The following is a 69,737-nucleotide window of genomic DNA, read 5'->3' as shown; positions in this document are numbered from 1 at the left end:
TAAAGATTTTTTTTTATTAGTTAACATTAAATTTCTTTTGCTATTCACTATTCTTTCTTTTGGGGGGCCCCAGGAGATCTCATATGGCCATTTTGGGGTTAGGGGACCTTCCCAGGAAGGAATGACATCCGCCCTCCCTATCCAGGCTGGCAGTGACATAGCAAGCGTTTATAAAGGGTGGAGAAGTGGGTGAGGCTGCCTGTGGGGGACACAGGAAGGCCTCAGGAGATGGGGTGGGGTGTTGCATGCCCTGGAGGGAAGGAGACCTCACTTTGGGAACTGTTTCTTTTCAGGTGTCCTAGTCCAGTTCTTCTGGCCACAAAGAATGAAATAAAGGAAAATATGGGACTGAGGGGCCTCCCTGGTGGCACAAGGGGTTAAGTCTTAGCACTATGAAGCTAGCAGCAGCCACTGCACCATGAGTTCAATCCCCAGCCAGGGAGCTACCCACATAGCACAGCAGACCTCTCCTGTCTCGCCCGCTGCTCCCCTCAGCAGTGCATTTCAGTGGATCAGCCTGTTCTGCTCCCCACTCTGTCTCTGGTGAGTCCTCTCACCCCCTGCACCTCTGGCCCACACCCAGCTCTTGTATGCACAAATAAAATAAATCTTTAAAAAAAAATGGGACTGAGTGGGCAGAATTTGGGGGCAGGGGTAAAACAGAGTGGAGAAGAGGAAAAGTCAGGGTCTGGCAGTCAAGGGACCAGTGCACTCCCAGCAAGGGGGTCACCGCAAAGGGCCCCACTGAGGGCCAGTCCTATTGCCCAGCCATCACAGCTGTACAAGGAAAAACTATTCCCCATTGGCCAAGCCCCCTCGCGGGGTTCTAATGGGGGAGCACAAGCCTGAGCCTTAGTTTTCACTCAGCTGCCCTGAGTGGGCTCCTCTCTGTGACCATAAGACCCCATGACCCCTGAGTCCAGAAAAGACTCGAGGGTACCCACCTCGAGGGTAGCCCAGAGCTGCAGTGCAGAATGGGACACCACATCGCCCTCACTATGCTCCCCATCACCACCACTGTGCCCACCCTGTCTCGCGAGGCCTTCCCGTGTCCCCCACGGGCAACCTCACCCACTCCTGCCTCCTGCCTAACCCCAAGACAAAGCACTGTTTAAGGATCTCTGTAAGCCCTGGCACTTTTATTTTTGACAGTGTCGCCCCACATCAGTGCAAACATACTAAAATACTAAAAATCTGCCGTAAAATTTTTGAAAGGATATTTATAATTTTGTTCGCGAAACCATTTGGCTAGGAGTAGCTGATTTAAATCACAATTGGGAATTCTTCTAAAATTGTAACAGAGTGGTCCCCAGGAAAGGGGGAAGTTCCAGGTTCCCTGCCCCACCCAAGGGAGGGTGGAGCTGAGCAGGAAAAGGAGAAGCTGCAGAAGAGACTGAGGAAGGAAGCAGGATGGAGCCAGGAGACCTGGAGGAGGCGCATGGAGCCTAGAGACACGTGAAGAAACTGCGCTTGTCTTGTGGTTGTGGACTGGGGTGAGACCCATGGGGAGGTGACCATGGCAGCTTTTATCTTGATGTTGATTTTGCTCTTTTCCTTCCGGGCTCGTCTGGTTGTTTCTGACCCTTTTCTGTGGGTCCCCACTGGAAGATGCTTTAGACTTGTGGCAGGCTTTGGGGCCTTGATGTGGGCTGATCCCATATGGATGGACTTTTACCCACAAGGGGACGGGTAACTCTGGGTGCTTCATTTAGAAACTAGGAAACAATACAGATAAGGCAAAGAGTCTAGTTTCTAAATGAAGCACCCAGAGTTACCCGTCCCCTTGTGGGTAAAAGTCCATCCATATGGGATCAGCCCACATCAAGGCCCCAAAGCCTGCCACAAGTCTAAAGCATCCTCCAGTGGGGACCCGCAGAAAAGGGTCAGAAACAACCAGACGAGCCCGGAAGGAAAAGAGCAAAATCAACATCAAGATAAAAGCTGCCATGGTCACCTCCCCATGGGTCTCACCCCAGTCCACAACCACAAGACAAGCGCAGTTTCTTCACGTGTCTCTAGGCTCCATGCGCCTCCTCCAGGTCTCCTGGCTCCATCCTGCTTCCTTCCTCAGTCTCTTCTGCAGCTTCTCCTCTTCCTGCTCAGCTCCACCCTCCCTTGGGTGGGGCAGGGAACCTGGAACTTCCCCCTTTCCTGGGGACCACCCTGTTCCAAAATGAGAAAAAAAAAACCTCTAGCCCACACAGTCTTTCTAATACCATGAAATTTTCATGAATACCAAACTTAACAATTAATGAGGTTGATATAATGTTACAGTTGGACACTTGATTAAGAATTTATTGATTTCAATTTTGCAGGGTTCTTATTTTAGAGCCAATAATCTTTTTTCTGCTGTCAGATATTCAAGTGACACAGGGGCGAGCCACAGACTTCTCTGGTGAGTGGCACAGAGTGCCAGGGGCTGCTAGGTCTGCCCTTTCTTCGCATGAAATGCATCTCTCTCTCTCTCTCTCTGCCTCTCTCATGCACGTGGCCTTGGCTGGCTGGGGACAGATCGGACCAGCTAACACAAGGACAGGAGCAGTGTGGTGTCGTGTCAGAAAGCGCTTCCTTGCCCAGCCCACGCCTGGAGCTGCGAAGGGCATGGAGACGCGCCAGCTTTGGAGCTTGGCACAGGCGCCTCTTTCCTCCCCAGAAAAGCGGTGTTGGGGGCAGGAGAGGAAGCGCTCACCCGCCCCCCCACATTTCCACAGTCAGCCACAAAGCAGGTGCCTCTGCCTTCCAGGCAGGTGCACGTGGGAGCTGGTGAGAGGTTTCTTGGGGGCACAGGCAGGGCCCCAGCAGGAAGACCCGGGGCAGAGGACAGGAGAGGGAGGGTGGAGAACGCAAAAGGCTGACGAGGAAAGAGGAGCGCAGCGCGGAGCTGGAGAGACGGCTGGTTCGCGTGCAGCCCGCGTGAAGGGGCACGGACCCCGGGCGCCGCGGCCCTGAGCAGCAGCGGGGGGCGTCCCGGCCAGCCCAGGAGTGGGTGGAGAGCGGGGGTTGGGGGCAGTACGTGGCCTCCGCCCGGGGAGGCAGAGGGATCTGGGGGGGGGGGCGCTGTGCTTGGTGAGAACCCCCAGAGCCCAGCCCCCGCCTAGGACCGAGGGAGGGGCTGGGCTGCGGCCGGGACCGGCCCCTGCGTCCCCGCACCGTCCCCAGAGGCGCCAAGGTCCCGCCGCGTGGCCCGGGGCGCGGCGGGCTGAGCTCGGCCTTGCCCCGCGAGGTGGGGCCCAAGCCCGGGCGGCGCGGCTGGACGCTCGCGGCCCGCTGGAGACGGAGGACTTGGAGGCCCCGGGGCGCCCGGGGAGGGGGCGCGAGCCCGCCCTGGGGTGCCTGCACGGCCTCTCCCGTCGGCTGCGCGCGCCCCAGCAGTGCCGGCTACAAGGCCCCCGGCGCACCCGGCAGCGGAAGCCCCCCTTATCAGACGGGGTCCTGAGAGGGTGGGGGGCCGGGCCGGCTGAGCCCAGGGCCGCGCAGCTCCTCCCCAGCACGCCCCGGGCACGCCGGCCTGGCCCGTGGGAAGGGAGCGCCCCGAGAAGGCGCCGCCTCCACGGGGGCCCCCGCAGCGGGCACACGCCGGACCCCGGGCCGAAGGGGCCGCGCACCCCAACCGCCTCGCCCGGCGGCGAGCGGGGCGGGGCGCAGACGGAGGCCGGTCTCTGCGCCCCCGCGCAGGTGCCCGGAGCCCGAGGCGGGCGCGCGCCCGGCAGGTGCGGGCGGTGGGCGGGCCGGGCTGAGGCTCCTATTGGAGGCGGGGGTTGCTGGGGCTCGCGGATTGGCGGGGGGCGGGGCCGAGCGAACCCGAGACCCGAGAGCGGAGGCTGCGGGCGGAGCGCGGGCGCGGGCAGGCGCCGCGGGCCCTCGGGGCCGGGCCTGGGCGCGCAGCTGCGGCGGCTCGTCCCCAGGCGCTGGTGTGCCGCGGGCACCAGGCTCGGGTTCCCTCGGTTGGCCTCGTCGCTTCCAGAACCCAGTTTCCCCAGATGGGCCGTTCCTCCCCGCCTCCCCCAACAACCTGGATCCGGGACCCAGGTCTGCCCCTCCCTGTGGTGTCACTGAGCTCCCGCGGGCAGAATTGGGGAGGTGTCTAGACCTTCTCCAACCCCCCCCCCATTACCAGCAGTCATGTCCTCCTCTGCCATCATCTTTCTTTTATTTTTGTTTTAAAGATTTATTTATGCATACACGAGCTGGGGTACAGGCCAGAGATGGGGGGGTGAGAGGATCCACCAGAGACAGAGTGGGGAACAGAACAGGTTGATCGACTGAAATACACTGCTGAGGGGAGCAGCAGGCAAGACAGGAGAGGTCCGCCGCGCCATGTGGGTAGCTCCCTGGCCTGCCGGGGATCGAACTCGTGCTGCAAAGGCTGCGGATTGCGTCACAGCGCGGTGCTTAACACCTTGCACCACCAGAGAGGCCCTGCCATCATCTTTCTCTTTAAGTCTCTCCCAGAGTCAAGGTGACATCATACTTAGCTTTACACAACCAGCGTTCAGCACAGAACTCCCTCTGCCCACACTCCTGTGGGTGCCCTTTCACGCCTCAAATCGTCTGCAGCGGGGAAGGGAGAGTTGGGGAGTCACTTGGCCTCCTACTTGCTGCAGTGCGTTATTCATTCCAGACGGGAGCTGAGCACTTACTGCGAGCCAGATCCAGCGATGGGCCGCGGGGGTAGCACTGTGAGCAGAATAGGCAGTCTGCTGTTACCCCATTTTCACACCAAACTGTAGGGCAATGAGGGAAAACTAACAAGTGATCCCCCGAAACTGAAAACAGCCAATTACACTCAATGTCAAGAAAATTTTCTCCCACATCAAGCAAACCAATAGGCAAATCCCAAGACACAAGTGAATCCTGTTTGGGAGGAAGGAGAAGAATTACCTTCTGGACACACCGATTTCGCTCTGTCCTCTCAGGACAGCGTAGCCAGAGTCCGCTAGAGGGCAGCAGAGAGATGGAGATCCTGCAGGGACTATCACCTGCCCCCCGAAGTTCCTACCTACCCCAGAGGGTGTGAGGAGCCCAATAAAAACAATACCAACGATAATTCCCATTTATTGCATGGTTCCTGTAGGCTGGGCATCCTTCTAAGTGCTTTATTAAAAATTGCCTCACTTGGTCTGCCCACCTGCGGGGTGAGTACAACTGTGTTAGCTCCATTTTGCAGAGGAGTACACAGAGGTAGAGAAAGGTTGAATTACTTGCCGAAGGTCACACAGCCATTGAGGAGGAGATCCAAGACATGACTCCTGGGGTGGAGCTGTAAGAGACTTTACACACCTAACATTGCAATTCTCCCTCCTGAGCAGAGGATGGGGAGCTTGGAAAACAGAGAACGGAGGAGACGGCTGAGGTCTCCACAGACATAACCCCAGTGGGCCCCCCAAGGCCGGTTCCAGAAGCAGGCATTGGTCAGCAGTTTTTAGCTCATAAAGGACCTTGGGTCATCTGTCAAGGAAGGTCAGAAAATCTTAGCTTCCCTCCACGTACCCTCCACTAGCCTCGTGAGGATATAATCGTGGGGAGTAGGCACCAGCCTGCCCCATCACCACCCACAACTGGCCCCAGTCCCTTAGCTGGGTGCCCTCTACATGGTGTATCTCTCCATGTCTGGCTCTCTATGTCTGGCCCCAGGTGTCACTTTGACCATGCTCTTCCTGCAGCCTCCCCACCCCCACCACCATGGTGGCTCAGGCCGCCACTCTGCAGGCCAGAAGTGTCTAGTCCGGCATGGTGATCCAGTAGGATCAATAGTCCAATGGGGTACAGTAAGGACATTTGTAGGGATCCTGTCCTTGAGGGACGGACGTTTCAGAGCCCAATCCTTTTGTGACAGGAAGAATCCCGGAACAAGGATAGTACAGGGCTCAAGGACAAAAATTTTGCAAGAACTTTGCTGTTCCCGTGGGCTGGTAAACAAGAGGTTAAAAACCTCTTGCTTCTAGGCTCAGACACCTGTTGCCATAAATTATCTTGGCTTTTTGGTTTGTATTTTGTTTTTGTTTTTTACCATTTCTGAGCTATCTTTCCACAATTTATTAAGTTGGCTGCAATGAGAAGAAAAGGGAGTTGTAGACCCAGAAGAAAAAGGACTCACAGACCTTGAGATCAAGCCAGTTCAAACCAGAGCTGCGGCACACGGCCTCCATGAGATGTTCCTCTTGGACGCGGTTACTGTCCAAGAGCCCTGTATCCCCCACAGCTGCAGCTGCTGGGCGCGCACAATCAGCAACTAAATGGATTTTAGCCAAGTCCACTCTCCTTGCTTTCTCAGCCAAAAATGTTTAATTCCTTTTTTCTCCAACCCCAGTCCTAAAACCTATACAGACCACTAGTCCAGCTCCTCAGGGAGTCCCTCATGCCCAGGGAGGTCTCCCCGGGTGCTCTTTCCTTGCTCGTCCCCTAATCTAATCTATCAACTCTGATTCTGTGCCTGCCCTCACCAGGGTCTATGGAGACTTCGATTTTGACCAAAGGGTCTCAAGAGTTCTTTCCTGGCCTGGAAACAGGACACCTGGATCCAGCCCTCTGGCTCCCAATGGGTGGCACCAGGGCCAGGTACCGGCAATGCCTCGATTCTCTGCCTGGACCATGGGGGAGGAGGGGCTGAGAGTCCACTCCCTTGTCTGGTTTTCTCCTCAACAACCATTTTCTGAGCTGCTGCTTCGTGCAGGCGAGGTGCTTGCTGATGGCCCAGGTTGCCAGGAAACCTGCTGTGTGACCTTCAACAAGCCCTTTACCAGCCTGCCCTCAGCTAGTTCTCCTGCAGTAAATGAAGAGGTTGGAAACCAGGTGTTATTAACTGGGGGCTGGAGAACCCTCTGAAATTGCTTGTGCTTGATTTCTGGGTCAGGGTTTCTCAACATTGGCACTGGTAATGTTTTTTTCTGGATCAGTCTTATGGGGGCCTGTCCTGTGCATCGTGGGATGTTTAACAGCATCCCCAGCCTTTACCCACTACATACCAGTAGCAACCCCTACCAGTTGTGACCATAAAATAATGTCTGGAGACATTGCCAAATATGCCCTGAGGGGCAGATTGCCCCCAGTTGAGAACCACTGTAAGGGACTTACAGAAAGTCCTGGGCCAGGCCAACCAAGTTCTTATGAGTGAAGACTGTTTTTTTTTTTTTTCAAGATTTATTTATTTATGCATACAAGAAGTGGGGTACAGACCAGAGTTGTGGGGGGGGGTGAGAGCATTCACCAGTGACAGACACTGCTGAGAGGAGCAGCGGGAGAGACAGGAGAGGTCTGCTGTACCATGTGGGTAGCTCCCTGGCCGGCCGGGAATCGAGCTCATGCTGCAGAGGCTGCAGACGGCTTCCCAGCGCTGTGCTTAAACCCTTGCACCACCAAGGAGGCCCCTGAGTGGAAACTGTTAAATGAGGCTTTGTGTAGAAAGTCTCAGCCTCCCCTCTTGCTCACTCTTGACCCTCCGTGATTTTTTGCTATGCAAAGAAATGGGGGTATCACTTTTAAGGAAGAAACTGAAAGGGCTAATTATTACCCAGTGCTCTAAGGGAGGGGGGACTTCACGCACCCTCTTTGAAGCCAGCCGCCCTGCTGTGGCCAGGCTATGGTGGGCAGGGGTGGCACACTGCCATGGACAGTTTGGGAGCGGAAGCGGCGGGACCTCCTCAGGGCCCAGCTCCTTGTGCACCCGCCAAGGCCGCCCACACCTGCCCACTCGGGCCCTGCATTCTTTCTCTTCTCTGCTTTGGCGGGCCTCTTTGAGCACGTATGCCAAGCGCTGGTAAAGGGCAACAAGGTGGGAGGTGAACTCAGGGGTGAGTTGAAAACTCTTTAACCACCAGCTCTTTGGGGTGCAGGAAAGATTTGCAGCAATGCCCATTTCTGCAGTGCAACATGTCCTACCATGGCAGGTCTCGCACCACCAAGGTGATGTCACTGAATGCTGAGTTGTTTCCCTGCATTATAGTGGGTGTCCCCACTACCAGATAAGGTAGAACCAATCTTATGAGCATAGAAAGCAGTAGAATAGTTAGCGATGTGGTTTTAGCATGACTTTTGCTTTTAACCAAAAAATATTAAACAGTATTATTTGAAGTTTCTATAGTTTAATTGTTAACAAAGACTGCATTTAAAGACCAGATAAACAAAATTCCTAAAATTTTAGCCACCAGCGCCAGAAAGTACAAATCAGCTCAGCCCCCCACTGAGAAATGAATAGGGTCCATGCCCTCAAGGCCATGCTCTGAGGAAGACAGGCTGCCATGGGGAGGGTCATCAGTAGGGGGAAGAGGAACACACTGGGTCATGGAGACATAGACCCTACCCAGGAGTTCAAAGAAGGCTTCCTGGAGGTGCTGGTGTCTCACAGAAACAGGGGTAGGGGAGCGTGCCAGAGTGAAGGAGGTGCAGGGAGACCAGAGGAAAGAGTGCTTGGCATGGACAAACAGGAGTGCCTCAGCCTGGCTGGAGCCATCTGGCCTCCAGGCCTGTGGGCCACCAAGTACCCCCTGTGGAGGGAGATCCTGAGTGTCGTAAAGTTCATGGTGAGGGTAGCAGACCCTCCACATCCAAGTCTTCGCTTCCTTCCCTCCCCCTCTTCACCCGGTTCCCCCAGGTGATCCCGAAACTCCTGGCTTGGCTGCAGAAAGTAACTATAATTACAGTCATTTATAGAACAGTGCGCTGCCTCTAATTACAAGCTGCGCAATTCCAATTATATGTCTAAGGAAACATCTCAGGAAACATCCAAGGGCCAGGGCCAGCCTGTCAACAGTAGCCCCAAGACCAACCAGAAAATGGAGGGGGGCGCTTTGGTGGGGCCTCCCTGGTGTGTCCTTTGGTGTCAAGCCAAGCAGGAAATCTTGGTTCAGGGGCCTGCCCTGAAGAGGGTGTAGGGTGAAGGGAAGCAGAGGAAGCATCCCCATAAGAGGGACTTGAGACCTGGAAAGGGTGGGGGGCTCTTGCTCACGATCCAAGAGACCTCCTTTTATACCACAGTTGCACAGAGCGCCGGGTCCTCATAGCAAAGGTCAGATTTGCAGCCCAAAGGGGCTGCTCAACGGTTAGGAAGCACTGCCCTTCCCCCATGAGAAGCAGGTGTTCTGGCGTCATCTCTATCACCACCCCCTGCAAAAATCCCCTCAGCTACAGCCCCCACCCTGCAGAGGCCCACCCAGCCCTGCTTCACACACATTCTGTGACTGGGGATTCAGGACCCCAAGGGGAATCCCAGCTTAGCTGTGCAACTCAATTTATGACAAAGCTTTTCCTCAAATCAAGAGAAGTCTCTTCTATAAATCCTCCCCACAGGCCCGGTCTCAGCCCTCTGGGGCTAAGTTCCCCTGTCCCGGGAATACTGATGGATGCTGCCTGGTCCCCCACCAGTTTCTGAGACCACCTTGATTTTAGCTCCACAAGTTTCTCCCAGTTCACATGTCCCCATGACACATCCAACACATCCAACACCACAGCACCAAGCAGGTGGCTTCCAAGTGGTTCCACTCCTGAGGCCCAAACCATGGCCTCCAGGCCTCCCACCTCCCAGTCATCCTGTGCAGCCCCAGCCTGCTCAACTCCCAAGCATGCTCAACCCAACCCCCTCTTCATCCAGCTCTTCCTCCTCCTTCTCCCAGTTGTATCCAGGTGGCTTCCAGGACCTGGCTTCGCCTCACCTCAAGCCCCCGGGATTCTGCACAGCCCCCTAGCTGTCTCCTTCCCCCACAGTCCCAATAGGCAGCAGAGCCTGGATCTCAACACATGGCTCCAAGGGGCCCAGCCCCAGCTCCTCCCCCACAGTGAAGCACATGGGCCCTAACAAGCTACAGGACCTCCGGCTTCCAAATTCTCATATAGTGCCTGTCCCCTAGGGTCGCCATGAACATACAGCTCCCAAGGGACTCCGAGTCCCTGAGACCCCCAGTGTGCAACAATGGCCTGTGAACCTTCCCCCAAGATGAGCGGTGAGCCTTCAGCACAGTTGCCAATCACTTCTGTCCAACACCACAGCACCAAGCAGGTGGCTTCCAAGTGGTTCCACTCCTGAGGCCCAAACCATGGCCTCCAGGCCTCCCACCTCCCAGTCATCCTGTGCAGCCCCAGCCTGCCCAGGGGTGTCCTGCCTCCTCCTGCAGACGCCCAGGTCTGCTCTAGTACTGGCCACACAACCATGCCGGACACAGTCAGTCCCCTCCTCACAGGCTCAAACCTCTCTCACCACAGGGCCAGGACTGGATTCTCTGGGGACCAACCTAAATTAGGGAGGCAAGCCCAGGGCCAGCGGGTGCTACTTGTGCTGGCCCAGCACTACGGGCGCTGTGTCCCCCGAGGCACACATGCCCTCCTCTGACACAGGCCCACCCCCCACAAAGCTCTGCACAAACACAGTATTAGCTTGTTTAATCCTCATATGCTCCAGGAGTCTGGTGTTATTATCCCGCTTTACCACTGGCAAATGGAATAATGTTATGGCTCCATTATACACCTGTCAGGAGTCTTCTCGGAATGGTGAGTGACTGAGTGGCGGGAAGATGAAGGGCTGCTCTCAGCTCAGCCAGGCCCAGGGCAGAATGGGGACCAAGGGTGGCGGTTGATCAGGCAGGGTAGGGGTCGCAAAGAAGTGAGGGAGGCATGGGTGTGTGTCTAGCGGAGCTCCCAGGACTGTCAGACACCAAGAGAGGGGCGGTGAGGTTGGGGAGGTAGGCTGAAGTGAGGCACAGACCAGAGCAGAAACTTGCTGAGGGTCACTCAGTCTGCCAGAGGTCGGCTCCATTCTCAAGTGTGTCTTGAGCCAGCCCTGGTTCTGGTGGAAAGGCAGGCCAGGCTGAGACTGAAGCCCAGAGTGCACCAGCCTGGCCTCGGGGAGCCCCAAGGGCCCAGCCCCTCTGGCACCCCAATATCTCACTGGATTGACCAGCAGGGATCTGATGAAATGTCCAGCCTGCTTGGCCTTCTCTGGGTGGCCAGCAGGGGGCGGTACCACACCGGGAGGAAACACTCCCAGACTCCCAGCCACCTCCTCAGGGAGCCAACCTAAGGTCCCAGGCAGGGGATACAGAGACCCCCTTTTACACCACAGGTGCACAGAACGCCGGGCCCCCACAGCAAAGGCCAGGTTTGCAGCCCAAAGGGGCTGCTCAATGGTTAGGAAGCACTGCCCTCCCCCCATGAGAAGCAGGTGTTCTGGCGTCATCTCTATCACCACCCCCTGCAAAAATCCCCTCAGCTACAGCCCCCACCCTGCAGAGGCCCACCCAGCCCTGCTTCACACACCTCCTATGACTGGGAGAGGGAGGGGGAGAGAAGGAACAGGGATTCCAGGGGTGGGAAGAGCACGTAGGGATGAACATCAGGATTTCTGACCCTGTCCTGATGCCAGTCCCTCCTCCCTCGGGGCCCAGCTTCTTTGACAAGGAGGCCAGTCTCAGAGCAAAGTCCAGAGAGCGCCCCGGAGGTGAGGGGGCTGCTCGAATTGCTGGGGAAAGGAGACTGATGTCCTGCTGCCTTCCCAGGCCTCCCTTGGTGAGAGGGAGGAGAATTTGTCCCAAGATAGTCAAGGCAGGAGGGCCAGGCTGGGGCAATGAGCTGCTCCAGGCCAGGAGAGAGCCTGGACCAGGAGACGAGTTCCCCAGGGTGAGTGGGCATCCAGGTGGCCCCTCGCACAGCTGACATTTGGGTCCTTCTAGAACCTGGTCCCGGCAAAAAGCCCTGCTCTGATAGAGCCTGCTCTCCCCAAGGTCTCTATTTGCAGTCCCAGATGTCCAGCTTCTAGGGACGGAAGTCCCAGGGTTGGAGGCCATGGAACAGCCAAGGCGCTGAGGACATTGGAGGCACAAGGCCAGAGAGACCCTGCAGCTGGACGACCCTGAGATTTCGCTCACTCGGGAGGCTTTGCTGGTCTTCCGGTCGTGCCGTGCTGTGCTGGTCCTCAGCACCCACCTGCTGGGGACAGACCGGGGGGTCTCCAGGTGGCCTTGGACTCTCATTGCTGTCCCCATGCCGTGGATGCGAGCCTGAACTGCGGGGGGCACTCGCACAGGGGCTCCACATTCCCCAGGCAGACCAACTGCAGATGTCATCCCAGTGACTCCCTAGAGGCAGAACCTGTGGGTGCAGGGGCCCAGCTACATTATATGTGGGTTTTGACTACACAGGGAAGCAAGGGAAACCCCTAACCCCACATTGTCCAAGGGCTAGTGGTATACCAACAGCCAGGCGCTGTCTGTGGGAACCCCCTTGTCAGCTGCTTCTGACAGGCTGATTGGCTCCTTATCCAGTGAGCAGCCTGAGTAGGGCAGGGGCCAGGAAGCGATCACATGGGCACCCTGGGGAGAGAGAGGAATGGGAAACAGAGGGGACACACGGGGCACATCCTGGAGCGGTACATCCTGACTCAGGGCGACCCAGAGCTGAAACCAGGGGGCTCTCAGAGCTGAAACCAGACCGGGAAGCATAGGAGGGAGGAGCCCACTCCACCTAGGAACGCTTTCAGGTGGCAGCTCTGTGAATCAGTGGCCTCAGATGCCTCAGGGTGGTCCCTCCCACTGTCTCACCCTGAGTCAGGAAGTCTGGGCCCAGCATTCTCAGTTTTATGTTCTGAATGCCCCACCCTTCCCTATCACCACCTTCACTCTGTGTCAGTGCTCATCATGGCCCTCCTGAGTCAAGGAAGCCTGCTTTATTTTTATATTTTTTATTTATTTATTTTTATTGTGGTATTGTTGGTTGACAACACTGTACTTGATTTTTTTTTTTTAAGATTTATTTATTTATTTATATAAGCACTGGGTACAGTCAAAAGCACAGGAGGGTGAGAGAATTCACCAGAGCCAGAGCGGGGAGCAGAACAGGCAGACTGACGAAGTACACTGCTGAGGGGAGCAGCGGGCATGGCAGGAGAGGTCTGCTGCACCATGTGGGACCTGCTGCACCATGTGGGACCCTCACCAGCGGCCGGGGATCAAACCAGCGCTGCAGAGGCTGCGGGCAGCCTTGCAGCCCAGCGCTCAACCGCTGCGCCACCAGGGGGAGGCCCAAGGAAGGCTTCTTTAAATTGCAAATCTTCTCTGGGACTTCCTCACGTTGCTGGTAGGGCAGGCCTCCTGAATTCCCACCTTTGCTCTAGCCATCCCTGCTCCTCCTCACCGCATCTACTCACCTGCTCATGAGTCTTTGCGCCTCCATTCCCTCTGCCTAGAATTTCCCTCCAACCCCCTGCTTTACCTAGTTAGTACCTATTCATCTTTCAGATTCCAACCCACGTCACCTCCTCCAGGAAGTCTTCCCTGGCCTACCAGCTAAGCCAAACCCCCAATTACATGCATCCCTGGCACCATGCACTCTGCTTTATAGCCCTTGTCAGAGCTGCCTTTGTTTTGTGAAATTCATTTGTATGGTTAGTGATGCACATCTGCCTTATGTCCCCAGCTGGGAACTGGGTCTAGTTTGCCCCCCATTGTCTCCTTAGCATGCGGCACAGAGCCAGGCACAGAGAGGCACTCTGCAAACATGCACTGAATGAATGGAATCCCCGTGGATATCCCACATGAGACTGCAGCCCCTCCCTTCCCACCTCCCAACCCCGTCCCACCAAGTCGCAGCTCTCTGTGGCCCTTCTCAGCTGTAGTCCCCAGAGCCTCCTAACGTTTGGGCTCTCTGGACGGGACAGGACAGCCTGCCCCAAGTCTCCATGATCAAGGCTACACTCAAGACCACTGTAAATTTCCCAGCAGGTGCAAGGATCACCTCAAGCCACCAATGACTGACCAAGTGACTCAGAGGAAGCCAGTTCTCCAGAACATGACCCCGAATGGAAGAGTCCTCCTTCCTGAACTTGCATCTGCCTACTCTTTCAGACTCAGGGCCTGTGGCCCTCACAGACTGTCCAACCTCCATCTGGAATCACATGCCCAGAGAGGGTCAGGCCCTTCCCAAGGTCACACAGCTCCAGACTGCACAGAGCCTCACCAAGAATCCAGGGCATGGACTCCAGCTTAGGGTTCTCCCCGAACTATAATAAACGGGACTATTTTTAGCAAGCTAATTAGCAAGTCAAATATGACTCCTGCTAATAATAATACCACCTTTATGCTTTCAGAGTCTCTCTTCACCTCATTTGCTCCTCAACAGCCAAGTGGGCCGGGCAGCGAAGCAGGTGGTGAGCTCATTAAGAAGGTGTAGCCCAGAAGAGGAAGCAACTGGTCCTCTTGCAAAGTAACCCGTCCTGCCACTGGGGCTCAGTGTTGCTCTGGAGGGGGCAGTATTCTGGGCCCCCCCCCCGCCCCGGGAACCGGGCTGGGTCAGGGCTTCACACTCAGCCAGCTCCCTGCCCCGTTCCCCAGGGCCCTCCCAGGGCCTCGCTGCCCCACTCACCCAACAGCAGTCAGCCTCCTGTCCCGCTGTGCCCCTGGCAGCAGCCCTCCCCTGAGTCTGGCTCCAGCCCCACACCTGCTTTTTCCCAACCCCTGGGCCTCAGCAGCCTCAAAGCCTGACATCCGCTGATGCCTTTTCCCCTACAGAGCTGCAGCCCAGCCCATGCGAGGGACAGTGTGGACAGGTGACAGGAGCCGCTTAGATGTTTAACACCAGCTGCCCTTCAACTCAGGGCCCCCGCTGGGAGGGAGGACACCCCAAGTGGGGCTGGGGACAGTCCAGCCCTCATCCCACAGTCCCAGCTGCTTCTCTCCCCCTCCCCGCCCTCCCCCATGCACCACCCTGCAGGAACTCCGATGACATCTGTTGGCAGCAGACAGAGCAGGAGGGACGCAGACATGAGCACAGATCTCAATTGCTTCCTGAGTCCTTCCCCACAAGGAAGAGTTTCCCATCAGGATGCATGTGAAATGGCGCCAGGCTGGAGGGTGGAAGCTGTCTGGCCGAGGGTGTGTGGGAGGCCCATAGCTCAGATGAGCTGGGGACACACAACTAGTGTGCTGTGACCATCCTGGGCCCCCTCCCCTCTAGCAAGAGCCTCCCTGGAGCCCCAGGACCCAGCAACCACAAAGAGGGAGTTGTGGAGACAAGGGCGCCTGGAGTCTGGCGTGCAAGTGTCCGCTCACCGAACAAGCACACAGCAATAGGCCCCTCACCCAGGGGTGGGAGCTCTGGAGTGGCAGTTGGGGGGGGCGGGTTCCGAGACAGGTGCAAAGATGTGGAGAGGATGAGCTTGCAATTCCCCCTCAGATTAATGTTCCGGCCTGCAGCCCACCTCAGCCTGGCAGGCTGGCTAGCAAGGGAGGAAACTGGATCTGTAACTCATGTAAGTTCAGGGCACATGGGCCCACATGTGGGAATGCCCCCCATTCCCGAGTCTCTTCCTGACAGACGTGTCAGGCTGCTGGCCCCTGGGCAGCAGGGAGGGTGGGCAGCCTGCAGGAGGAGACAAGGGCCATCCCATGAGATGGGTGGGGAGGCTCCCAGGCTGGGCCACAGCTGCCCAGGGGGACGGGGTGCCACACCCCCCCTCGTTACCTGGCAGGAGGAAGCCCCAGAATAGATTCCCCTCCCCCCTCCCCGGGGAGCTGGTTAGCTGCAGGACAGCGCGGCCACACCTGGCAGGGACAGCAGCGATGCTGACTCAGCAAGAACGAGGCCATCAGCGAACAAAGAGAGAAGGGAAGGGGGCTGTGTCTGCGGCATCCATTCCTGAGGTGGTGCCGGCACGGTGGGCTGCACGGCTGAGGGGGGGCGGGTGGTCTCTCCGGAGTGTTCAGCCTGCGTGCTCTTGCTCACACACTTGGAAGCAGGCTAGTCCGGCCCCCCACACCACAGCTCAGCACTGGCTTCAGGTTTCCAGGGAAATCCCTACCCACCTCACCCCTAAGGACCCAGGGCCCAGGACCCTCCCGTCCCAGGGGGAGAGGCCTCTGAATTGCCTCTCACCAGAGAGCAGCTCTGTTCATCACTCACTGCCCGTGCCCTCTCCCAAGCACCCGCTCCAGAGTGGGAGGGGCGTGCACAATGACAGGAGAGCACAGGCAGGGGGAGGGGGTAGCTGCTGATGGCCCTGTGCACACGTGTTGTGCCCCCACCCCAGGCACCCAGCAGCAGGGCAACAGGGCAGGGGGAGTGCCTGACAAAGGCCCAGGAGCGGGAAGGAGCTGCCAGCGCCTTGTGAGGAGAGGCGCCTCAGGGAAGCTATGGATTTTCAGCGGAGTGAGCGAGAACGTTGGCCAAAGTAGACTTGGTGGCCCACTTTCCTGGCACAAGCCAAGGAGGGCTGCCCCCCACCCCCGGGGCTCTGAGTCAGGGTGGGACGGCTGGTGCTGAGCAGTCTGCAGAGACAGAGGAGGCAGAGGGAGAGCAGAGCTCCAGGTAGGTGGGGGGCAGGTGGCAGCAGAAACCCGCCCCTTGCTGCCTGAGAACAGGGTACAAAGGGCGGAGCTCACTGTCCAGGCAAGAAGGAGGCCCAGCCCTCCGGATGGTGAGCACATCCAGGGGTACTCCAGGATGCAGCAGGCAGGCTTCCTGCAGGCCCCCGGTGCCCTGAGGGCCGCTTCAGACTCAGACCCAGGCAGTAAGGGCACCTGCCCTGGACCCCACATTCTAGGGCAACCCACTCTGACCCTCCTCCTCTGGTCTCAATCCCCCCATGCTTGAATTGGGGAGCAAAAACCCGAGAGCCAAGAGGACATGCCCACCTGAGGCCCAGCCCCTCCTCCAAATGCAGGACTCAAAATTCCCCGTCCACATGCCCGGAATCCTGTTCCACGCCCTACATAGCCCTTTCCTTGGGTGTGTCCTCCAGAGACTGGACCTTCAGTTGGACACACAACCCCTGGCCTAGGGTTGGCCAAGGACAGCAGGTGCCAGTATGTGGCCAGGCCATGGAAGGACCCTGGGCCACTACATGTGCTGTCCAAGTTGGGACTTGGCAGAGTTTGGGCACTTGCTCCCCCTAGATGTCACCTTAGGGCACCGGACCCAGAAGTCCAAGAATTCTAAAAGCCACCTGGCCTTCCAGGTTGTTATGAAGATGCATTTGTCAATGCAGGAGGCTAGAATATATACTACTCAGCAGTTTGTTAGCTTGATTTATAACTTTTAAATATCTAGACAGGTGGTATGTGGGCTACTCCATTGCCACTTCTGCCCTGAGCCCCACAAATGTTGGGCCCAGCCCCTCTTCCAAATGCAGGACTCAAAATTCCCTGTCCACAAGCCCAGAATCCTGTTCCATGCCCCGCAGAGCCTATCAGAGGCACTTTGTGCAGGTCCCATGTCACTAGCAAGTAAGCGCTTCCTCATTTTTGCCTTGAAACTCATGGCCTCCTTTCTCCAGGGAGGCTCAGGAAAATTCATGAATCTCAAACGTAGCCCTGACCACTTGCTCCCTGAAGCAAGGCTAGTCCTAACTCTTTCTCCAGTTCCTCTCCGGGACCAGAGGCTGCCATGGGGGGTGGTCCCTGCCGGCTGGTACCCCTGGGGGAAAGAACACAGAGTCGGATTTTGGAGCAATCGCCCTAATTCTCGAACAGTGTTGTTAGCAGCCTCTTTTGCAGGTGAGAAAAGGAAGGTTCAGAGGCCTCACACACGGGTCCACAGCCACTCAGGCAGCTTCAAGACCCCATATCTGAGCACAGTGCCTGAGTTCCTTGCTCTGTAGCAGGGAGGAAAAGTATGGGGTCTTTCCAGTTGGGGCATTTGTGGGAAGTGGGGCATGAGCAGAGAGCAGGTCTCTATGAGTCACAACAGGGGAGCCTGGTCTAGCCGTAACAGGGTGGTCCCCAGGAAGGGGGGAGGTTCCAGGTTTCCTGCCCCACCCAAGGGAAGGTGGAGCTGAGCAGACAGAAGAAGCTGCAGAGGAGACTGAGGAAGTGTTATAGGGCAGCCCCGATACAAAACGGGGTGACTAACAGAAGGAAGGAAGCAGGATGGAGCCAGAAGGAGCTCTGGAGGAGGCACATGGAGCAGAGAGACACATGAGGAAACTGCTCCTGCCTTTTGGTCATGGACTGGGTGACACAGATGTGGGGGAGACCCGTGGCGAGGTGACAATGGCGGTTTTTGTCTTGATTTTGCTCTTTTCCTCCCAGACTTGTCTGGTTGTTTCTGACCCTTTTCTGTGGGTCCCCACTGGGACAGGCTTAGGACAGGCTTTGGGGCCTTGCTCTGGGCCAATCCTGCTTGGGTGGACTTTTACCCACGAGGGGATGGGTAACTTTGGGTGCTTTATCTAGAAACTAGATTCTTTGCCTTTCCTGTATTGTTCACTAATTGTATTAAAGTTCCTTCCCACTAAAGTCTCATATGTTTTATGTTGATGCGGTAGATGGCAGAACCCATTTAAAGCAGGCAGGTTTGTGGGGTCTGGGGTGGCCCTCTCCCTGCCCTGTAACACAGCTACTCTGGATAAGCCCCACGCTCAGGCTCCAACCTCCTCGGGGACCAGAGTCCTTAGTGGGATGCCCTTGGGACTGAGGGGTGTCTGTGAAGCAGACCTGTGCTAGGTGTCCTCTCAGTGCCTCGCTCAGCCCCCAAATGCCTGTCACCAGAGGGGAAGGGATCCTCTCCTATCTGTGAGAGCCACAGGAACCCGGGTATCAGAGAACGCAGCACAGGTGCAAGGGGAGGGAGAAAGGAACTTACCTGCTGCAGGGAGCATCGGGCTAGCTATGGGAGGGGTCAGAAGATGCCCTGACCAGGCCACTCTATGCTCAGCTCCATGTCCATGTCTGCTCTCACTACACTCACTACACAGTGTGGCCTTGGTGGCTCACTGGGCCTCCCACGGCCTCAGTTTTCCCACCTGTCAAGTGGGGAGAATAGTATTGTCTCTCTGTGCGGGCTTTATGGGGAGCACAGCAGGACGGCGAGAACTGGCTTGGGACAGTCCATGTGTCCGTGTACGCATGAGTGCGTGTGTGAGCGTGTGTGTAAGGGGAGGAGTTTATCAACAAAGGAGTTTAACTAACAAAGGTTAGTTTCTTTTCCCTGAAGTTAGCAGAGGAAGTTCAGATTTTCAGGAAAGAGGAAGTAGGTGGATCCTTCTCAGAGGGGGAAGTTCCACCCCATAGAGCGTCTAGCTCTGATGATTAAGCGGGTGGGGTTCAGGTGTGCCCAGGAGCGGAAGGGTGACTGGACATGAGCTATCAAACTCAGGACCTCTCCCCGGAGTTCCCTCTTCCCAGCCCTGCACCAGACAGCCACCCCCTTCCAGGACCTGGACTCGGGGGCTGCAGAGAGTGGTGAGCCCCGGAGGCCCTCCAGGTGGGGCAGGAGATGGGCCCAGGGCCCGTGGGCACCCGTGGTAGGTTGTGCTCAGCAATGGCCCCAGTGGCACGAGGCCTAAGCGGGCAGACTGGTCTCCAGTCCGGGCTCAAGCCTCTCTCCCCACTGGTCCCTCTGCTCCTGCCTCCCCAGTGCCCACCAGGCTCCCTGCCTCCAAGTCCCTGCCAAGGCCACCCTCCCACACTGCCCACGCACCTTCCACCCGTGTCCAAGCAGAGGCCTGTGGGCCAGGCCAGGCTGCAGTGGAGGCCTGCATGTGTGCAATCAGGAAGTTTTTCAAGACACCCCGTTTTCATGGCTTGCCTCTGCAGTCTTCAGGCTAGGGATGAAACTGTATAGGCTCATGGTTGAGGCCATATTTGAGTCAAAACACACCCACAAGGGCTGTACGCACAGGGAAAAAAAAAAAACAGACTTTTCAGGACTAGAGACAAATATTATACTGCTAGTCCTGCAGAACTAGTGCGCTTATGGTGACCAACGGAAGGAATGTTACTTTGGGCTGGTCAACCGCGGGTGTAACTTGGAAACCACGCTGGGCGCCAAACTGTTGTAGAGCAACCCCGATACAAAACGGGGTGCCTGACTGTGGGTCCTCACCCGCGCGCTTAAAAGGACTTATCAATGCTCTACTGCAGGCACACGTGAAAGGTTAATAAAAGGTTTATTTACAAGGGAAGGGGAAATGAGGAAATATACAGCTCTGGGAGAAAAGCGGGAGACAAAGTTTTAAATGAGTCCTACCCGATCCGCCGATCTGGAACCCCAAAATGGCGCTCTGAGAGCTGGCCGCCAGCCAGGAGCGGTGAAGCCGGGAGGCGAGCGATCGCGAGCCAGAGCGACCCTAGGCCCACGTGTTTGGTTTTTTATATCCAACCTGGCTGCCCAACTCCACCCTCAGGTCCCAGCCACCCTCCCCTTGGTGGTGATGGGATTTGTCTTCCCCAATGTCCTGATGGTTTTAGTCTGGAGTGGGGGTGGAGTCCACAAAGCCTGTATGGGATTAACTCAGGACATCACTTCCCCCTAACATTACCACCACGTCTGTCTAGTACTCTCTTCATTCTCGTCTGTGACCATTTTCCCCTCCCAGAAGCCCTGGTCATCCTCCTCCTCCCCCGCGGGACTCATCAGCCAGAGTGAGGTGGAGTCCCAGTGGGAACTTGCCAACTCCTGCCTGGTCTCACCTGCCTCCCAGGCTCTCCCCACCTCCCGCTGCCGCCTCCTGGCATCAGACCTGCTCTGGAGTCCTCCCACCTGTAGGAACCCTCACCCAGCAGCCCCCGGTGGCCCAGCAAGTCTTGAGTTCATCTCCACTCACCCCTCATCACCGCCCACTTCCTGCCTCCTTAACCTCCAAGACCTGACCCCCACCCTAACACGCCAGCAAGGTCACCTGCCTCCGCGATTCCCGGGAAGCTTCAGCCTGCTGACCACTCGCCTCTGATTCCTCCCACGTCCCTAACCACTTCTTCTTCTTGCCTTCTGAGCTCCCTCTCCTCTGACGCCACCTTCAAATGAGCACCCTGCTTTCCTCTGACTCCCCCTGCATCCTCGAGGCAGCCCCTCTCTCACTACCTCCTCTCCTAGGCTGCAGACCAAACAATCCAAGCGCTTGCAGGACACCTCGCCTCTGGGATGTCCCACGGCATCCAACATGTCACCTCCCCCAAATCTGCAAGCACTGCCCTTCCCCGCTCATCCCCTGAACTTATCCAGTCTCCAGACTTTAAATGCCATCCCTGTTGCCAACACCCGAACACCCAAATGCACCCTCTGCCATCCTCCATCCAGCTCTCTCCCTAGCTGCCCCATCGTCACTCCACCTGATATCTAACAACCTCCTCGTATCTGCGCTCGGCCCCCAGAGGTGTCAAGCCTCACCCCTCACCTGCCTATTGTCTTCATGTGTCACCTCTCAGGGAGGCTTACCTTGACCACCCACGTTAAAATCTGGATGCCTCCTTGCCCAGAACCGCCCATCACCTGACCTCTGTTTTATGTTTTCCCCCTTTTAACGGATGACGTGATTTACAAGTCCATTACGCTCATGATCATCTATACCCGCCAGCTGGAATGAAAGCTCCTTAAGAGCAGAGATACTTGTCTGTTCTGGTGACTGGGTGAGCCCAGAGCCTGGCACCCATGGGCACTCCTGATTTGGCTCTTAAGTGAATAAATAAAAGCGTTGCAGACGTCTCTCCGCTCGCAATAGCCTTATACACTCTCCGCCAGCTGTTCCCACCTCCTTAAAAGCTTTCAAGTCTGCCCCTGAGTCGTCATCCCCAAAGCCACTGTTGCCCCTCCCCGCTCCCTGATCTGGCTTATTCTCACCTCCAGCTGCCCCCTCTGCGCGAGAGGCAGTGACTTGGGCTCAGGAGCTAGGTTGGCTGATTTCTCTCTGTCTCTGCCATTATCAGCTGTGTGACTTTGAGCTGGTCCCTAACCAACCTGTGCTCCATTCCCGTGTTTGTGAAATAGGGAGGATGATAGCTCCTCTCTCCTGGGGTTTGGAGTTGTTGAGAGGTTTAAGTAAAACAATCTACACGAAGTACATTATAAATGAAGGTTATTGCTTTGCAGTGACTGGACAAAGCAGATCAGCACTTGCTGGAAGCTATCTGGTGGCTTCTGGTAATTTCCAGTTCCTTCTCTGAGCCTAGGAACCCTCCCAAACTGGTCTCAGTCTTACTTGCCTGGCGCTGTCTCTTCATGCCAGTCCCACTGAACTCCCCACAGTCCCCAGAGTACCTCTTACTGCTTTCGGCCCCCACCCCTCTGCCCCAGGGTGTGAGCTATTTTCTCTACTCTTCACTGACGTGAACTTGCTCTTTGACTCGACAAAAATCCCAGAGATTTTTTTGCACATTCATACATAGAAAGTTTCCATATTCTTTTTTTACAGCTGCATAGTATTCCAGTCTGGGACATAACCTTATCTGAGCCAGCCTGACCTCGATGATACAGAGGGTGTTTCCAATCTTTGTCATAGGCAGGCGAGAGTCTCCGTAACTGTGGCTGCTGGGTCCAAGAGAAGGTGTAAGGTAGGCCGTGCCTTCCTGTGGCTTCACCCTAGCAGTGCCAGGATCTGGACCCAGGGCAGGGAAGTCATAACCCATGCCCTCCCCTCTGTACCAAACCACCTCTCTCAGAGTAGGGCTAAGCCTATGGTGGGACCGAAGGCCAGCCTGCTTCTGCCTCAGCCATGGCTGGCCTACTTGAACCTCCATGTGTGGCTCTAGGTCCAGCTGGCAGTTGTTGGGGAAGATGGCTTACAGATTCCTGCAGGGCATTTTGGGCCTGCAGGCACACCAAGTGAGGGGTCTAGACTTCTGGGCAGCTTCTCTCTACCTGGGTCTCTTCTCTCCTGGCTACTGGCCCTGGCCCCCTCATTTGCACATACCTGCACTTCCAGTAACCCCAGTACCCCAGCCAGTTCCCTGGCTGCAGGGCTAGGTTTCAGCTGGGCCTTGGAGGTCAGACCCCTATAAGAGGGAATGGTAGACCCCTGACATACTGGGTCAAAGGCAGCACAGAGAAGCCAGCCCTAGGCCGGGCCACGCACAGCTCTGTCAGAGAACCTCCCACTGGCCCTCACAGAGGGCAGCTGCAGAGCTGGCCCAGCTGCCATGAGGTGGGGGGCTGCACTACCAGCTTTACACAGGAAGCCCCCCCATTCAGAAGTGAAGGGCTAGGGAAGGTCCCAGCTCTCCACCCTACTGGTTTCATAGAAAGTTCCTGCTCCTTAGCTGAGCCCTGGGCTCCTTCCTGAGCCACCCTGCAACCCCCCCACCCCACCCTGCCACTGTCTTCCTGTACCCACACACCCACTCCACATCGGCTAGTCATAGGGAAACACACAGTTCCCTTCTAGTTCCTTCTGTTTCTTATCTCCATGCTTCTGACCACGCAGTTCCCTTCGGCTCCTTCTTTGGCCAGCTAACTCCTACTTTTCCAGAAAGAAAGAATTCAAGAATTACTTTGGGTGGGAGGACCAGGGCCTCTCTTTCTGTGAAGGAAGACAGGGCACAGCCTAAGGCAGGACCTTCTGAACTAACATTGCATCTCCTTGGCTTTAAATGCCTCCCACCAGGGATCCCCGCCAGCGCAGCACCCACTAGACTGCGTGTCCAAAGGCATGCATGGTGTCGCGATGTCTGTCCTCACAAGGTCACAAATTTAGGGGCTTGTCCTCAGGCAGTGAAGCTGTCCTGGGGGGTTTCAGCATTGCCCAAACCTTGGTGTTGCCAAAAATCCCCCACCCCACAGTGCCTCAGCCCCAGGGCAGCCCCAAGGGAAAGCCAGTCCCTCAGAGGCCCTTTGCTAAAGATTCAGAAATTGCTCTCAAGTCCCACGGGAGCTCCGTGATGGGGAAGTGAGGACTTGGGGTGGCCAGGGTGGCAGGATGCCCTTCAGGGACATCAGCTGGATTTCCCCCACTATTCAAATGTCTTCCGCAGCAGCCACAGGTTGGGCATGGGGGCTGCAGAGAACAAGGTCTAAAGATAGTGTCAGCCTGAGCGAACTGAGCCCAAAGATGAGGAAATGACGACCTGGAGGGAGGAGGCAAGGGTGAGAGACACGGGGGTCCGCTGCCTGCTGAAGCCTCCAAAGGATCCTCCTGGGCATGGGAGAGAAGGGCCCAGATGCACCCCGAACTGGAGGGACCCAGCAAATCAAAGGCATGGAAGCAGCCCCAGACATCTGCACAGGACCCCAAAGGCCCTGACAAGCCCCAGTGGAGCCCAAGTCCTTGAATGGAGACTATCTTTGGCAAATTGGGGCATGGCCTCTGAATCCTTGTCACTGGGGTGTTTGGTGTGTCCCTCCAGACTCAGACAGAGCCCGGGCGCCCAGCAGACCATCCCAGCACCCAGGTCAGGCTGGCCCCACCTGTCGGCACCCCATTGGCACCACTGCTGCCTCTTCCAGTGCCCTGAGCAGGCTGGTGTCTGGGAAGACAGCGGTCTGCCCCTTATCCTAGCCCCACCACACCTGGTATGGCCTGGGACTCTCCCTGGGGCCCTGTGAGTCACTGAGTGGGTAATAGGGTGAGCGAATTTCACTTGATGCCATAAAGTATGAGTTCACTTGGCAAACATTCCCGTCCAGTCCTCGCACTGGGGGCCAGTCGCCACGCACCGAGGACTTCAGCCTCTGAGATATGAAAGCACGAGAGGCCACCGACATTGTCATCTGGCCAGGCCCTGCTCACCTCACCCCTACCACGAAGAATGTCCAGACAGGCCCCTAGTTTCCTTCCTTGGACTTCCGGAGCTCGCGGGGACGGGAAGACAGCCTGAAGAGGAGGCCCCTCACACTCTAGGGGCCAAGATGGACATGACTGAGTTACCCTGTCCCAGCCCACCCTCAGCTCTGGGGTCTCAGGGAACAAGAACTGAAACCAGCGGAGGAGAAACCAGTCTGAGCAGGCCCCAGGGGCCTCCATTGCTCACCACTCACCCACACACAGTCTGCCGGGGCCCCACTCCCTCAGCCTGGGAAAATCTTTGAAGCTTGGCTTCCTTCGGCCTGGGCCCTTATTTCAGCCTCCTGCACCTCCCCTCCCCTCCCCTAGGACTCCCCACTCCCACTTATTGCTCCCCATCCCCAGCAATAAGACAACTCCAGCCTGGGGTCTGCGGAACAGCCAGGATTCTGGTCTTTCCTCTGCCTGGAGGCCACCACCTTCTAGGGTGGCCTGGGCAAGCCACCCCTCCCTTAGCCTCATTTTCCTGTCTGGCTTGGGATGCTGACAAATGAGCTCAAGATGAGGACATAACACAAAGGAACGGGCTCCAATCAGTGGGTTTCAGGCAAGGAAGGGACTTTTCCCACAGCAAGCCACTTGATACCCGGCCACCACCCCTCTCAGGGACACGATGCTGAGAACGGGGCGAGGGCAGGGGCTGGTGACCAGGCGTAAACGAGGCCTCCGCTTAAGCCTGAGCCCTAATTACCTAGACTCCTCCTTCAATCCATCACCAGCCTCCCCATTCTGTGTCCGTGTCCCCTTGGCTCAGGGATAGCAGACTGGGTCAGTCCCCGCAGCCCCCACCCCGAGTGCAGGCCTGACACCAAGTTCAATGTCCACCACATTAGGCGGTGAAGAAAAAAAGGCACAAAAATAATAAGTGCTGGTGAGGAGGTGGAGAAACTGGAACCGCACAAGGCTGGTGGGGGCTTTAATATGAAAGCACTTCTATGGAAAGCAGTTTGGCAGGTTAAATGAGTTAAATGTTAAATGAGGGCCTCCCTGGTGGTGCAAGGGGTTAAGCACCGCACTATGAAGCAATCCACAGCCTCTGCAGCAGGAGTTCAATCCCCAACCGGCCAGGGAGACACCCACATGGCACAGCAGACCTCTCCTGTCTCACCCGCTGCTCCCCACAGCAGTGTGTTTCAGTCAGTCTGCCTGTTCTGCTCCCCGCTCTGTCTCTGGTGGATCCTCTCACCACCCCCCCCCCCCGTGCCTCTGGCCTGTGCCCCAGCTTTTGTATGCATAAATAAATAAATCTTTTAAAAAAAAAAGTTAAATGAGAATTCTCCTATTATTCCACAATTCCACTCCCAGGTAGAATTGAAAACATATGTCCACACTAAAATTGTACACAAGGGTCCAGACAGCATTATTCATAGTCGCCATCAGGAACTGATTAATGGATAAACAAATATGGTTTCCCCAAGCAACGCGATATGATTTGGCAAGAGAGAAATATGAAGTCCTGACACACACTGCTGTTACATGGCACAGAGGAAACGTGGACACCAGGGCTAACAAGAAGCAGGTTTGATGCACCAGTGCTGACTCAGCGGATTCGTATCCCAAGGCTGAGATCCCTTTGTAGAAAGTCAGGGGCCTATATCCACTGTCAGTTTCTACAAGGTTCCAGGTGGGTTTGCATTGGCAGCTGTATATGGCTACATACCAAGACGTGCGTTATGTAGTTGCATAAATGGTCAGTAGTCATGGGACCGTCCCCAGGTACATTCTGCCTCATGGCAGTATATAGTCCACCCTGAAGCAAGACTCATATCAGGGGCTAAGTTGCATACCAGGAATTGCGCAAAGGTTGCTACTAAGGTCCCCAGGCTGCTTATCTCAGGTCACCATGCTTCACTACAACCTAGAGGGACCTTGAAAACATTCTGGAAAATGAAAAAGCCAGACACAAAAGGCCACACACTGCGTGATTCCAATTTTATGAAATGTCCAGAATGGACAAAAGAGATAGGAAGTAGGTTAGTGGGGGCAGGGCGACTACTAACAGATGTAGTTTCTTTTGGGGGCGATAGAATCTTCTGTAACTAGATAGTGGTGATGGCCACACCACACTGCGAACAGACTAAAAACCATCAGATTGTACAATGTAAAATGGTGTATTCATCTTAATTGAGAACACACACACACAAATAAAGACAAACAGCTTCCCTAGGGAGAGCTGGAAGGTCGAACCTGTCTGGCCGGCTGGTCAGCGCTTCTGTCTGTCTCTGAAAGCACCATCTCATAGAAGCCCTTCAGTGCCCTGGGAAGGCCCCACCCCACCCCCACCTTCACCCCCAGACTTGGCCTGTGATGAGTAGCAGGGAGGCAGGGGGCCCTCGGAGACACAGTGGGCTTGTAGGGGAGGAAGCACCCTCTTTGTGTCCCTCCCCCAAGGGGACCTGACCACTGACTTGGCCCTAGCTCTGGCCTAAGCTCCACACCTCCTTCAGCTTCCAGTAGCATTCTGCCTCCCAGGGCAGCAAGATGGATGAGGATGCCAGGGCCTCCCCTCTGCAGGCGTTCCCACAGTCTATGGGCCGTTTCTGGGAAGTCCTTCCTTTGGTCTGACTGTGGTAGCCCACTGAGAGGCAGCAGTGGGAAGAGGTTTCCATTGAGTCAGTCTTACTCAGCTTTGGACCTCCGTGGTGGTCCTCGCCCCTGATTGCGCACGTCATGGTGATGGAGCAGGATGTGGGTTCCCTCCAGCCCCCAAAGCAGCTACTTCCTGAGATGGTTCTGGTGGGAGCCAGCCAAATGAGAAGCTGATCCCCTCTCCACCCCTAATGGCAGCCCCCCTGTCTGAGCAGAGGGCCTGCCCACCCCACCATCGCCTGCCTCTGACCCCTTGGAAGACAGGCTGGCAGGTCCACTCTCCACACTGGGTCTCTTGGACCCCACCCTCCTCCTCTGAGCTCCCAGCTTCACTTTCCATAAAAGGTGTGTGATGAGCCCTGGCCCCAGGGCTGACTTTTTCTCATCTTGCCAGCATGACCTCCCCACCTGTCTGCTCACCGCTGCTGTGAGTATAACACCAAGTCCACCACAAGCCCACAATGACCCCCCACCTGTTGCTCACCTCGCTGAGTATAACACCAAGTCTACCACAAGCCCAGCAAAGATGAACTTTATAAAGTTCTGGTGAAAAGACTGGTGAAAAGATGAGCTAGGATGAGTCATGTCAAGCGTCTAGAATGCCGGGCACATGTGTAACACATGGAGTACAGACTCCACTCACTGCTCCCGACCCCGTCCTGCCGATCCCGCCCAGGGAAGTGAGGCAGGCGGCTGCTGACCAGCGTCCCTTGGGCAAAGAGGCTAGACATAAGTGACAACTTTAGGAAGACCCCTGGGTTCCTGCTGGGTCAGCCCCAATCCCTGCAGAGGGCTTAGCTCCTGCCCCCCAGGTGAGAGGCTCTCCAGGTGCCCGTTCCTAGGTGCCCAGCCCCGGCTCCTCTTGCCCCTCGCGTTGTCCCCCCCCCGTCAGTAAGCTCAGGACAGGGCAGGCCACGTGCGGGGGGTGGGGGCAGCACGGAGGCAGGCTCTGGGCACCGTCTGAACCCAGATGCCGGGAAGGGCAGGGCTTTGGGGACTTCAGAGGCTTCCTGTCTGCACAACCTGCCCCCACCAACTCCACTTCTGTGTGATCGCTTTGACCCCAGGAAACCAGGAAAGTTGACCGTTTCAGGAAAGCCCTGCCCCTCCCAGGAAGCCCACGTACCTGGCAGGGCCTCATTCGGCCCATTGTTCTGAAGGGAGGGGAGCAGGGCCGTCCTCACGTCATCTCCCCAAGCCCAGGGACTGCGAGTCCCAGCTCCCAGACCTTCCTCCCTGAGGCCAGCTGGGCCTTGGGCTTCCTGTGGTCCATTGTCCTCTGTCCCCAGCTCCCAGGTGACTCATCTGACATCTCAGTAGGACCACAGGGAGGGCAATGAAGGGGGGCAGGGGGTGGGGAGCCCTCTGGGCCAGCGCACCTTTGACGATATGTTGAATCTCCTCGTTCCACCCTCCCCTGCTCACCTCCAGAGAGCTCTGTCCTCTCTCCCATCCTCTCCTTCCACGTCCCTCCTCTTTCCTCCACCCTTCCCTTCCCCCTCCCCCCCTGAAGGTCATGTTGCCCTAGTAATCCCCACTAGATTCCCGAGTATCAGAGGGAGGTCCTAGGCCAGGACTCCTCTCTGGTTCAAGCTCCCAGTCACCAGAGCCCAGGGGCCCGCGCCAGACTGACATGGGACGTAGGTTTGCCCCGAGATTGCAGGCCCAGGAGGAGAGCTTCGTGTCTCTCCTTCTCTGAGTGTGTGGCCAGGACCCGAGGGGGGGCTCTATGGATGGATACACGTGTGCAGATGTGCACATCTTTCTGCTCTCCATGTGAGCAGGCAACGTGCATGGCCCTTTGTGCCTGCATTACAGGTAAGCTTGTCCCATGTCAGTGACGTGGAGAGACAGAGAAACCCACAGGAAGAAAGAGATGGAAACACAGAGAACAACTAACAGACAGAGAGGTGGAGAAGCCCACAATTCTATCATTGCAGGGGCGCTTTGCCTATGATTGGGGTGGGTCCCTGAAGAGGAGAGTAGGCAGCAGGTGGAGTTCAAAAAGGGCTAAATCAGAACTAGGAGGCTGCCCATGTCCCCCCACAGGGCCAGACTGGGCCTTCTCCCAGGGTTGCTTCCTCAAGCTAAGAGACGGGTTTAGAGTCCCAAGGGTGCTACCAGGGTGCAGAAGAGCTCCAGGCAACTCGGGGCTCTTGAGGCATCTGATAGAGGCGAGCACCTCCAACAGACAGCAGAACCAGGGACAAACATCCTGAGACCACTTGACATTTCTTGGTGGCCGATGTATACCCTGAGGAAGGTTCCCACCTGCCGGGAAATGAGACAGCGAGAGTGCAAGAGTGAGAAAACCTCAAGGATTCTAAATATCTCCCCAACACCTTCACCTTGGCCAAGAAGCATCTCGCGCACACCCACTGCTCACATCCTGCTCCCTTGGGGCCCGGCGCTGTGGGTAGGTGGGTAGAAGAAAGTGTTCTGGGTTCTAGGCCAGACTCTGGTGGGCCAGATGGTTCTGGGCAAGAAAGTCCCACTCCCTGCCTCATCCTCCTTCAGTCTCCTGGGGGCAGCAATGCCCGGGCGGGCACTCTACCTCCGAGGACTTTGGCCAGGCTACCAGGAAAGTTGGGACAAGAGGGGCTTAGGATTGCCAGCACTGGCTGGTGGAAGACTACCTCATGAACTCAGCATTTCCCCCAAAGTTGTCCCCCAGAAAAGGAAAATATACCTTCTGCTACCACCACTTCCTGCAGCTGGGACGGGGCTCATCTGAGTCATGACGGGGAACCGTCATGGTCTAACGGTATCACCTGCACACTCATTTGTACCACTATGAAGGCCCTCCACAGAGGGGGCCTCCTAACCATACCTTCACATGCAGACCGAGATGCATCCCCAACGGTGATCTCCCAACCTCAACGTGAGGGGCTGGCTCCCCACTGGGCAGCAGGATATGCAAGTTCTGGTCCCAGCTAGACCAGGCCCTTCATGCTGCCTGGAGGACCACCTCTCTCTGGGGCTCAGGGGGGTGCAGGAAGGAAGCCCAGAGCTCAGAACAGGAAGGCACCAGGGCCTCCCACAAATCAGAAATGCAGAAGACCCAGACTGACTGAGAGTGTCCCCAGGTTCTACACAAGCTCTGGGCAGAGTGGCAAGGCCTGGGGCTCCTGTGGAGCAGGACAGACACCTAGAGGACCCATGCCTGGGATGGGAGCCGGCAGACCCGCCCTACTGCCTCCTCCCCTGGGCCTGGCATGCAGCTCCGTCTTGTGCCTTCAGCCCATCTACTCAGCTCGTCCTGTTCCATGCTTTGCATCTCATACCACCAGTTTTGCATGCACTGGCGCCACTGCCTAGAATACCCTCACGCCGCCTCGCCTCTGTGTCTGGCTAGCACCCCCACATCCTGATCACGGGAGACTGGACAAAGCGTGGTGTTTGGAGGTTCAGGGGTCAGGGCCAGCCTGCTACAGAGGGCAGAGCAGTAAGCAGCTCCTTCATAGCTGACAGCAGAAAGCACTGAGCTCAGGTCCCCAGGGGCCCGGATGGGACCGGGGCCGAGAAGAAGGGGGTCGCTGGCTGGAGCAGACCATGCAGACTGTCTGGGCTGCGGAGCTGGCAGGCGCAGGGCCTGGCTTGGCGCGGGTGACTGTGGGGGAGGCTGGAACAGCAGACTATTTTTAGGCTTCTCCTGGATTGCAGAGACAAGGATGCTTGGGGCTACAGCCCTTGCTCACTGGGGAAAGACTGAGGAAGCCCCGTTCCCTGTGGAAGTCAAGGTCTCCAGAGCTTCCACTTTTGTCCCAACAGACCAGGAGCTGGAGCCAGGAAATGAGCTGGAAGCATCCCAGGTCCCCCAGATATGCAAACGCCCAGTGGAGGTGATGTCCATATCTTTTGCATGCTGTCTGGCTTCCTCACCACAAGAAGGTAGAAGCCCCCTTTCAGCACCCCCTCACCCCACCCCAGTCCATCTCCAGGCCCCTCCAGGGAATCTGGAGATTGGGAGAAGATGACACAAGCTCTGAAGTTGGAGAACACAGATGGGGGAGGGGTGCCAATTTTAGCACCCTGCCAGAGCTACTAGAAGCTTAGGGTGGCAGATGTGTTCCATGCAACCAGTGAGTGGTGGATCCCTGAAAAGCAGTATTGATGAGGATTCATTCATTCATTCCTCAAATAATTTCTGACCACCTACGATGTGCCAGACACCACGCTACATGCTGTGAGCAAAAAAGACAAAACTCCCCTCCCTCACAGAGAGGTGCTATCCAAGAGAAATATAATGTGAGCCACAGATAGTTCTTATTTTTTTTGGAGCCACATTAAATAGAAGTTACAAGAAACAGGTGGAATTAACTTTTTGTATATTTTACTTAATCTATTATCCCAGGCACTTTTATTTCCGTATCATCAATGTTACAATCCATCGATACGACAAATACTTTTGGTTTTCATATTCCATCTTCGACATCCAGTATGTTCTTTGTCCTTCCAGCTCATCTCCCACTCAGATGAGCCACGTTCAAGTGCTCCGAACCTTCGGAGAATGCAGTTCTAGAGAAAATCTCTCATCTGAACTCAGGAGAAAGGAATGCCTCGATTGCTTAGTGATGTCTGCAGCGGGCGGGGCGGGCCCCGACAGCGAGCTGGATAAAGTTGCAGGCCAACGGTGACCTGAGGATGTGGGTTTTGTTTTTGTTTTTTCCCAAGGCCTCTTCCTCCCACAGCTAGCCAACACCAACAGGAGAGTGTTTTCTGAGTCTGAGTTAGCTATTTCATCCTCAATCCATGATTGCAACCTCTGAGCCCATGATTGCAAACCTCTGAGCCGCAACCCTGTTTGGGATCTTGGACCATGCACTTGTTTTTCCAGACAAGGAGAGGCTAAAATTGAGCCACGGAGGCAGCTGGAAATGCTGGAAACCCCACCTGTTTCTTGTAACTTCTATTTAATGTGATCACAAAAAAATTTAAAAAATTATCTGTGGCTCACATTATACTTCTATTGGACAGAACCTCTCTGTGAGGAAAGGGAGTTTTGTCCTTTTTGTTCATAGCACCTAGCATGGTGTCTGGCACATAGTAGGTGCTCAAAAATTATTTGAGGAATGAATGTGAGCTTGGAATGAGGCAGGCAGGGGAGAGGGGTGAGAAAAACTGGCTCTCATGTCCCAGTTGTCTTTATCTTCATCATCAGGCCCCCTCCAGCTGTTCAAATCCTCAAGGGCTTCCTAGAATCTGCAGGGTAAAGATCTGGGGCCTCAGGTCCCGGGAGCCAGTTCTGACTGTCATCAGCTCCACTTTTAGATAGTCTCCCTTCCGCCTCATTCATTTTCTCAACATGATGGCGTTGCAGGCACTGTTTTAGGGGCTACAGACGCAGCTGTGAATAAAATGGACAAGATCCTCTGTGCCTTCCTGTCTCCCACACGACTGCAGTCAAGCCCTCACACGCCCAGCCCCCTCTTTGATGCTTCAGTGACTTCCCTACTTGAGGACTCAGGGCACACCAAAGCTTTCTCTGACCCCCCCAAACAGATCTGTACCCTCCCATCTGGGATCGCCACATGCGTGGTCACCACCAGCTGCACATGTGCCTCCCCTCCCAGGCTGTGAGGGTCCAGAGGGTTCAGGCCTGACTCCAGGTGCACCCCCAAGGCCCCACCTGCTGAAGACTCAGCAGACAGAGGCGCACAAGCACACGTGTGTGTGTGTGTGTGTGTGTGCGCGCGCGCGTGCGTGCATGCATGCTCACACATGCACAGAGAACTCTGAAAAGTCAAGGTCACTCTGGAACCTCCACCTGTGATCTTCCTCCTTGCATTCTGGGGAAAGACTTACAGGAGCAAAGACACGAAGTGTGTCCAGCAGTGGTAGGTGAGGACTGGGGGGAGCTGAGCATAGAGAAGTCAGGGGCTGGGAGGGCTGTGAATTCTGGGTCAGGACATCAGGACAGACCTGTGTGCAGGTGAAGGACTGTCAAAGGGTGTCACACACACAGAGATGAGGACCTTCCCCCAAAGGGACACGGGGCGGCAGGTGCAGACCCACCCAGGGAAACCTTAGCGGCCATTTAGATTTATAAAGGGGAGGGAGGGAGACATCAGGAGCTGAGCTCTGTGGCCTTTCAGTCCTGCCCCTCCTCTCCCTTCTCCTCCTCCCCGTCAGGGGATGCCCAGGACAGAGGGCAGAGGATGGCCAGGTTCCTGTCTCCAGCCTGGCACTCGGGAAGCCCACCCCGGCATCATGATATCTCAGCGCTCCCGGAGCTCAGCCTCGTGATCCTTCACTCATTGCCACCGTGTGGCTTGCCCATCAGAGGAAAGCGGGGCAGGAGATGTGCCCGGTTGCCCCCTCCCTGCCAGCTCATTTACATGGGATTTACACGGGCTCATTTCATGCCTCACTGCACACAGCTTCCCGCCTGCCTGGCCTCTCCTGGGGCCTCCTTAGAGACAAAGGAGTCTGTTTTGTCTCTCAAGTCCCCTCGGTCCCGAGGCCCATCAGGGCACTAGGAGCACCCCCACAGCAAAGAGGGAGCCTGCTGAGGTCCAGAGAGGGCAGGGAGCTGGAGGTAGCCCAGCAATCCACTCTCTCCACGAGCTGGGAGGCTCACACATGACTGGAACCCACTGCCCCGCCCTCACTGGGTGGCTGCCTGAGACGCGCAGGTGGGGCTGCTGCTCGGTGTGACCGGGAAGACAGACAGACACGGCCAAGACCCAGGCTCTGAACTCCCGCCAAGACAAATTAAATTGGTGTCAGGACGCAGAAGAGCATGGAAGAAGGAAAGAAGGGGCTCCGCAGCAGCCCGGGGCAAGACCCTTCCTGTGAGCACCCGAAGGAAACAAGGCTCAGAGAAGGCAAGGTCCACCCGCCATCATGGACGGAGATGGGGTCCGACGGCTGTCCCCAGCCCAGTGCTCCTCGACTCCCTCAAACTCCCTGACTCATGCCCTGCCGGGTGGGTCCCCCTCAGGCCTCACCTTCTGAGACACCCCCACCTCCCACGCCTCCCCCGCACACCTCTATCATTGCACGTTCATCCCACAGGGTCTTATTTGATCTGCTCTTCCTCCCCCAAGGTCATTTCTAGAATGGCTGCGCAATGTCTCCCAGGAGAAGCTGCAGGTGAGGCTGGGGAGGGGGAGCGGACGACTCTGGGGTGTGAGGACAGGCGCTGCCTGGGTCCCGGAGTCGGGCTTTGGCAGGCGGCACAATGCTCAGGAGCTGGGGGTTCACACCCCAGCACTGCCTCTCACTAGCCGGGAGTGGGGTGAGCATCTCCTGGGCTCTCAGGAGAGGGACAGCAAGAGCGTGTGCGATGCTCACATAGGCAGAGGCGCCGCAGGGTCCTACACAGGAGCCTCCACCTTCACTCCCAGACCGGGACAGCTTTGCAGGCAAGGAGCAGGCACAGGTAAATAAATAGCTTTATTAGTAATATGTTACATTATTAAAGTGCATTGAGAAGAGATGCAGGGGCCAAAGCTGGAAGTTCATCGGCCCCAGGCCCTGGTGGCAAGACCCAGCCAGAGCTCTCTGCTGAAATCCATGGACAGGGCTGTGGGCAGAGCCACCACCTGGGTGTTTGGCCCAGGCTGTCCCCACCGGAATTCACAGTTTAGCCTAAGTTATAACATGTCCTGAGCTGAAGGCGGGAGGCTAGGAGCATGGAAGCACAGCCCCTGGGGAAGGGGGCTGAGGGGCGGGGAGGGGCCCCCCCACCCCCCAACCCCCAATGCCAAGGGCAGAGTCCTGGAACCTCCCCCTGAGGACCCGGCTCCTCCTTCGAAATGAATGTGGTGAATCTAGGGCTCAGTTTCCTTTCATTCTCCCCTGACTCCCTCATCCCGCCCCCCCCCCCAGATCGCCCCCACCCCCACCCCCATGGGGCGAGTGGACCGCACCCCCTCAGACTGGGCTCCCAGGGCAGAGCCAGCTCATGCCACTCTCCTAGAACCCATATCCGCCCCTGGACGCTTATCTCATCCCTGGGAGCCTCAGACTGGGAAGCCCCACACCCCACCCCTTCCCCGGCCCCTCCCTCGCCCACCCCACCCCGGCATGTAGATTTGGTATTTTCATACAGATGCAGTCGGAAGTAGCTATACATGAAATAAGCCTAACGTAAAAATAGAGCTTTTTCCGTCCTGTTGGGAAAGCAAACATCCTTCAATAAACATGCAAGGCGGCTGCCCGGAGGGGCCAGGGCTGGCGAGGGCTGCAGAGGGCCAGGGCCGCCTGGGGCCTCAGGAACACCCCACCCCAGTGATGGCAGGTGGGAGGACGAGGGGCAATTTGGGCACAGAGTCCAGAGGACTCAGGGCCCCGCCCCTAGGCCCAGAGAGGGGGTCCCAGCTCCCCTTTGCACACCCCACTCTCTGGCCCATGGGCTCTTGGGCTGGGAACATCATTGCATTTAGTCAAGTTTGAGGAATTTTTGAAAAATAGTCTCCAAAGATAAAGTCTTGGGTCACTAAGGCCCCAGCTTCACAGTCAGCGCCTTCATCCTCTGGTGCCCACTGCCCCCACCCCATAGGGGCCCAGCAGCCGCCTGCGGCTGGCCAGCTCTAAGCCGGGTGTCCCCCATCGTGTTTTGCAGTCCCTCTGGAAGAAGTGGTGAGCAAGGAGCTCTTGGCATGGTAGGCTCTGCCATGAGACCCATCTCATACCCCTGGGGCTGCAGAAGCCCATGGCAGGCCGCACCCAGGAGGCCCTAGTGGACCAGCAGGCCAAGCAGGAGCGTGGGCAGGACACCCAGCCAGAGGGAGATGGCCGTGGCATGGGCACGGCCCAGCAGGTGCTCGGCCAGGGCACTGTCCTCAGGCAGCAGCTCCCAGTGCTGAGCCTCTTGGAGGTAGGAGCCTTCCTTGGCCTCGCAGCGGTAGTGGCCGTACTGGCGGGCCGTGAGGTTCTCGATGAACAGAATGCAGTTGGGGCTCTGGTGGCCGGGCTCGCAGCTCTGTTCCACGTTCTCCTCATGGCGCCACGAGTAGGTGGCGTGGCGGGACTCCATGGGGCAGCTCAGGTAGTAGCGGGAGTTCCTGGCCAGGGACACCTTCTGCAGGGGGGCCGCGTCTAGGCAGGGAGCGAGAGGATGTGGTGAGCAGCGCGGGGGGGCTTCGGGGCAGGCTGTGTCTGCCCCCAGGGAGGGCCCCCAGGGGCCAGGCTTCTAAATGAATAGAACTGGCCCCGGTCCTTCCAGGCTCTCCCACTTCCTGCATCCCAGGCCCCATGCCCAAGAAGCTCCCACGGCCGGGGCCCCCAGATCAGGTCATGTCTCTCTTAGACAGGGCAATCAGGGGCCAGCTGGACCCCCTCTGCACAGGGCCCCCAGGCAGAACCAGCTCCGGTACCTGGCTTTGGGTTGGGGCACTCTCTGTGTGGCTCCTCGGGGTTAATGGCCTGCAGCAACGACCTGGAGGTAGAAGGAGAAGAGCAGTGAAGCAGACAGGAGGCCCCAGGTCTGGCCCCTTTCCCATCGTCACCCCCAAAAGCGGTAGCGGTGCCCACCTAGAAGGAGTGGCTGGCAGAGTGACCCCGCACCTCCCAAAGCCCAGCAACGCAACCCCCACTCCTGGTGCACGGCCTCCCGGGGAGCAGGGAGCCCAGCCAACGTACCCTTGGGCGCTGTAGATGGAGACGCAGTGGCCCTGGTCCCAGCCACAGTAGGGGTCTCGGGCCATGAGGCAGCCGTGGCAGCCACCCCGGTAGACCTCACACAGGTCCAGGGGCACCTGGCTCACCTCCCACTGGGAGCTCACATACAGCTTCCGCTGGAAGGAGAGCAGGACTCAGTCAGGCCGGGCCCCTCCCGACACTGAGCCCTAGGACCGTAGGCTCAGGAGGAAAGGCGAATCGCAATCGGACACGCAAGGCCCACACTAAGCAGCTCTGTCCTCAGCTGGCCATCACTGGGCAGCCCCGCCGGGCAGAGGTAGGGGGATGGGGGCTCACCCGGTCGGGGTCCAGAGATATGGCCTGGATGGCGGCCGCGCGGCGGAAGGGCTGGATCTCCATGATGTTGAAGACGAGGCTGCTCTCTCCCTCCCCTGACTCCACCACCTTGTGGATGGTGCCCCTGTCTGAGGCAGTGGGCACAGGGTCAGCGGGCAGGAGCCCCACCTCAGAGCCGGGCAGCCCCCCCCACCCCACCAGGCCCGGCTAGGGCGGGCTGGGAAGGCGTGGTCAGGCGAGGGTCACCGGAGGGAGGACTGGGCTGAGCAGGGCAAGAAGGGCTGCACAGGGGCCGCGGAGAGCCCAGGGTCTCCAAGGCTGCATCGAGAGCGCGGGGGTGAAGAACAGAACCAGCAGCCCCACACACCCGGGCACTACGCCGCCCCTCGGAGATGCGGGCTGTCTCTCCCACTTTGCAGATAAGGACAAGAGACTCGGGAAGGCTGGGCCATCTGCTCAAGGTCACGCGGCTGGCCACCAGGCCCAGAGCCTTCAGAACCCAGCCCTCCTCCGCCTCCCCTGTGATCCCTCGGTCCCCTGGACTCCGGGGACAGGCTTTCTTTAAATAAACTTTCTCTGTTGGGATAATTTCACCTTTCCAGAAAAGTTGCAAAGATAGTACAGAGAGTTCCCATCTACCCTTCACCCAGTGTCCCCTAACGCCACCGCCTTATGTAACTGCGGTATATTTGTCACAGCTCAGCAATGGACACTGGTACATCACCGTGCACTGCAGACTGTATCCAGACTGCACGGGTTTTTCCACTAACGTCCTTAGTTTCAGGAGCCCATCCAGGACTCCACAGCCCATTTAGTCTTCGGGGATTTTTTAACTTTTTATAAAACCTTAGTTAGATTTGAGGGCCTGAGATTCCACGTAACGATTCCCAAGGTCACCCAGCCAGGCTGGCCGCCCCCCCCCCCCCCCCCCCCCGCCAATGTTCTCTCCAGTCACACGGAGAACATGTCGGGGACGAATGGGCATGCCGACTGCCGGGTCCTCCCAATCCCACCTCACCTGCTGTCCCAGTTTCTAGAATAGTCCATCCCTCCCACTCCGTCTCAATCTCCCAAAGCAAGTGCTCCCAAAAGCAGTCAGATGATGGGACAACAACCTGCCTAGGACATTCCCTCTGCAAGTCTGCGACCCTTCTCTGCAGGCTCTGAGATGTAGACAGATGTCCTTGGCCTAACAAGCCCCTGCCCAGTCTAGTCACTGCCCCCACTCCCCGGACACATGCTCTTCACCTCTCAGCAGTGGCCCAAGAAACAGCCTCCCACAGCTTCTCCCTGCTCTGACAGCCTCCATTCTCCGCAGAGGCTCAGAAAGTTCTGTTTCTCATCTGGCCCAACCCTTCCTGCTGCAGGTTCCAGATGGTCTCTCTCCAAAATGGCCCTCAGGGGACTGAGAGACAGCCCAGTACCCAGGACATCTGCTCCAGGCCTGCAGGAAGGGGTAGCCTTCCTGTCCTAACTCCTGCTGCTAGTCCCAAAGGTGTGACCACTCCCCTCCATCATGCCAACACCTGCCAGACGGACAGTACCTGCCAGGCTGCCCAGGACAGCACCTGTTGGAGTCTAGCAAAGACAGAGGCCCATGGGTGCAGTCAGATAAACAGAAGAGGTCAAAAGCAGGGTCTTAGCACCCCAAAATCAGGCCCTACCCTAAGAGAAATTCCTCTTTCAGCAGTTCCCAGGAACCCAACAACTGATAACGCACCAGGATTGAGAAAGTCCACAGTGAAGTAGGAAGTGATGTGGGAGCCAAGAACTCTTGAGAAAGAGTGTTTGTGGTCTAGACTGCATGCGCCCAGAGGTGCTAGACACCTGGGGGAGACACTGCCCTTTATGATGGGGTTACCACATAGTCTCAAAGGCCTCCCAACACTGATCACCAGGCCCACTGCAAGAGCCTCCTTCTCTCATTGCCTGGGGCCAGGAAGCAGTCATAAACGCAGCCTGGGCTGGCTCTTCCATGGCCAGTGGCTCTCAAAATGCAGGGGCATCTCCTGGGGCATTTCACTCAACTTTCAGCAAGACCTCCCCGTGGGGAATTCCCAGCCAGGTGCAGAGAGGGGCTGTGTTGCTGCAGACCTCTGAAGACTGCAGACTCTCCCCATATCACCCTGAATTCTCTACATTCCAAATCAAGCATTTTCTCTCACTTGCATAATTCTAAAGACAGGGAGAGGCAAATGTCTTCATTCCATCTGGCAGAGGCTATAGCATACCAGGGGTCAGGTTTTTCCTTCTGACTATCCACATCTTTCCATCACCTTCATAAGTCAGACATCGGGACCAACACCCCACACCACTTTGCTCAGTCTTGCCCCAATTCTGCCTCTGATTCCTGCTGCCTGCTCTCCTAGGATGCCTTCCATGCTTCCGTCTGTTGCCACCTCCTCCAGGAAGCCCTTCCAGCCTGACTTATCCACAGTCTTACCCCTGACAATTCTTAGGTACTCAATTCTTCTTTCTAGGTATAAAGATCCAACCCAATTTAACCACATAATTCTTTACAGCTTTCAAAGTCATTGTTACAAAGCAAAGCAGGGGGTCTCAGGGTAGCCCCTTACCTGTGGTTAGGTACAGCACATGGAAGGTTTCCCCATTGCTGGCATGCATGCGGTGGACAACCACTTTCTGGTAGTGGTATTTGGAGTGGAATAGTGGTGTCTTCAGAGGCCCCAAGGGCTCCACCCTTTGGGCCACCTCGGGGTGCCTGTCGGCCACCTGGAAGGTCTCCGTGGGTATTGGCTGCCGGTTTGGGAGGCACTGGACAAGGAGAGCAGGCCCAGGTCAGAAAGGTGGCGATGGGGCGGGCTGGGGAGGGCTGGGTCCAAGCTACAGGATGGTTGCTCACCTGGCCAGGCCGAGGGTTGGGAAGGCTCGAGTGGTACCCCTTGAGGGAGGAGGTGCGGAAGACCTGGTCTATGTCACCGAGGGAGTACACGCAGACAGCCGAGTAGTTCCTGCAGGGACACAAAGACCCCTCAGTGGAGAGCCAGGATGCACGAGCCTGCTCACCCAGGCCAGCCCAGCCCCAAACAGCCCCAACCACAGCCTTCCAACCGAGCTCTCTGGCCTACGAGCTCAGAACTGTGCCAGGGGCACCCCTAGAGCCTAAAGAGTTATTACCAAAGAGGGGCCTCCCTGGTGGTACAAGGGGTTAGAGCATCGCACTATGAAGCAATCCACAGCCTCTGTAGCATGAGTTCGATCCCTGGCCAGAGAGCTACCCACATGGTGCAGCTGACCTCTCCTGACTCGCCCACTGCTCCCCTCAGCAGTGTACTTCGGTCAATCTGCCTGTTCTGTTCCCTGCTCTGTCTCCAGTGAATCCTCTCACCCCCCACATTTCTGGCCTGTGCCCCAGCTCTTGCATGCATAAATAAATACATCTTAAGAAAAAAAAGAGTTATTACCAAACACCAATGAAGGAGGAAGGAGGGGAAGGAACAAGTCCAGACACCTGCCCCCACCCAGTCTGGCCAGGCCCACCCATGGGAGGCACAGGGCAAGGTCATGGCTGTCCCACCTGGACCCCCACCCCTCCCCACACAACCCAACACTTTTGCCTGTCTTGTTTTCAATCAATGAGAGCGATTAAGAGGTGTGAATTATCAGGCGAGGCAGTGCCTCAGCAGGTGCGATAGCACCCAGCACCCCTGAAAAAGGCCTGGTAGCCTTTTTCCGGAGCCCAGAGCCGGCTCTGAGCACACAGCTGGCAGACACACAGGCATGTGCAGCCACGAGGATGCATGTGACACTCACACTCGTGTGTACAGCCTCGCCAACACCAGCACATCCTTTCCCAGAGCGCCGTCCCCACCCCAGCACCAGCAGCAGCCCTGTGGTTGAGCCTGGAAGCCCTGCTCATGCCGCGCTGCTGTGCCCTCAGCAGGACCCACGCCCTCCAAGCCCTCCTGGTCCCTTAGCCAGCCCCGCCCCAGGATGAGGGGCACTCACCAGGGGTTGGAGAAAACGCCATAGACCCTGGTGTCCCGCCACAGGCCGCTGGGGTCAGGGAGCAGAAACACGTCCTGCAGCCTGTTGAAGTTCTTGTTGGAGGTGGCGTCGCTGCACACCAGCATGGCTTTCAGAAAGGTGTTCCACTTGGAGACCGACAGCGAGCTCTCCCCACCCTGGTCCCCCTGAAAGTGGAGGGGAGAGGAGCCTCTCAGCACCCACCCAGACTGTCCCTGGCCAAGGCCTCTGCTGCACCCAGCACCCAGGTCAGCACCCAGGCTTCTGGGGAGGAAGGGAGGCTGAGCTGGGACCTGCCAGGGATGAGGCACAGGTGTCCACATCTCAGGCCAGGTTCTGGGGTGAGGCTCCTGCTGGGCACATGGTCAGTGAATGGGACAGACGTTCAGTGTCAGGGTGCGGGGTCCCTATAATGTAAATGGGCTCAGATACACATTTGCTCACCTTACACACACATTCACACACGCACACACAACACAAACACACACGCATCGATGGTCCTTCACACAAGTGACACCCACCGTAAGCACAAACTCACACAAACCCTCACACGGGTACACCCTCCCACGTCAGACAGGCACACCTACCCAAGCATCTTCACCCGCTCAGATACACACACATGTACTCCCACAACACACACAGGCGCTGGCACACTCCTCACGCATGTGCACTCACGCTTGCACACGAGCACCCACACACTCAGGCGCTCTTGCCCACTCAGCTCACCCTGCACAGCTGGGCCACGCGGGACACGTTGAGAGGGGCCTCGGGATTCTTGTCAGGGTTGTCTTCCCGGAAGAAGTAGTAGATCTTGTCATCGTAGGACTGGTCTTGGTGCACAATGGTGGCCTTGATGAACTGCGGGTCTGCCAGGGACAGTGACAAATGAGTGTGAGGCGGGGAGGCCTGCTCGGAGGACCCATTCCCGTCTTGCACGCTCTGAGTCTCCACAAAATCAGACTCGGAATCGAACCCAGAACACCAGATCCAAAACTCTAGGGGGCCCAGCCCATGTCCCCACCCCACCCCTGTTTTGCCCTCCTCCTTCAAAGATGTCATCCACCCAAGAGCAATGACTTCATGCCTGGGGACTGGGGGGAGGCCCCTGGGGACCCCGATGTCATTGCTGCCTAATTGGCAGAGTCCTAATGAGATGGGAGGGGTGTTGCCCACACATGAGCTCAGCAGAGAGTTATACTCTGACTCCTGGGGACCCCACCCTGGGCCTGGGGCTCCCTCTGTTTGGTTCCCAGAGTGAGTTAGGCCCATCCTGCCTCTCTGTACCTTTGCCTCTGCTGTTCCCCTGCTATCTGCTAGGCCAGCCTCCCCGCCTCTGGCTGCTCAGTCCTGTCCTGAGCTCCTGCCCCAGCAGCCCTCGGGGAGCCCCTTAGGGAAGATGAGGATCCCATCAGCTGCACGGACATCACACCCCGCCCCTACCTGCCCCCCAGCCCGTCCTGACTCACTCTGCATGACCGTGTCACTGGTGTACAGCTCAATTTCGCCCTGGATGCGGCGGAACCGTGGGATCTTCCCATTGTATTCCTGCTTCCGGATCGTGGAGTACACCTCGTCCCCTGGGTGCATGGGAGGGGCGCGGGTAAGGACACCCAGCTCCTGAAAGTCCCCGCCCCGGGCCTGGATCCCGACACGGAGCTGACCACCCTCCCCTAGTCCCAGACGGCCACCCTCCCGCTCCAGCTGCAACCTCACCATCAAACAGAACCAGGGAGTTCTCATCTGGGCTGAAGGGGGCAAAGCCTCTCCGCTCACCGAGTGGCTCCGCGGTGCCATTCACCTGGAGGAGACCGGGGGTCAGAATGGCGTCCCAGGGGGCCAGCTTCCCAGCCAGGATCACCGCCCTCCCGGGGTCTCCGGCAAAAGCCCATGGGTGAGTGGACCGGGCACGCAGGGAGGGGACCTGCTCACCAGGCTCCAGCAGCTGGGATGCCGGTTGTTGGTCCCGCAGACCAGCAGTCCCTCCCCCTGCCTCTCCAGGAGTGTGATGTAGTTCTCGCAGTCCTGCCCAGGAGAGAGGTGGGTGAGACCTGGCAGATCTGCCGCGAGGACCCTCAGTCTTGGGAAAGGAGGCACCTCATGTGCTGACTCCACCCCCGAAGAACACAGGACGAGGCCTCTGGAGCAGGACCACAGCTTCCCCTCAGACAAGGGCTCCCAAGGCGGAGCCAGGCCTCCTCTCTCAGATCCTTGGGGTCTACTGTCCCAGTCCCCAGGGGCTCGGCCTCCCTACTCACTCCTCTCCCCCACTCACCCGCTTGTCCAGGCAGGACCCTTTGGTGGAGGTAATGTTCACCTGGAGGGAGGGGAGAAGCATTAGCCCACTGTGCCAGGGGTGAGATGCCCCAAGTGCTTTCCAGGCCTCCTCAGGGCCAGCACATCTTCCAGAGAAGCAATGAGGGTGAGCGAATCACCCAAGATCACACAGGCTGCTTGGCAGGCAACAAAGCCAAAAAGCCAGAACTCACAGACAGCTCAGAGATGTGAGAGGTAGAAGCCAGGGGTCCTGGAGTCATTTCCTGCTTGGCCTTCCCCATCAGCACAGCCCACCTGGCCAGGCCCGGTGTACCACCCAACACCCTTGCCAATCTGCACTACCCACAGGAAGTATCCTGGGGGGGGGGGCATTCATGGGATGTAATGGGGGGTGGGGAGTGGACCAGTTTAGAAAGGAGCCAGCTCCCTCCTCTGGACTCCAAAAGCCCCTCACCAAGGCCAGAGGGGAGTAAGCAGAGGGATGACGGGAAATAGGGGTGGAGGGTCTCTGCTGTGTCCCTGAGGCCGGCAGAGGGGCCCGGGCTCACCGTGCGCACAGAAGCATTCTTGCCCTCCTGGAAGTCGAAGAGGTAGACCTTGCCGTGTCCACCCACCAACACGGAGGAGCTGCCTGGCTCGTGGAAAAGCACCGTGTGCGGTTCAGTCAGGCCAAAGTCGACCCGGTCCTGTCCTGCTCGGCCTGAGGAGGAGACAATAGGCAGAAGCATTGAGGCTGGGCCCTGAGTAGGGGAGCCTGGGTCTTTCCTGGCTCCTACCTGACAGCTCGGGCCTGGGCAGGGCGCAGTCACAGGTGGGAAGAAGAAAGGAGGGCCCCTGATGGGGTCCATGTGAGCTGTCCTCACCTAAGAGGACAGCCCTCTCTCCTACAAGATGTGTGACCTCGGGGTGGAGGCAGCATTTAGGGGCCCCTAGGTAGAAGAGACAGCCCCACACGTATACACAGAGAGGCCACAGTCTGCTGCGCCGGGGCCGGGAGGCCGGCAGGAGACGAGCAGTACACGGACTGGCTCTTGCAGGACAGAGCAGGCAGCCATCTCTACTTCCTGGAAGTAGCAGGGCTTCTGAGAGCTCCACTTAGAGTCCAGGCTCCCAGGAATCTATTTCCTCAGAACCCCATGCCCTCCTTCAGGAAGCCTTCTCCAACCCCTCCCTGCCACTCCGGCCCCTAGTGAGCACATCAGCTTACTTCAGAGCCAGAAAGGAATCTACATGTCCAACCCCTCCCATTTTACAGATGGAAAACAGGTCCAAAGAGCAGCTGCTCAGGGTCACGAAGCCAGTAGCAGGCCCTGAAGCAGGGCCCCCACTGAGCCCTGCATGGCCTGCACTGGGCTGGTTTCACAGAGATGTCAGCTCGCCTCAGGGGTAAAGATCAGACCTCCCACCATAGAGGTCTGGTCTGCGGACCTTCACAGAGCACACAGTGTGGGCTTGTAAGCAGAGGGTTGGCTGGGGCAATTTTGCCCAAAAAGGAAACTGTCTATACCACCGCTCCCAGGGAGATGTCATCTACAGTTACATTGCTGAGGCCATCGTGGTTGCAGGACTAAATTACAGAGACAGGACAACTGTGGTTGTGGCCACAGCGATCAGCCAAGCCAGCTTCTTCCCACCTCTGAGCAGCCTGGGGTCTCACCCAGGATCTCTGACCACTGTTTTGTTTTTTTTGTTTTTTTTTTTTAAGATTTATTTATTTATGCATATAAGAGCTGGGGTACAGGCCAGAGGTGTGTGTCGGGGGGGGGGGTGAGAGGATTCACCAGAGACAGAGCAGGGAACAGAACAGGCAGACTGACTGAAATACACTGCTGATGGGAGCAGCGGGTGAGTCAGGAGAGGTCTGCGGTGCCATGTGGGTTGCTCCCTGGCTGACTGGGGATCGAACTCGTGCTGCAGAGGCTTCAGATAGCTTGATAGTGCAGTGCTTAACCCCATGTGCCACCAGGGAGGCCCCCTGACCACCGTTTATTCAGCTGCAGCGACATCAGGAACAGCCAGCCTGGCAGGGACATCCAAGTGGGACATGACTGTAGTTGGCAGGGAAAAGAGCTGCCATTTCTGCCCCAGTCCCTCTGGCTGCCACCTGAGTCATTCCCATGGACCCCGCATCCAACTGGGCCAAGGAGCACGGCACACCTTGCCACCCACACCCTCCCCCCTTCTCCTTAAGATACATCCCACAGGGCCAAGTCCTCCCCAGAAGGAAGACTGTCCCTTTCACCTAGTTGTGGCCTGGCTCACTGTTTGGGACTGGAACCTAAGGCCCCTGCAAGTAGGCTAGTCCAAGGTCATACTAGGAGATGGGCAGGCAGAGTTCTCAGGCATGTTGGGAGATGCAAGCACCCCAAGGTTCAAGTCCCATTAGCCCCAAGAGCCCAGCTCTGGGCGGCTGGTTGGTGGGGTGCTGGCCCAGCCTCACCCTCCTCTCGCCTGGGTAGAATTAGAGCGCTGGGGTCAGCAGCTGCGGCACTCAGCTTTCCTGACTCAGCTCCCAGGGCTCCCCTTGCACCCGCAGCCTGGCCCTGACAGCCAGGATCCGGATAGTCTGCAGCCGCAGCTCCCCTCCTTCACCTCCAGCCATCCCAGAGGCCAGGAAAAGGTGAATCTTTGTCTAGAGATGTTGAGTGGGGGACCTGAGCCCTTCAGCTTCCCAGAAAGCCAAAGGGGAAGGAGCCCCAGCCCTCAGGCCATGCCGGCCACCTCCACCCGTCACCTCAGTTGGCCCAGCACCAAGGCCACAGCCCCAGCCGAAGAGGGGCCGGCAAGGGGCCCACGCACAGCTCTAGCCGCGAGAAACAGACCTCAGGGGGCTCTGAGGGAGCTGTGGGGGACAATAGGGCTGTCAAAGGGAGAAGGTGGTACAGTCATGCCCTGGGAGTCAAGCTCGACGGGAGAGGCCTGACCCTGGACAGCCCGGTGTGAGCGGGAGAGCTGGCCCTAAAGTGGGATCCAGTCAGAGGACAGGCAAAGAACCTCCACCAGGCTCAAGCCAAACAGTCTTGGTGCAGACCCCAGGGCTGCTCACACAATATTTCTGAGGACACAAAGGGAGAGTGAGGGCTGCCGGATGCTGGAAGCAACGGACAGGGCTGTAGTGCCAGGGCAGCCCTGCACAGAACTGCCAGCCCAGCCGCTGGCCATGGTGTGGGGGAGGCAGGGACTGCTCGCCCCATTTTGCAGAAGAACAAACAGGAGCCCAGAAGCTTTACCTCCCGTGACCCTCAGGCTCCTGTCCCCCCCGGCTCCGAGCCTGGTGATGTGTATGGGGGGGATGGCACCGGCTCGGCCCCAGGACCAAGCCTTGGCCCATTCTCCACCCCAACCCCGGCGCGGCTCCCGCACCGCCCGAGGCCCTCAAAGGGCCTGATTGTGCCGGGGAAGTGTCTGAGCGGCAGCAGCTCCATGAATACATGAAAGAGAGCTTTGTTCAGGTCACAGGAGCGAGGGGGCTGGGGGCTGAGGGGCAGGAGGGCTGCCTGGAAGTGAAGGCGCACAGGCTTCCCAGCCAGGACCCGTGGCCCCTCCTGACCGACACCCAGAGAGCTGGGCCAGCGAGAGCCCTGGAGCCTGGGCCCATGCAGGGCCGAGCACAGCAGAGCCAAGGAAGCAAGTGCTGCATCCCTGAGGTGTCTCTGCTTCCTTAGGAGTTCAGAGGGATGGGGGAGGCAGATCAAAGCTAGAAGGGTCAAGAGCCCAGCAGGAAGAGAATTCCAGGCAGGGAAACACCCCAGAAAGGTGGGGAAGCTGACTGGAGGGTGGGTGGGAGAGGCCTAATGAGAAAAGAATCAGGAAGGTGGGCTGGGGCCAGTGTGATGGGGTGCGGGGGCAGCAGCCCCTGCCCAAGCCTCTCTCAGTCTCCGCATGGCCTCAGTCTCCTGTGTGGCTCCCCTCCCTTGGGTAGCTGGCAGTCACCCGCAGTCTCCCGCCCTCCAGGACAGGAACGCCTCTGCCAGCATCCCCCAGCTCCCCACCCCCCTGCCTGACCAGCCCCTCCGCCTCCCGTCCTGGATGTCTAAAAGGAGCACCGTCTGGCACCGTGTCCCCCCCCTCGCTCCCCGGCCTGACGCATTAGTGGCTGACTAAGTGGTAGCTAAAAGCTCCCAGAATAACCAGGGGTTCGGGCAGGGGAGGGGGCCAGGGGCACATGGAGCAGGACTGGCCCCAGAGGAGGGCTGGGCACAAGACTCCCCCTGCCCCCAGGTGATTCTGAGCCAATCCCAGCTCCTTCTGAGCAGAGAAAAAGCGCACTTCGGCCGTCTTGTCCCCAGGCCGGAATCCATGGCCCAAGTCCCAACTCCCCACAGCCGCGGGCCTCACCAGCCCCTGCCCCAGCTGAGGGAGGCTCAAGAGGGTGGTGGGTGTGTCCCACCACCCTCGAGGCACGTCCCCAGGTCAGGCTGCCCACTGGGCCCTGATCCTATCGGAATGAATCAGACCTCATTCCTCTCTACCCGCCCTCCCACGGGTGCCAGCACCGCGGGGGGGGGGGGGGCGTGAGAGTCTGGACTGCAGTAGGGTGGGGTTCCAGGCACAGGTCTGCCTGGCGGCGCATCGCCCTCCTCTCACTCAGGCTGGGTGCTAGCGCCATCTTGTCCCCACGGTCCCCATATGCTCGTGGCTTGAGAGACAGCAGGGCAGCCCGAGGGGCAGGGAGGGGAGAGGGAGGGATGTGGTGGGGGGCAGAGCTTGTTGTCCATGAAGGGAACAAGGAACAGGCCCCATGGCCCGGGCTGGGCAGGGACAGCCTTCCGACCTGACCCACTGCCCCGAGAGGCCTGGAATGTTGACCTCAGGGAGCCCTTTGGAAGTGGGCATGGAGATCGGCTCTGAGCATGGCAGGAATGTGGGCACCAGCAGGAAAGGCCTAAGTCGGGCAGCATGGAGGCCCCGGGGCATGAGCCAGGCCAAGCTCCAGCTGAGGACTGGCCATATCGGGCAGAGCCTCCCACGACTATGCTCCACCCTGCATTGTGGCTTCCTCCCACACTCACCTACCACACACCTGGCAGGGAGGGAAGGGGGAAGGCACAACGGGCCCAGGAATGCATCTGCCATACCTCTCCAGCTTTTGCGAGTCAAGGTAGAAGGGAGCTGGCGTGAGCAGGCCAAGAACCAGAGAGGCTGCACCTCCGGTCCAAGGGCACTCAGCGAGGGAGGCAGGGGCAGGGCCAATACACATGCCCGGCGCCCGGTCCCAGCCTCCAGGACACATCTTGGACTTCTTGAGTCTCTGGATTTGTGAGAAGCTGTATATCTCACTCCTTGCCACTTTCCTGTGTAATCTCCTATCTTCCCTCCTTCGCCCACGAGGTGACAGGCCACTAACCTGACAACTGAAGGGCTCAGTCACCCACCCCCTTCCAGGCGGATCCTTGATCTCCAATAGTCAAGGCCTCAAACTCACAGCGGAGGACCTCGGTGCTAAGTGAGGGCAGTGGAAGGAAACCAAACCTTTCCCCTAGGCTGGGGGCAAAGGAACAAATGCTTCATTGATTTTGTCTCTCCCGGTGCAGCCAGGGATGAGGGATGTGTCACTCCGCATACACAGAAGCCTGGGCTGCAGCGGCCTGTGCTGAGGAAGCCTGGAGCTGCCATTGGGGTACTGATGACATTCAGAGAGATGCCTGGCAGGGTGGGGGCCACCGTGCTGGGCAGGTGGCGGCCCCGACACAGCTCTCAGCTCACGGGGGAGTGGGAGGTCCGCCCGGCTGCGTCAGCCCTGGAGTGCACTGCGCTGGCCTGAGGAGGAGCAGGCCCCACCCACCAAGGCCACCCAGGCGCAGGAAGGGAGCAGGTCTCAAGTGTGGGCTGAACCCCGACTCCAAGAAGTCCCTCGTTCCCTCCCTTTGGCAGTGGCAGGGGTTCGGCCCTGACCGTGACCAGGGCCCAGGCTGCCTGAGCTGGGTTTCTTCCCGTGTGGCTTGGAGGGACTGGTACTCGCTAAGGTCTAGGTTTCATGACCCACCATGATTCTTGAGACAAATCCCCAAACTATCAGTGCTCAGTTCACGGGTCATTTGGGGGAAGGGTGGGCCTGTGAGTGCTGGAGAATCAGAGACAGCATCTGCATCTTCACCTGTCCCCACTGACTGGCCGGCCAAGCCTCCCCCCACCCCCACCCCTCCGCCGCATAGAATGGCTCCATCCTTTGTGGCCTGGAAGACAAAGGCCATGCCAGGCACCAAGGGGTGCATGCTTTCTGACAGCGCCCAGTGCTCCACGAACCAGAAGACTTGATGGTGTGGGCACCAGCTGAGGCAAAGACTTGGGGGAGTGGGGAGGTGTGGAGAGCAAGCTGGGGGGTGGCGAGGGCAAGCCAGAGGGAAGGGAACGTTGACACTGAGGCCGAGTGGGAGCAAGTGGGGCTCCTAGGCCAGGGAAGGCGGGAAGCCCAGGCTGAACACCACGTCCTGCCCACCTCCCGCCCGCTTTTCACTCTAGCAGTTTCCAAAAGCTGCAGCAAGAGGCCAAGGTCAGCCAGCGGCTCCTTCAAAGGAGAGGATGGGCAGAGGTGCAGGGAAGAGGCATGGAGCCAGGGCAGGGGTGGGGGAGAGGAGGGAGCACAGCTAGGCCACCCCAAGTGGAGGGAGAGACTGTCGGCAAGCAGAAGGTCTCAGGAGGCCTAGCTCAGTCTGAGCCTCGGCTAGTGGGCAGTGAGAGGCGGCACGGGACAAGCGCCAGTCGCCATAGCCAGCCAGGGAGGGCCAGCGGGCCGGGCTGCCTCTCCTCAGGAATCAGAGGCCGAAGCAAGAGGATGTGATGACGACAGCCCTAGGACCTAGCCCCTCCCTAGCATTTGCTACGTGCCAGCCACTATTCCAAGTGATTTTTAGGTACATTAGCTCATTTAATCATCACTGAATGCTGAGGATGTGGGTTTTCTTACAGTTCCCCTTTTACACATGAGGGTAGCGAGACACAGACAAGTAGAGTAACTTGCTCAGGATCACACAGCCTTGAAGTGAGAGAGTGGAGGCTGGCTGGAATCTGTGCGTATACCTTCATGCTCCATAGACGGGCACCTGGGAGATTCCACGTCAGCTCCTCCCACACAAACAAGAGTGCGGCCAGAGAGGGCAGAGCCTGGTCACAGGCCGGACCCTCTCCCGTGAGGTCCTGATGAGCATGTGTAAGCCAGCGTGGGTGTGCAGGCCTGAACAGGCGGGTAGGGATCTGGGGGTGCAGCAGGGCGCTGAGTACTGACCAGCGTGACTAATGGGGAAGATAAATCTCCCAAGATCTCTGCCCAGAATAGAAAGCACTGTGTGGTCTGGGGCAAGGCACAGCACAGTGGGGTGCACTCACAAATTCTTCTTTACTATCTGCCCAGCAGGTTCCCAGCCAGTCAGCACTGGCCACCTCCACCCCTGGCTCCTCAGCTCAGGAACCTACCATGGCTCCCAACTGCCATTCCCAGCCGGGCCCAACCCCTCCCAGGCAGTGAAGACGCAGCCATCTCTGCTCAGCTCCGCCAAGGTCCCCTTCCCACCTCCAAACCTTTGCTCTGCTCTCCCTTTCCCTGGATTCCCTGCTCCCCTTTGCTCTGTGCATGGACCTGTCCTTGAAGATCTAGCCTCAATTCTCCCCACACCCCCAGCCCGGCTCCAGGAAGTGCTCCAGTCTGCTCCAGCCCTCGCTGCTCCGCCCTCCCCCTGACCTTGTGCTGCACACCATCTGGCACAGTCATCTCATATCTCAGTCCGGTGGGGGTTCACCTGGCCTGTGGGTCCTGAAGGTGAAGGACAGGCCTCCTCTCCTTACTCCGTGGGCCCCTGGCTCAGTCAAGGTCAGCTCTGGGCCAGGGGAAGCAGCTCAGAGAGGAGGGAGGCCAAACCTCAGGTCAGAGGAACCTAGAACAGTCTCCCAGGCCACTGACGGGGTGACAACCTGATCACCACGACCTTCCTTTCTCACTGGGCCGGCCCGGAGCCCCAAGTCTAGAGGACAAACACAGCCTAAGGGGTTCTCTGTGCCACACCTGGCCCCTACCTCACCTACCTGCTCCACACTCTAGCCTGGCTCCTACCCTCCTCCAGGAAGCCTTCCCACCACCCCACACTGACCTTTCCTGCACGCACCTCTTGTCCCAGTCCTCAGCTGTACTTACCGGTTCTTCCTGACCTGCCCAGCAGGCCCAATTCTCTGGGCACATTTGTGCTCCCCCAAAATAAACCAGGGTTTTCCCTCCTCTCTACCTCTGTGGAGTTGAGCAGAGACTTAAGTGTGGGCTGGGAGCTAGCTGCCCTCCACAATGAAGGGTGTCCTGGGTGCAAGCTCTCAGTTTGAGCCCCTGACTGGAAGCAGGGGGGGCACAGTAGGATCAGCCTTATCCCAGGCTGCTGTGACTGGCTAAACCCAGATTAGCCCAGGCCATGACACAGATCAGGCTGCCCTCAGGACCCCGGCCCAGCTTGAAAAGACAAGAGATGCACTGAGCTGGCCCACATATAAGATTCAGGGGGAGCAGATGGAGCCAGGGCAGGAAGAGTGGGCTGAGGGAGGCCAGCCCAGGAGGAGATGGACTTGGGGAACTCCAAGGCTGGGACAGAGCATGAAGGCAGTCGGGCAAAAGCTGAGGCCAGGAGAAGGTCCCAGCTCTGCTTGTCTCACTGGGTGAACTTGGGCCAGGCCCTGCCTCAGCTTCCCCTCTGTGGAACATGTGTTGTCTGATATCCTAAGCTCTGTCCCGCCAGGTGTCAGGCTATGTGGGCTGAAGTCATCCAAGTCATCCTCAAGCTTGCTCGAGGAAATGAGCTAGAACAACAGAAAGGAGGAGAACGAGTAGGCTACAGGGAGGGACAGCACCAGGGCCGCGGAACTGGACAGCCACTCTATGGCTGTGTCCGCACCAGGGGTTGGGGGGAGAAATGGGGCCAGGGCATGCGGGCAGGGAAGGGACAGTTCTCGAAGCTAGTGGCCTGGACTGGCTAGGAAAGAAAGCAACCCACGTTCTCTGAGGTTGACAACAAGAGACTACAGTCTCCATGCCCTGAGAGGACCTCTTCCTCCTCCGCCTTAGAAGAGAAGAAGCTTCTGGGGCAGCCAGGCTGACCAAAATAGGAAATCAAGAGAAGGGGAAGTGCCAGAGCAGAAGTGCGGTCAGTCTCTTGTGACACAGTGAGTGGCCCTGCAGGACTGGGTCAGGGACAGGTCACCCCACACCTGCCACTGCCCCCTGCAGACCACAGGCCACCCCCTCAGCATCCCACCTGCACGTAAGGGCCCCTGGGCTGGCCCTCCTCAAGGCAGGGTGCCCAGTTCTGTCTCTTCTGAGACCCCAGAATCCCACTCCCATCCTGGAGTGACCCACCCCCACCAAGAAAAGGAAGGTTCCTGGAAGGGGAAGCTGATCAGAGGAAGGAAATCCGCCTCTCTTGAGGAGGCAAGATGGCAAGGCCTCACTGGTGCTGGAGGAGCTCCTCCCCAAGGAGAGCATGAAAGCAGGCAAGGACCTCACCCACAGATGCTGCTGCTATGGAGCAGGGTAGAAAGCCCTGGTCTACCCAGTCTAGCCCCAGCTTCCCATCAGAAGAGCTGTGACTGGAAGCAGGGGGAGGCACTGCTGGGCTGACTGCAGAAGATCAACTAGACCAGCTGGATCTTATCTGCTGCAAGAAACCTTCCTGGAGCCTCCAGGCTGTAAGGGACCCCACAGGGCCCCTTGTTGTAAGTTTTGGGATCTGAAATCCTGTCTCGCCCTCCTCCAGCTGGTTCCTACTCGCTGCCACTTCAGCTTACCACCTCTTCCAGGAAGCCCTCCCTGATTGGGTGGAGAGGGTTAAATGCTTCCTCGGACCCCAGAGCTGTTATAGGCTCTATGACATTTCACATTTTACTGCAAGCTGACCTGCCTAAACTAAAGAGGCTACACGGGCACAGACTCCAGTTTCTCTTCCTGCGATCCTCAAGCCCGGCCCTGAAGCCAACATAAAACTGGCCCCAGCAAATGTCTGCTGCATTACTATCCACCCTTGAGGCCACAAATGAATGATCTACTTCCTCCAGCCTTTGACTCTGAGACAAAAAGACAGGAAAGAACAGAAAACTTGAGGATTTCCCCTGACTTTCCAGGTTACTATTTCTCCTCACGGCTACAGTTTGGAAGAACTCACCACAGCCACTGTCTAGCCCTTTCTACCCCAGAGAGACAGACATCTGGGGCATTAGGGTACTGATAAGTATAAGCTCCTCCTTCTATCTGCTTTGGACATTTGAGGAAACTGAGGCTCAGCGAAAGGCAGAGAGCTTGTCACGCAGAAAATGAGGCTAGACCTGACACCAGCACAGGGCCCCTGACCTGCGTCTCTCTCTCCCACACCACGGTCACCTTGGTCCTGTGCCAGCATCCACCCCACCCCAGGAGAGAGAGGCCCCAGAGTTTGAAGCCAGAAGCACCCCATGACATCACAAAGCCTCTCTCTACCCCTTCCAGCTTAGGAAACCCCCCTCTCCTCCAGGGAGTTGCCCCGCCCCTCTGGTCTGCAGGGGGAGTTCACCTTGAAGGTGATGAGAACATCTAAGTTCCCAAGGGGGCAAGGATTTCCACTGGAAATGCTGATGCTTGGAGAGCCCCAGCTGTGACCTCATCCCCTGGAGGAGGTGACAACAACCCCCTGCCCTGGGGAGTGGCACGTAATGGCTCCCCCAGCAGCCACCAAAGTCAACAATAACATCCTGTTGTTTAATTGGACAAGGGATAGGGCAGAACCAGCTGGGCCGGTAGAGGCTGATTCTCCATCTGCAGAGGCTGGTTCCCCTTTGACCTTAGGGGTCAAGACCTCCCGGGTTCTCCACCTCCTCCAACCAGGGGTGGAATAGGAGAAGGATGCAGTTACACAGGCATGCCTACCTCCTGCCCCCACCCGCAGCCCACGCCCCATGGCTCCTATCAGCAAAGAGGTCAGGCCCACAGTCACATCCTTGACTGGTCCCCATGTCAGCGACCAACTCCAGAGTCCTTCTGCTCTGGTGAGCTCTAAGGGTCAGAGACAGGTGCAGAGTTCAAGGGCATGCCTCAGGTCAGGACTGGCACATCCCTCTGCCTACAGCTGCTCTGTGCCAGGTTTCATCAGGCTGCAGCAGCATCAACCTCCCCATCAAGTGTAGGCTGGGACCCTTCCAGAAGTCCTGAGCTAATCTCCCTGGTGCTTTGGGGTCAAAGTAGCAAAAAATACTCAACAGAGATGAGTCCTCACACCCATCCTGGTTGGAAACCCAACTCCTAATTTCTGTCCAAGGACAGGTGGCTCAGAATCACAAGTAGTCTTGATCTACTCATTCCTGGAGGAGGTCACCACCCTGTCTCCTGAGCCCCTGGTAGAGACAGGCAGGGACCTAGGTCTGCAGCAAGTCTGGGAGGGGCCTCTCTCACCCGATCCCTGGGTTTGGGCTGTCCAAGCCCGTTCCTCTCCGATTGCCATGTGTCACCCCACAAAAGAAATAGAAGGCCGCTGTCAGCTGGGCACACCATCACCATCTGGTGGTCCTGGGGGACAGGCAGGGTCTGCCTGGCCACTGTGGCACCTGGCACTGTAAAAAAGACCGCAGCTATCCCTGAGACTTGATAGGTGAGGGACTGGCAGACCCCAGGGGGGTCAATAGTGCATTAGCAAGTAGAGGGCACAGCCAGTGTGGCTACAGTCGGGATGGAGCTGGGTTGGGAGCTTTGAAAGTGGGTAAGAGGACTAAAAGCAGCTTTAAATAGCCTCAGAGTGGGGACTAAGTGTCCAAGATGGGGGGGGGTGCATTAAGTGCTAAGAAGTGGGTGTGTCTTAACTATGAGAATGTATAAATGTATGAGGGGGAATCTTAAAAAAGACGGGAGTAGGGGGCTGGGCGGGGGGAGACAAACAGCCAAATAGGAGGGCTTTGGTATCGGGTGAGTTTCCAGAACACTCAGATGTGGTCCCTTCAGAGCGCCCAAATGCCTTGCCATCCAAGCCAGCCCAGAGGACTGAAGCAAGGCAAAGATGCTGGGAGGGCAGGGGAGGTCTGGGCTGGAGCGGGCACGTGGAGCCGCCGGGCTCTACCACGAGATCCAGCTGCCCAGCTCCGCTCCCGCCAGGCACACCTCCGGCTGAGTGGCAGAACTGACCACCAAAGACCCTTCTCCATGGCCAGAGAATTGCCTAAATCCTCTCCCCTCCCTGACCCAGCAGGAACAATGGTCCTGTGCCAGGTCCAAGGCCCGTGCCCGCACTATTAGCTCACATGCTGCCGAGTGACCTTGGGCGAGTCACATTCCCTCACTGCAGCCGCAGTTGCAGCCGCTCATTTTGTGTGTGGGTTTTTTCCCACTATGCTAAGAATACCTGCCCCAGATACCGCTCGGGCTCCGCAAGCCCTGCGAGCCGCCTCAGGCATCAAAGGGCCCCCAAGGGGCCAGACCTGACCGGTCCCCTCGCGGTGCGTCCACCAGCACCACCGCCACAGGGGGGCCGCAGTACAGCCAAATTTGGGGACGGAGCTCAGTCGGCCTGGGGGCGGGGAAGCATTTGTGTGCAATGCAGGGAGGGGAGCGCGGTTCCTCCAGGCAGAAAGCCCCAACCCCTCACCTAGCAGGCTTTCTGTCCCACTGCACAGGGGCCCAAAATGCGGAACCCCCGGGGAGCCTCTGGTCCCCCCGGTGCGTAATTTCACCTCCACTTAAAGACTGTACCCCGGCTTCGATCCGCCGCCACCTGAGGGTCCCATCGGCCGCGCCCCACCCAGCGGGCACTGCCCCCCGCGCGAGCGCCGATACCTGGTGACAACTGCCACGTGCGGGCCGGGGGGAGAGGCCGGCCCCAGCACTGCGGAGGGGCACCCCGAGCCTCCGCACGCACCGTGCCCCAGCTGCACAGGGGGTGCCCGCTCCTCTCCCCGCCGGCGCTCCGGGCCGGGGCGGGGGCGGGGGCAGCCAGCGGGGTCTTTGTTCCCGCAGCCCGAGCTCCGCCGCGGCGGCGAGAGGTCCGCGCCCCCCTCGCCGCCCCGCCTGCGCCCCGCGCGCCGGGGAGCCCGCAGCTCCGGAGCAGCCGACCCGGGCGGGGGGCCAGCCCGAGGGGGACCTGCCGCGAGGGCCTGGAGCCGGGGGCCGGCGGCGGCTCCGGCCGAGGGGGCCCCGCTCCCTCCCCTGGCGCGCGGCGCTGCGGCGGGGGCTGCGGGCGGACTTGGAGCGACTTAGCCGGGGCTCCGGGCCCCGCCGCGCGCTCTCGGCGGCGCTCCAGCCGGCCCCGCGCCCGCGCGCCCCGCACTCCCGACCCCGCGCCCGCGGCCGGCCGGGACCCCAGCGCCGCGCGCCCGCTCCCCCGGGGCGCACCCCCCGCGCCCGCCCCGCGCGCGCCGCCCGCCCGCCCCTACCTCTCCAGACGGCGGCGATGCGCGGTGCGCTCCGCGGGTGGCCCCGGGTGGCGGCGGCCGCCCCGAGCAGCAGCAGCAGCAGCAGCAGCCGCAGCGGGAGCGCCCCGCCGGCCGGCGAGCAGGAGGCGCGGGCGCGCCGGGCGCCGAGGGCGGCGCATCCCGGCGGAGGCGGTGTCATGCCGCGGCCGGGCAGCCACCGCGCCGAGCAGCCGGGACTGAGCCAGCGCCCGGCAGACCGCAGCCCGACACCGCGCGGGGAGGAGCCAGGCCTGACCCCACCCCGCCCCTCCCCCGCCCTCGCCGCGGCCCGCCCGTGGGGGGCGCAAGTGCCAGCTCCGCGGAGCCCTCGCGGCCCGCCCCGGCGCTCCCGGGGGAGACGGTGGCTGGGGGCGCGGGCCGCGGGCGTCCGCAGGCGCGGGCGGCGCCCCCTCTCTGGCCCCCAGTTCCACTCGCCCAGACGCAGGGAAGGACGGGCCAGAAGTCGGGAGCACTCGCGGCGGGCCCGGCGGGTCCCACACCCGCAGCCTCGCTGATGCCCGCCGAGGGGCTCAGAGCCGAGGGCTGCGGTCCCCGGAGGCCGCGCGGCCCCGAGTGCACATGGCTCGCGCCGAGCCTGCGAGCAGGAGCAAGGTGCTTGCCCGTGGGGAGGCGGGCCGCAGGGGGTCTGGGGTGTGCGGCGCGCCCCGGAGCCCCATGACTGCTCTAGCAGTGAGAACACTGGGAATTTTCTTCCTGGGCTGGCTCCCTCCCTTCTCCCCCCATCCCCAGCCTTCTGGGCTGCCTCCCCCCCAGCCAGCTGGTGTATGCTCAGAAAATCCAAACTCATTTCCATGTGAGTGGAGGGGGATATAATTAAGGAGGCCCCTTCCTCAAGCAGAAAGAGAGGGCAGCATCCCGTGTGCCCAGGAGGCAGGGTCAGCTTTAGGGGATCTCTGCCCACAGATGTTCGGGGCTCAGCTCTACAGACCTGAGAATCCCTGGTGACACCCTGCAGGGTGCGCATCCAGCCTCTGCAGCCTCCTGAGCAGCCCAGGCAGCTACCCTGGGCTCACCCTCCCAGAGCCACAGCTGGAGCTTTGCAAAGGGGTCTCTTTTTCCGCAGACTAGAAGAGGATGCAGACCCGCCACCTCCGTTGTGCCCATGGACACCACGGATGGGTGATATAACACACTTCCGGGGCTGGCGGGATACCTATGCCAAGGTGAGCAGCACTGAACCTAGGAGGAAGGAACAGAAGTGCCAGTGGGCCTCTGGGAACCACACACTGCAGACCCCGGCCCGCACCCCCGACCTCTGCCACAGCCAGGAAAGTTTTCTTGCCAGGAAGTTTTGCTTTACCATTTCATATTTTGTTTCCAGCTGTCTGTTCCATCTTCCCCAAGAAACCCAGCTGCCCAAGAAAGTAAAATGAAGATGCATCAATGCATCAAGAAATATTGACAGTACAGAGCTAGATTCCCCCAACTGGATAGCGCCCGACGCTGAGAGGTACAGCCCCAAAAAGAGGGAGGCCGTGGGCAGTGGGAGGGCCCCTCCCCGGGCCCCTCCCCAGGCCTACACCTAAGTCTGTAGGCACCTGAAGGCAAGGTGAAGGCAAGGTGAAGGCACCTGTAGGCACCTGAAGGCAAGGCCCCTCCCCAGGCCTACACCTAAGTCTATAAGCCCTGAAGGCAAGCTCAGCCCTGCCTCCCTGACATTTCCTTCCAGTCCCAGTGATCTCCAGGGTCAGCCCTCCCTGCAGATGTAAGGCAAAGGAAGGGAGGGCCTGCCCTGCCTTGCAGAAGTGAGGATTAATAGTAACCCCGGGAGCAGAGCAACTCACAGGCCACTTCTACCTACATTCTCCCCACCAGCCCTGCATCTTCTCCTCCCCTTCCCTGAGGAAAGAGAAAACTATTTTTGAGAGGGAGGGACTTGCCCGAGGTCAGCTGGTGGAGCCAAGATGCGAACAGGTTTCGTGACCCGAGCAGCAGTAGCGAGGGCTGTTACTTTGTGCTGTGCACATTTCAGTCTCCTTTTTACTCATCTCATTTTTACAGCCCGAAGAAGTAGTTGTTATTTGACTCCTTTTCCACATAAGTAAACCAAAGTTCTGAAAGAATGTCAGCCCAAGGTCACAGAGAGAGAGGGGCAGGGGTACACTCGGGCAGTCTCCCGAGGGCCCACGCTCATCTCCTCTGTCATAGTCTCCTCCATGAGTGCACCCTGTCTCTGCCACCTCCCGTGTGTGGCTGGAGTCAGAGTCCTCATGAGGCCAGAAAGACCCACAGAGGCCCAGGTCACAGGGGGCGGTGCAGACCAGGGACGGGGCTTGGCCTCCTGAGCCAAGGGACGGCAGATGGAAACTGCAGCAGCTGATGCCAGGGAACCTGTTCTTTCCTGGCTGGGCTGGGAGTGAGGAGGAGGCTGGAGTCCATCCCGCCTCATGTCCCAGGGTGGCCTCGAACTCGGCCTGTCCACATCCAGCTCCACACCTGCTTCGCTGTCAGCAGGCTCAGCCAGCCCATCGAGGGGCGAAGGGCCAGGGCCAGATGGCAGACAGGGGAAGTTAAGAACTGGGCCCCCGGTTTGGGGCTGTAGCCATATAGGAGGACAGGGCAGCTGACGGGGTACCCTAAAGGGGAGCAGGGAGCCGGGTGGAGGGAACACTGGACCAGTGTTTGGGCATGGACTTCCCCACCTCCCAACACAGGGAAATCACACTAGAACGCCTCGGTGGTGAGAGGAGGCTGTCTGCCTCGCTGGAGGTCATGCTGGCTCTTGGGCCTGGACCAAGGACTGGGGCACGATGCCCACCACTGCCAGTAATGGGAGGAAGCAACACATGTGAATGCTGACAGGTCTGAGGGGAGGCACATTCCTGCCCTGCTCCCTTACCCCAGGACTCCACGAGTGGGAGAGAGAGGAGGGGAGGCTGGGGGAAATGAGGGGGGTAAGAGGGCTCCTAGTAGGAGAAAGGTAACTTGAGGGGTCGCTTCTTGAGCCCCGTGGGCAGCTGGGGCACAGCCAAATTCAAGAAGGCCCCTGGGGGAATCCAAGAGATAGACACACAAGGGCCTGAGGTCCATACCCAGAAACAGCAGCAGAGGCGCTGAGAGTCCCCACCCCCAGGTTCCCAAGCCTTTCAGAGCCCCACTCAGAGTGCTCCTCCACCCCCCAAGCCCGGACTGGGGAGTCAAGTGCTGGGCTGGACTTGGCCTTCATGGGAGTGACCCCCCCACCTAATTAGAGGCCTGTGGGAGGTGTCAGGATGGAGCCCAAGCCCACAACAGCTTCTTCATGTAGCCCCACACCTGCTTGCATCTGGCGCACACCCAGGCCTGCTGGCTGTGCCAACAGCAACCCCTGCCGTCCCCACCACCACTACCACCCACCGGGGGGCAGAAAGACCAGACAGGTCCTGAGAACAGTGAACTGGGCCAGGAGGGGCTCAGAAACTCTGGGGAGGAGGGGAGTGGAGACACAGAACCTACTCAGCTCCAGCCCTGGGGCCATGGGATGGCACACCCGCTGTGACACAGCCTGATTTCCAGAGATGATGCAAACTGAGTCTTTGTTGAAACTCCCAGTTGTTTGGGTTTTTTTTAAAGATTTATTGTATTTATTTATGCATATAAGAACTGGGGTACAGGCCAGAGGTGGTGGGGGGCGGTGAGAGGATTCACCAGAGACAGAGTAGGGAGCAGAACAGGCGAATCTACTGAAATACACTGCTGAGGGGAGCAGCAGGCGAGACAGGAGAGGTCTGCCCCACCATGTGGGTAGCTCCCTGGCTGGGGATTGAACTCCTGCTGCAGTGACTGCGGATCGCTTCATAGTGCTGAGACTTAACCCCTTGTGATCGCTTCATAGTGCTGAGACTTAACCCCTTGTGCCACCAGGGGGGCCCAAGTTTTTCTTTTTCAAAATGAATTTATTTCACACTTTCTTAAACTTGATAATTTCTCCTTAAATTCTACCACTGATGTCTCCCATATCCGTAGAAATGCAATGGCTTCACTCTTTCTGTTATAACAATTTTGGGGAAGAGTCCTCAAATCTCATGACTGTTCATTTGAACTTTTTTTTTTTTTAAAGATTATTCACGCATAGAAGAGCTGGGTGGAGGCCAGAGGTGGAGGCCCTTGGTGAGAGGATTCATGGGAGACAGAATGGGGAGCAGAGCAGGCAGAGCTACTGAAACACACTGCTGAGGGGAGCAGCGGGCGAGACAGGAGAGGTCTGCTGTGCCATGTGGGTAGCTCCCTGGCAGGCCGAGAATGGAAGTCCTGCTGCAGTGGCTGGCAAGCTGTCTTTAACCCCTGCGCCACCAGGGAGGCCCCTCATTTGAACTTTATATCAAACTCTTAGAGTCACGTTATATTTTGTCAGCACGAATTCTATACTGAAGGTCACTGCAGATGCCATACTTCATGTTAAAGCAAACAGAGGTTATACGAAATGTACACAAATGCAAATGCCATTCTCCTGGCGCTTGAATTCAGGAAGTGCAGCTGGAGGGTGAACTGTCCATATTAGGAAATGACTGGTTGCTTGATGACCACAGTGTTAAGCTAAGTATTTTGTCTTCTTTTTATTTTTTCTTTTTTTGGTGCTGGAGGGGAAAGACTGGAAGGGAATTGGTCAGGAGCATATTACTATTAGGCAGGAGGGGAGGATGGTGGTGAGAGGATTCACAGGAGACAGAGTGGGGAGCAGAACAGGCAGATCTACTGAAATACACTGCTGAGGGGAGCAGTGGGCGAGACAGGAGGGGTTTGCTGCGCCATGTGGGTTAGTTCCCTGGCCGGGGATCGAACTCGTGCTGCAGAGGCTGTGGATAGCTTCATAGTGCCAGTATTTTAAAACTGGGAGTTTCAGGTGGCACGGGGTTAAAGTCTGAGCACTATCGCCAGCCACTGCAGCATGAGTTCCACCTCTGGCCAGGGAGCTGACCCACATGGAGCAGCAGACCTCTTCTCCTGCTCCCCTCAGCAGTGTGTTTCAGTGGGTTGGCCTGTTCTGCTCCCCACTCTGTCTCTGGTGAATCCTCTCCACCACCACTTCGCCCCCCCATCTCTGGCCTGCACCCCAGCTCTTGTATGCATAGTTTCTTTTAAATAAATAAAATAAAATATTGGCAAATAATTCAAAAGTAAGGGGATATTTATGGTTAATAACAGGTCTGTGGGCTACATCCGGGAATTCCTGCTTTGGGTGTATTCACTGTGGTCAGGCCCATGGACTATCTCACAGCACTGACCTTTGCATCTATTTGACTCAGCTCTCAGAAACCCATACCAGAACTTAAGCCTAGGCTCGGCAAGGAACCCCTGGGCCCTGGGCCCACCTCTTCGCTTCCCTCCATACTCTGTGTGCCCCTAGACAGTCCCCAGCGCTGCCATTCCCACCTATTAGGCCGCTCTTCCTTCTCTGCTGCTCAGAGCCACATGGACATCTGCGAGGCCCACCCTGAACAGAGAGGCCTCAGTGTTGCCACCACCCTTCTTAGCCCAGAGGGGCAACTCTTCCCAGCAGCCTCCCATTCTTGCATCTCCTTCTCCTCCAGTCCACCATCATTGTGGATACATTTTTATTGGGCATATCACAACTGGGTCTGGCCAGCAAAGCTGGCCCCATTTCAAGAAGAGGGATTACCTGTGTCTGTGTTTCCGGGGAGGGAAGATCTAGGGCCTTTGGGTAGGAGTCTTCCAATGGGGAAGAAATTGGTGCTGGATAGATTTGGCAGAGAAGGGGAGAGAGACCCTTTCTCCTTCCTAGCTCCCTCCACGCACCTCCACCGGCTCTGGCCGGCCACAGCTCTGGGCTTGTGGCAGGAGTGCCACCTGGCGGCCACGCTGGAGTAGAGCAGGACCTTAGCGGAGACGTGCCTAGGAGCTTTCTATCACTCCCAAGCCCATCTGGAGGACTCCTCCCGCGACCCCACTCTAGCCTCCCACCCCATCCCTGTAAAGCCATCTCCCTTTTCAGCGCCCAAGCCCTGAGGCTGAGCAGGAGCTTGTGTGAGTCATGTGGACCCCATCTACAGCAACAGAGCCTCCTGATCAGTCACGGCTAGGAGGCTGCGGGTGCCTGCTTGGCCACTGACCCAGCTAAGAAAGGCTCTGCCCCAGCTCAGACCTTGCTTGTTTACAAAATGAGAAACAGGAGCTAAAACAGCAGTGCTGCTTCTGGACTACCTCCTATCTAGACCAGAGATAGACGAAGCTTTTCATGCTATCTTCATGCAACCTTTTTCATTTCCTTCTTCTTTGTAATTTGAAGTAATATGCTTTTAAAACTGTCTCCACATGGGCCTCCCTAGTGGCACGAAGGGTTAAGCACCGCACTACGTAGCAATCCGCACCTTCTGCAGTACTAGTTCGATCCCCGGCCGGCCAGGGAGCTACCCACACGGCACAGCAGACCTCTCCTGACTCGCCTGCTGCTCTCCCAGCAGTGTATTTCAATCAGTCTGCCTGTTCTGCTCCCCGCTCTGTCTCTGGTGAGTCCTCTCACCCCCACCCACACCTCTGGCCTGCACCCCAGTTCTTATATGCATAAATAAATAAAATCTTTTAAAAAATAATAAAAATAAAACTGTCTCTACAGGATTCGTGTCCCAAGACCCTCCCAGCTCTGATGTGAGCCTGCGGGGCCTGCCTGAGTGAGGAAGAGAAGCACGTGCAGACAGGTAGTCCCCTGCCATCCATTTTTTTTCATGGATACAGTGATCCAAGAACCCTAATTCTTAGGAACAGAAGTAACTCTCGGAAATCATTCAGTCCAACTACACTACAGCCCCCACAATGTCATGAGGCCTCGGCTCCTCACATAACTCTAGTGATATGAGCTCATCCCCAAGGCGGCCCTGCCTGTCTTGCTTAGCTCTGGCACAAAGCCTTCTTTCTTCCCCATTGGAAGACTCCTACCCAAAGGCCCTAGATCTCCCCTCCCAGGAAACACAGACACAGGTAATCCCTCTTCTTGAAATGGGGCCCTACGGGATTTCAACATGGAAGTCATGCCCTTCTAAATCTACATTTTTCCTGGGTAAATAACCTCAGTTCTAGCTAGGTCCCTCATGAGACTCGGTCCCTCATCCTCGCTGAGTCCTAAATGTCATCAGTCAGACATTTAATGAACTTTCACTGAGACCCCCCCCCCCCCAAGTGCTCAGGAGTCAGGTTTTGTCCCTCTGCGTGAGAGATCGGACCTTGAACCTGGAGAACTAACACCTGGAGGAGTGGCTGAGCAGTAAAGGGCTGGAAAGGCTGGCCTCTTGCTCCTGATTCCAGCTCCTCCAAAGGCCTGGCTGCACTGGGCTGAGACATCAGGCCGTCAATTCCTATTGGTCTCAGCCCAGGGTCATGCTTGGGCCAAATCTCCACCATCAACAATGGCTTTCTGGGCCGCTGTGTTGAGAAATATTAGGAGTTTCTATCTGAGTCTAGGAGGGGAAGATGTGGCTCCATCCCACGAGAGCAATTTATTGTCTAGTGCCCACTACAGGACTGTCCCCATTCCTATCCTTTTTTTGTTATGGTTGCCTCATTGTTAGGATGCTGTCAGTCATCTAGAATACCCACCAGTTCAACTCTGAGTGCCCTGGCATCTCTGATGCACACCTTGTGATGTATTCACTTACATAAATTGAGGGGGAAACAGGACATTTTCCAAAAGGTTAGGTTGTCTGGGGAAAAAAATCCCTAAACCGTGGTCAGTCTGACTTAGAAGCCCGATTCCCCTCTAAGACTCTCCAAGAGCAGCCACTTCCTGGAAGGACGAGCGGTAAGCAGACGCTTCAGCCCCCCTGAGAGGGAGCTAGGCCCCAGGTGGGTACAGTGATGGACTCGTGCTGATCCTGTCCCACCGAAGCCCTGGAAAGGCCGGTTTCCCAGCACAGGCACATCCTGTTAACAGGAAGCACTCATCTGTAAAAGAGGATAATAATATCTACTTTCAGGGTTGTTAAGAGGATCAACTGAGGTGGCATATGTGAGTGCCGAGCTCCATCACTGGCACAGAGGGTGCTTGATAAATGAGCACTACTGTACTGCATTGCTGTTAGCTAATTTTGCCAAGACAGAGCAGGGCAGTGCCTGGGTCTCTGCAGAAGGCATTTCTAGCAGAAAAAGCTGAATCCTGTCAGTAGTGATTGTGGAGCGAGACAGGGCCTGGGGCACTGGGTAAACAAATGAGGGAGGCCCCCCAAAAAACCCCAAACATCTTCCCCAGACATTCACTGCCAAGACCTGTGGCAGAGGCAACAAGAGGCCACCTCAGGGTAGGGCTCTGCAAGCTTGGTCTGGGGCCCAGGCCAGATGGGACTGAGGCGAGGAGCAGAACCCGGGCCCATGTGCCCAGCAAGCTGTGCCAGCCCAGCCCATGCCACCCCAGCCAAATCTGAGTTATATCAGGAGAAGGGATCTGTTCAGAACTCACCCATCTCTGCATATTTGCATATTCTATTTTGGGGTCTCTTCCTATTTTTCCCCCAAGCTTCCTAGAAAAGTTCTCGTGATCAATTCCAACTTCACCTCTGCTGAACTGCAAAAGCTCATTCTCAATCCCATCTCCCCTCCACCACCACCACCTCTTTCCAACTCCTCTCCCGCAAGGTTCTCCAGAGCTCTCTGCCCTCCCTGCCTCTACTGCCCCCCACCTATTCAGGCCTCAACCTCTGTGATTGGGCTCTGGTTCCAAAGCAACATCTCCCCCAAGTCACCGTGGCTCAAGCTGGTTAAGTTCAAGGTCAGCCATTGTTCTGGGCTCCTCTGTGGGATATCACACGACTCACCACATCCCCTTTGTCAGTTTCTTCCACTCCTCCACTCCGTCAGTTTGGACCACTCTTGCTCTGGCCTTCCCAGAAGCAGCAGAGCCCCCCCTTTCCGTGTTCCACACCACTCAGTCCTCATGTCCTATAAAGTTGAACTTCTTAGTGGGTGTCCCCTCTCCTCCACCGTTCCCTAAAAAGTTGAATTTCCCTCTCACAGGACACAGGCCTAACAGTCAACTTAAAACTTCCTGCTCATTATCTACAGTCTAGAACTATCCAAACCAAATTCATGAACAAGATGCCCCTCCCCCCACCCCCACCGTCCACAGCACCTCTAGCTCAAGTTGCCCAAAACTGGTGTTGCATTCCCAGTCCTAACCGCCATCAACCCACGCACATCCTGCCTGCTTGCTCGCCCCCCAGATCTGGTTTGTCTTTCACATCTCGCATCCTCCCTCCACCCAGCCCCCTGCTGCAGCTCCAGCCCGGGCCCCCACCGCGTCCCATCTGGAGGCAGTGAGCCCCCTAGCTGGCCTCCCACACCCAGTCTCACTTCCCACAAACGCAGCCTCCACGCAGCTGTCAGAGGATGGTCACACGTGAAGCTCGTCCCCCGCTGCCCTGTCAAGCCATCCAAGGGGAGCTCTCTGCCCTCAGGATAAGGCCCAAGCTCCTGGCCTGATCAGCCCATTCCACGCTCGAAGGCCACGGGAACGCTGGGAAGGATGCCAGCTTTGCCGTGAGACAAACCTGAGCTTCTAAGACCAACGTGTCCATTGCCTGACCGAGACCGCCAGCTGCCGACTTCACCTCTCTGAAGCTTGAGGTTCCTCCATCACCTTTCCCAAGATGTAACCCCAAGATGTGACCCCTCTGCCTACCACTCCTCTTCCCCCGCCACCTCTATTCGTTCCAAGGGGATCAGTTTCTTCACGGCCTTCCTCACACGCCCCGTTTTCCCATCTAGTCACACACCTGCCCCTCTCCTGATTCCAATTCCCCGGAGACTACCCTGTCTCCAGGGCCACGCCAAACTCCTTTCACGCCTTGACATGATCTAGCCCCTGCCTACCTCAAAATCCACCCTGACACACAGGCTGCAGGAGCCCTGCTCTCCGACTCCAGCCCCCTGGCATGTACCCCATCCTGCCCACCTCCCACCCTTCACGCCTCAGTGTAGATGCTGTCGTCTCCAAGATCTCACAAGTGCGACACGCACACCTAACCCCAGCCCACAGCACCCCGTCCCGTGAGCGCCAAGCCCACTGCACTTGCCCTGCCTCCTAAGGCTTTGGTGCAAACACATCCGTCTGTCTTCCCAAGGCCAGGGCCCTGTGGGAACCAGGCTCCTGCAGTCTGTCCTGGCACGGAGCAGAGACTGAGTGGGCATTTTTGAAAGGGAGAAGGGGAGAATGGTGAGAAAGGAGTCCTTGGCCCATGGAAAGCCCCAGGCGCAGTGGGGGCACCCATTAGACGCAATGCACTAGTATTTAACACAGGGTCACAGGAAGCAAAGTCAGCTTGCCAAGCCCCTGGAGGAAAGAGCTGACAAAGAAGGGAAAAGGAAACCGGGGGGTGGCTCGATTCTGGGAAGCAGTGGAACTGGTATTTGGGGGTCAGTTCCAGGGATAGGCAGGGTGACCCAAATGCCTTTGAAGGTAGTCCCCAGGGGCAGGGTACGAGTTGCCACAGAATGGAAACCAGCTCTAGGCAGGCGGGATCCTGGGCTCAGGAAAGGCTGCGTCAGCCCCATTTGGCCAAGGCAGGCCCATGAGGATGGAACTGGCCTTTGTCTCCACCGCAAACAAGCAAGACACAGGGGTTCGAAGACAGAGTTTGCTGGTCTTTGCTCTGAACCACAGCAGGCAGCTGGGCTCCAGCAGGCCCCCAAGGCACCAAGAGGTCTGGTGAGGGCCGAGTCTTTGCTGCCAAGGCAAACACCTCCCGACATTAATTCTGGGATTGAAGCTATGCAGAGACTTTTCGTTCTCTGGAAGGAAAGAACAATGTGCTGCTTGGGCCCTCTCTGGAAGGGTGGGCTCCCTCCCCGAGCACCGACCTTGAGGATAGCTGATGAACTGGAGGTCATTCTGAGGGACAGGACATGCTGGGGACCAAAGCCAGGCCAGGTCAAAGGGCAAAGCAAAACTACTCTCCTCAAGTCTCTGGAGCCCTAATGGAGCAGAGGGGGAGGCCTGCTCTGGGCAGTCCCTCAGGCAGAAAGGAGTCACGGGGAACCGTGTGAGCGCACCACCGGACAGAGAAGGCTGTGCTCAGCACCGGTAAGCCTCTAGGCCCAGGAGGTGACAAGTGAAGCCAAATGACTGCACCGGCAGATGCTGCACTGAACGTCCACCAGGAGCTCAGGGCATAGGGTCACCTCGGAACGCCTTTCTGCTGCAACACCATCTGACGGGAAGGGTTTTTTCCTCTGACAAAGTATTTAAAGTACACGAAACCCACTGCTGAACTTGGCCATGTCTACATGGCAGCATGGCAGGGAGCGCTGTGCCAGGGGAAACGAGGCTCGGGCAGATGGAGCAGCAGCCTGGGGCTGGTGCCCTCTCTTCCATATGAAAACTGGGCCCTGTTCAGGTGGTGGTGTTTTGATATTATTACTTAACTGCTCTTGAATCCATGCCTCTGGGACTGAGAAGAGGGCCCTGCCTCCTGGCGTAGCGCTGAGGCCTGGATTCTGGCATGACTACAGAGTAGGCATCAAGGAACACCAGGTGGGGCTAGGCCAGGGAGGCACAGGGAATCTTCTGGAAACCTTCGAGAGAGGGAATGATGAAGGCAAGCTGCCCTCCCTGCACCCCCACAAAGTGCACCTGGCCACTCCCCAGACTGTGGTCATCTCAGAAGCACAAGCCTCTCATGGCCTGAGCTCTAACCCAGCACCACCCTGAAGACCTGGCAATAGCCCTGCTGCAGGGCACGTCCTGAGGAGGCCACCACCCAGAGCACCAAAAGGCCAGGGCTATGACGGGAAAAGAGTCTCCAGAAAGTGAATGTGGGTGTCACACAGCAGACGTGAAGTGGTTCTAAAATTCTCTGCCTGGGGCCCAGGCCTGCTCCATGATGCCACAGGGCCCCTTTGACAGCAAAGCCCACACACCATACTTCCCTGCCAACTCAGACCAGCCAGAGAGCCAGGCATGGACAAAGCAGTCGATCACAAGATGTATTGGGGAGAGGAGAGATGGGGGCACCTTTAGGAGTGCCCCCTATGGGCAGCTGCCTGGCAGTTAGCTGGGAGCACAGGAGGAGCATAGAGTTCATGGGGCTCCTCCAGCAAAGATGAGCTCCAGGGCCGCCTGGATGTCCCCACCGGTGGCCTGCAGGGCCCGCAGACTCAGCTCATCGTCCTGGATGCCCATGTCACGCAGCTGCTGCAGCTGGGGTTGCCACTGGCTCTGTAGAAAGACAGGACCAGGCAGACGCTGTTAGCTGGGCCCCAACGGAGACTCCCTTGGTTAGGTCTGTCCTTTCAGAGGGTGAGGAAGCCGAGTTCCCACGGCAAAGCTGTGAAAACACCCCCAAACAAGGGGCCTCCAGAAAAACGAGAAAGCTCAACGGTTCAGAGAATAAAAGTTTCTCATTAAAAAAGGAAAAACTTTAACAGAAAGATCAAAGAGAAAGCACAAATGACTTACCTAAATTTCAAACAATTAAATTACTTCCTGCGCCTATGTGGGGACACACACACACACACACACACACACACACACACACCCCACCACCACCACCCCCTCCCCAGAGGGGGACAAATTTTCAAATTAGTTCTGGCAATGACCATACTAGAGAGTGGAAGCCTGACTCTCACCCCTCACCCCACCATACGTAAGTGATTTTCTTTCCCCGAGGAATAGAAACATGCATGGACTGCTCAGATTAACTGACAGGAAATCTTTTTTTGCACTCCTCTCTCTATCTAGCCCCCCCCCCCTTTTTTAAGATTTATTTATTTATTATTTATACAAGCACTGGGTACAGTCAGAAGCGCGGGAGGGTGAGAGAATTCACCAGAGCCAGAGTGGGGGGCAGAGCAGGCAGAAGGACCGAAGGACACTGCTGAGGGGAGCAGCGGGCGGCAGGAGAGGTCTGTGCGCCATGTGGGACCCTCCTCCGCTGGCCGGGGAGCAGCCGGGGATCGAACCGGCACTGCAGAGGCTGCAGACAGCTTCGCAACCCAGCGCTCAACCGCTGCACCACCAGGGAGGCCCTAGCCCCCCCCTTTTTAACAAAAATCCACACACCCTGGAGACCGCTCCCTGCTAGTACATGAAGTCCTGAGTGCGTGGTATTCCAAGCTGCCGAAGTTCTGAAATGGACCCTAACGGGGCACTTCCAATCTCCTGCCATGACAAATA

The 69,737-nt window shown here is 57.6% G+C and overlaps 2 protein-coding genes across 7 annotated transcripts in view; both read right to left on the bottom strand.

The window, feature by feature from the left end:
- Positions 1-35,741: 35,741 nt before the first annotated feature.
- SEMA7A (semaphorin 7A (JohnMiltonHagen blood group)) lies at positions 35,742-56,780 on the bottom strand (the record flags this gene model as incomplete). Of its 3 annotated transcripts, none has more annotated exons than XM_084240870.1 (14): positions 35,742-36,103; positions 36,382-36,443; positions 36,647-36,801; positions 36,983-37,110; positions 39,559-39,757; positions 39,846-39,954; positions 40,952-41,136; positions 41,696-41,835; positions 42,436-42,546; positions 42,683-42,767; positions 42,899-42,991; positions 43,242-43,283; positions 43,792-43,943; positions 56,603-56,780. In XM_084240870.1, the coding sequence occupies 14 exons, from the start codon at positions 56,778-56,780 to the stop codon at positions 35,742-35,744; spliced, it is 2,001 nt and encodes a 666-aa protein (XP_084096996.1). The 3 variants fall into 3 exon arrangements, with proteins under 3 accessions (XP_084096996.1, XP_084096997.1, XP_084096998.1); XM_084240871.1 differs by having other exon boundaries at positions 43,792-43,934; XM_084240872.1 differs by lacking the exon at positions 43,242-43,283.
- An 11,760-nt stretch (positions 56,781-68,540) lies between these two features.
- The window catches only part of UBL7 (ubiquitin like 7), a gene marked incomplete at its 5' end in the record, with an annotated part of 11,054 nt that continues 9,857 nt past the window's right edge, over positions 68,541-69,737 (bottom strand). For all 4 annotated transcript variants that reach the window (XM_084240866.1, XM_084240868.1, XM_084240869.1 and 1 more), the window contains one exon: positions 68,541-68,780. In XM_084240866.1, coding sequence (XP_084096992.1) covers positions 68,643-68,780 — 138 coding nt within the window. In that variant the 3' untranslated portion in view covers positions 68,541-68,642. The remainder of the gene's footprint in view (positions 68,781-69,737) is intronic.

Source organism: Talpa europaea (genome assembly GCF_964194135.1).
Source record: "Talpa europaea genome assembly, chromosome: 8".
Classification (NCBI taxonomy): Eukaryota; Metazoa; Chordata; class Mammalia; order Eulipotyphla; family Talpidae; genus Talpa; species Talpa europaea.
This window is presented reverse-complemented; position numbering and strand designations above follow the sequence as displayed.